The following is a 72,089-nucleotide window of genomic DNA, read 5'->3' on the forward strand; positions in this document are numbered from 1 at the left end:
ACCCCGATACACACACAGTGCTAGTAAGCTATAAATTTCATGACTCTTCAGTGTTTTTCTTCATAACTTGCATAATTAAGCACTGCTGTAATCTCAGTGTCAGAGCTGTGGGGTTTGAGAGTACACAAGATTCTGGAAGTGAAAAAGCAGACAATCCTCACAGACTTAAGAATCATGTGAGGCTTATATGCCCGCATGATCTCAATCCTGCAAGTCAACTAATGAATCTTGAGCCTCAGCACTATGGACAAAGACTGACGCCCCGCCTGCTGCTACTTCATGTGCCCAGGTAAAGACAGGACCTGCAGCCAGCCTCCAATACCCACACAGCAGCCTCACAGAGGCTACTAAAGGGACAGGTTCAGAGCTCTATCCCCTTCTCCCTCTAAGTGCACACTCCACCGCGTCCTACTCCCAGTGCCTTGGGAAGGTTGAAAGCTTCAACTTTTCACTGTCTGTGAGCCCTAAAGGTGCACTGCTCCCATGCATGAAGAATGTCTGGGTCCCCCTGAAATTCCAGAACTCACTTCTTCTGTGTCCTGCACCTCCCCATATTGCCCTGCAAGATTTCTGTGCTGGCTGAACTTTAAGAAGTCACTCACTAGGCCTCATCTGGACCCCAACGTCCCCCTGCAGGTGCCTAGGGTGGGATATTCAGGGGCACATTACACGCTTGGAATAAGTGCTGCTCCGGTGCCCACAGAGGATCACAGGTGGGGTTGAGATGGTTCTGGCTCATAAATATACCTAAGATGTTATTTGTGTATGCATTCAGCCTAACACATTTCACTAGATTCAAAGACCAATGACACACTGTGTCTGACCTCCAGGTATTCACAATCCAGTGTAGTAAGAGACAAAAACAACCAAGTGAAACCAAGTTTTCATCAATACCACTGTTCTAAGTCCCATCCTTCAATTTTCTTTTGGGAAGTTATAGATGTCACAGGAATTAAAATTAGAAGCATACACAGCAGATTGTTAGAAAAAATACAATTGCTATGGATTATGAAAGAGGAGACTACTCTACTGTTACCTGTTCAATAATGGTAGAGAAAAGGCAACATCATGGGAGAAGAGAAAGCACAAGTGTAGGGAGGAAAACAGAGAGAGAGAGAGGAGGGAAAGAATACAAATCATGAAATAAACTAGCCAAAACAAACTCAAAGTAGGCTGGCATGTCAAAGACTATATAAATTAAAGTATTGATTTATGTACAATAGCACAGTGTTCAAAATGATTCCTTAACAGCACTGGCAATGGTTTACAACGTTTGCCTTTTTCTAAACACACAACTAAGACCAGCTAAGTACAGTAGAAGTCAAAGGCAGAGACACCAAACAGAGAACTACATGTACTCGACAAAGTATATCCAGATTACTATGGGACACATGCTGTTGTTTACCCTTTTAGATGTGGTTTATCTCTTGCACCAATTGGTGTAGAGGCAGCTTTGCAGGATAATTTGCATAATGTATAGGAGATCTCTTGCTCATCTTTGGAGGATAAACTACGAGGAATAGAGTGAAATGTTCTATATTTGAGGAATATTGATCCATTGACTTAGAAATCAATGTTGTTCCTCATTTGAATAACTGAGATCATGAGCATATCTTATCCCATTTCTGTATCACTGTGTTCACAACACATAGCACCAGCATCATAGTAATTACCACGATTCACTTTCACTGAGGAGGCTATCCCATCTCCCTCTCCAGGCTACTTGACTATTAACATCTTATTATCCTTGGGACTATGAACTCCCACAATCTGAGACTATTGCTTCCTCAATAACGTAATACACCTGTGTTAGTCTCCTAGCGATCCTGTAACAAATGTCCACACTGGAGGAGCTTAAAACAATGTAAGGCAATTTCTTGTTTGGAGACAGGCCCAAAATCAATATCTATCAGCAATTCTGGTTCCTTCTGGAGAGCTCTGACGGATAATCCACTGCACCATTCTCTCCATGCATGTGGGGAATGTCAGTATCACAGGAATGCCAATATGTAGATGCATCATTGCTACATCTGACTCCTTCATCCCATGGTACACTTCCCTGTGACTGTGGCTGTCCAGATTTCCCTCTCCTCATATGAAATCCTTTCATGGAAGTACCACTCACCATCTCCCTATATGACTTCATCTTAGATTTATTGTATTTGCAAATACCCTATTTCCAAATAAGATCCCATACACAGGCACTAGGGGTCTGCACATGAACAAACAGTAAGGGGGGGCACAATTCAACCCATTGAAAATAGATCTCTTGGGGCCAGCGCCGTAGCTCACTTGGTTAATCCTCCGCCTGTGGTGTCGGCATCCCATATGGGCGCCGGTTCTAGTCCTGGATGCTCCTCTTCCAGTCCAGCTCTCTGCTGTGGTCCGGGAAGGAAGTGGAAGATGGCCCAAGTACTTGGGTCTCTGCACCCGCATGGGAGACCAGGAAGAAGCACCTGGCTCCTGGCTTTGGATCGGCATAGCTCTGGCCATAGCGGCCATTTAGGGGGTGAACCAACGGAAGGAAGACCTTTCTCTCTGTCTCTCTGTCTCACTCTATCTGTCAAATAAGAAAAGGAAAATAGATCTCTAGCTTTTAGTTACTCAAATATTTTATCACAGAAAACACAGATGAGTAGGCCTTGCTCTTCAGAAAGTGAATGGCAAGAGGGATTGAAGATAGGTGTATTAATTGCACAAGGTTTGAATTCCATGCATGTATTTTCTTTATGTACTTTTATATGAACTGTAAAAAAAGACCTTGCACTTCACTGAGACAACAAAGGCAGACGTAAGAACCTCTGGTACAGTTCTCTACTTAACATTTGAGAGGGACACACAGATAGGGACAGGGAGTCTCCAGCTCATGCTTCCCACTACAACTGCCTACAGCCTAACCTGTAATCCTGAAACCCAAGCAAGTGCTCCCATGTGGGTGACATGAACCCCATTATTACATTCTAGTGTTTTCATTAGCAGGAAGGTATAGTCGGGTGCTGCATCCAGGAATACATCACTGTTGCTCAGTTGTGAGACACAGACATCTTAAACTGTGACTCTAATGCCAGCATAAACACCACCTCTGGAGATCCTTGTATTGTTACAGAAGCAGCAGAGTCCTTCAATGAGTCATCAAAAATTTTATTTCCAGCAAGCAAATAAACAATTAACCACAGCTAAACATCAATCCTAGTGAAGTATCTCACTTATTAAATTTAATAACATTGCAGTGCATTGTAGTTTCATAGTGTGCCAGGCAAACTTCTATGTGGCTTATGATGGGCAAACTCAAAAAATAGAACAGAAAAACAAATTCTAAACAACATTGCCCCTCATGAAGTTTTCATAGTCTTATAGGAAAGAGGGACACAGGTTAGTGACAGTACTCTGCTTTCACCCAGTCCACTCCTAGCTATGGAAAGCAAGGAATGCAAATTCAATTTGCTGCTGGTTTCCAATAACTCCTTTCCTACTGTAACTCAGCAGTGTTCGTTTGCTGCTAAATTGATGCTCTGCCCTACAGTGGATTCATGGTCCCATGTGAACCCAGCAGTATCTGAGCTGGTTGCACCAGAAAAGATAAACGTATACTATTTTTCATGACAACTAAATTGATATTTTCAGTGGAATCAGGCCCTTTACTGCCTTTATAAATAAACACAGACAAGGAATAAAGATGCATTATTATTATAGCACCATTTAGATTGGGGTGATAGAATATGCTCTCCATTTATAACACCCCTGACTACTTTCCACTACGTCAACATTGACTGCATCATGGTTTCTAGGCACATACCCAGCAGGGCGAATCAGAGAATCCAAGGTAAAAAAGAAACTCTTAGCTATCACCCCTTTTTTTCCACGTACATTGCTAATCCAGACCTGCAGAGAGAAAGGACGGAAATTATTAAAATCATCCCACACTGCAACCTTTTCTGCCTCTCCCCACTGTACCTCTATCCTTCAAGTCTATCCCCACCAGGATTCCCAATCTGTCTGGCACCATGTCAACACCAGGGATGCTCTGTAAACATACCTGGGACCAGAACTCACTTCCTAACAGCCAATTCAGAAACTCTGGGGAGAGCACCCTGGTCTGCAGTGTGACTCTATCATTACCACTCACTGTGTGCATTAACCATCATTCCATGGATTCCTCACTTCCTTTTCAACTTCACTACCAACATGTTACTCAGCTCTTACAAGTAAGGTCAGGTGCTACAGCACACTGCATTCTCCCTTTCACAACAATATGCTTGCACATAGTCGCGATTTCATAATTTTTTCTTACTGCTTTATAATAGTGTTCTAATATCATATGAACTACACAATATAGATTATTAATTGCATATGAGGTATACATTATTCTCTTAATTTTTGGAAGTCCTTAATTTTCTTTATCTTCATTGGTATTTACTGAAATATTATTTACATTTTAAAAATTTTATTAAAATAAAAAGAACTGATTTCATGTATTTCATGGGTACAATTCTAAGAAGGTAAGTCCTTAATTTTCAAAAGGAACATAAGCTCATTTTTAACAAAGAACATAATTTATAGATATCTCAGCACACGCATTAGAGAACAGGGAAGGAAATAATCACCAAAGGAAAGACTGAGAATAAGGAAGGTCAAGTCCACATCCTAATAAATTACCTGTTCCACATGCTTACAGTTCACAGGCTTCGCTGAGTGTGCCCTGATGTTTGAGGTGCCTGGATGCATGGAATACTCAACTTCTAACCAGTCTCCCTTATAAGGCACAAAACCTAAAAGACCATGGAGAACTTCAGTTATATCACCACTTCTCTGGAGTCATGTTCAGTCATGTTTAATTCACCAGTTTCGTCAGTGCTCTGACATTACTCAGAAGCTTGTGTTCTACACAGAGATCATTTTGCAGATGTCTGAATAAACACCTTTTAAATCTTTGAGTCACAAGCAAAGTTATCACATTCTACAGCCTGATTGTGAAGTACTGATTTAGTAAATTTCGACAGGCAAAAAAGGGAAGAACGGAACATCACAATTCAGTTCATAGCCAAATTCTGGGAGCAACTTGGCATATATTAAACAACTGGTCACGTTCCCAACTCTTCCCAGAGAGGCAAACAGAAATGTGAGATCTCAGGCCTGATACTGGCTTCCTCTATTACAAAACTTACCACTGTCACTCAGTTTGCAACCATGATCAAATTACTAATCCTCTTAGTGTCTTAGTTTCACTGTGTATAAAATGAGACATGCACTAATAGTCTTGACAACACACAGTTACTGTGACAATAAAACATTAAAAGTACAATACGAAAATAATGCCTTCCACAGGTAAACACCAAAGGAATCTTGACTGCTAGGTATTGTAGCAGTGGCATCAGGGAATATTCCCATGAAACGAATGAATAAATATCTCAGGTTATTGGTCAGGTGATGAATTCTTTCACACCTTACATTGTACACATGTAGTTTTTTTTTTTAAGATTTATTTATTTAAGAGGTAGAGTTACAGATAGAGTGAGAGCCAGAGAGAGAGGTCTTCCATGTGCTGCTTCACTTCCCAAATGGCCACAACACCCAGAGCTGGGCTGATCTGAAGCTAGGAGCCAGGAGATTTTTCCAGGTCTCCCATGTAGGTGCAGGGGCCCAAGCACTTGGGCCATCTTCTACTGCTGTCCAGGCCATAGCAGAGAGCTGGATCAGAAGTGGGACTCGAACTGGTGCCCATATGGGGTACTGGAGCTGCAAGCAGATGCTTAACCTACCACACCACAGCATGGAAACCCCTGCACATGCAATTTCAGAAGAAATTTTGCACTAAGGTAAATGTTTGTCACAGCATAGCAACAGTACCTGCAAGGCTCAGAAGGAAGTAGAAATATCAAACATCACTAATGTGTGTGTAAATTGGAACACCCAAACCAAAGTCAACAAAGTTAAATGTATGTTGATACTGTGACCCCAGGCTCATGAAATATTGTGCTCTCTCCTTCTTAATCAACATAAGTTTCTTTGGTATGGCTTTACAAAATATACATGGGCTTATACATGCACAGTTGTACACTTGTGGCTATAAGCAAGTTAAGATTCAATTATTTCCAGATCCGGTTCAAGTTAACATATCTAAAGCTCAGTTCCCCCTTTTCTTCTCATTCACCACACTTGGCTCTACTCACTCTTCCACATATCATACACACAGAGCTGCATCCTTACCAAGGCTCAAAACAAATACACTGCAATTACATATTTTCTCTTTCATTTAACAAGAAACCTCCAATTCATCAGCCAACACTGGTTTGTAACCTCCATTGCTCCATCATTTCTGGTCAGGATTTTTATTTTTATTTTATTTTTATTTTTTTGACAGGCAGAGTGGATAGTGAGAGAGAGAGAGAGACAGAGAGAAAGGTCTTCCTTTTGCCGTTGGTTCACCCTCCAATGGCCGCTACGGACAGGATTTTTATTTTTAAAGATTTGTTTATTTATTTATTTAAAAGGCAGAAATGAGAGAAGGAGAGAGGGAGGGAGGGTGAGGGAGAGGAAGGGGAAGGAGGGAGGGAGGGGGAAGAGAGAGAGAGAGAGAGAGAATGAGAATCTCCCATAAGCTGACTCACTCTCCAAATGGCCACAACGCCAGGGCTGCCAGGCTGAAGCTAGGAGTCAGGAGTTTCTTCAGGGTCTCCCACATGGGTGCAGGGACCTAAGGATTTGGGCCATTTTCCACTGCTTTCCCAAGTGCATTAGTAGGAAGCTGGGTCAGAAGTGGAGCAACCAGGACTTGATCTGGTGCCCATATGGCATGCCAGCACTGCAGGTAGAGGCTTAATCTTCTATGCCACAGTGCTGGCCCCCTGGTCAAGATTTTACAGTGTACTGCTGACAACTTCCTTGAGCCCACCCTTGTCCCCCATAGTATCTTCTTAACCAAGTAGACATAGTGAAAACTCTGAAAAAAAAAAAAAAAAACAAAACTCAGTCATTAACCCTAGTTTGACATCCAAGAGGCTGGGTTCCTGGGCTGAGCTAATCTCCCCTTCTTTATCTCAGATTCATGACAGCTGCATCATTCTGACCAAACACCAACAAAATAAAGTGTTAAGTAGAGTCCAATGCTTAAAATATATCTGCCAATTACAAGAATTCAAAAATAAGTACCCCAAATACACACAACGTAAGTTGCAGCACTCTCTCTAAACTTTTCTTTTGAAATATCTGTATGGCTTAAAAATATTTTCCTTCTTTACCTCTGTGGGTTTTTTTTATTAATTAGTAACTAAAAACTTGAATGTTTGAAAGACATATCTAGGTATTTACTAACTGCTTTCACACGCAGCAAATGATTACAAGAGCTATTATAAATACTACCTAATTAAACTCGTATATTATTTTCACTTCCAAATATCCCCCTCAACTCTTCAGAAGCCATTGACTAAAGCCATGTATGCTCTATAAGTTTTTCTAATGCTAAGATCATATTAAAAATTACATTTTTTAAAAGTGGAATCATACCTTCAGAAACAATGTCTAGGGAGAAGTTAATTTTTTCATTCAGATAGACAACACGCTTCTTTACCACCCTAACACAATCGATCAAAATTCCAGTTTCCAGTTCTGATGGTCCAGCGCCACAAATATTACCAGAGATATCCACTACCTGTAAGACAGACATTTTCTTCCAACATGGCAAAAAGTTGAAAATGGAATCTGATATGATTCAAAGACTGACATTCAAGAATTATATTACAAATTATAAATGTTACACAGCAAAAATTGATCATAGTTGTGAAATGATGAGTTGAAAATAATGCTTGAGCTTTGTGTTGTTTAAATACTTGAATCAAAGTTAGTTTCACGGACAAAGTTAAGATTCTCATCACATGAGGTTCAGTGATAAATCGTATACTGTTCTTATGTTCTAGAAATTTGACATCAAATAAGAGGAAACAGAAAAATACCTACTTCTAGTATGTTGCGAGAAAATTAAAAAAAATACTTGCTTTTGCAAATTCTCAACACAAAGTAAACTTCAGAATCAGAGAAAACTGTGGCAGCAAATGAAAAAAAGAGTTTGGGGTTCGTTAGTGAAATAAGAGAGTGTCCCTGTTCAATGACAGTAGGGACAGGAGCCCAGAAGAGGAGAAATGCACACAAGCTAGGGGAATAGGCAGGTAAAACATGTCATTTAAGATACAGAAGCAGAGAACAGAACCAGGAAATAAGTGTTGGAAAAATCGCTTGAAATAGGAAGCAGAGAAAAAAAAAAAAAAAGGGAAGTCAAATTATGGTGTATTCAATCTCTGATACAGAGGTATACAAAACGTTTTTCTTATTGGAAGCTCAATAATTTGTACTTAAAATTTCTTAACTACACAAATAATACATGATAATTGTGGAAGAAGTACAAAAACAAGGAAATTCCTCATAATCTTTAAGTCCATTAACTAAGCACAAGTATTGATTCCCCTTCAGTATTTTATGCACAAATATTTACCATACAATTACCATTGTTAACTGTAGCATATAAGAACTAGAAAACCAGATGAAGAATATTCAATTTAAAATAAATAAGTCTCAAGAAATATTATAAAAGAAAATCCTATAGCTTTGGGGTTGAGGCTCCAACTATGACTCTATATCCCCTGTGAGGGTCACGTTTGAGTGGATGGAATAATCGAAGACAGCAGGGTGTAAGTGCACTGGAATAAGAGACTCTCCAAACTGAACCTTACTTGGAAGGATTTCAGCTCCTCAGGTAGTTCACTCTCTCCCTCATTGGCCAAGCCTCCCTGCCCACTTATCAGCGAGTCGCTGTCTGTCGGATCAGAACTGTAGCAGAGCGACTCATCCATCATGCTGTAATCACCGGAGTCACTTTCCATGAGAATCTGCTGATTTTCCAAACTGCTGTCATCTATGAGACAGGTCAACAAGATCATATCACTTATGTTCTGCTGCAAAGACACAGTACAAAAAAGTCCTTCCCTGACCATTTCGTTCTCTAGACCCTTTATGTGTCAAAAGATGAATACAGCAATAGCTGCCTAATAGGGCTACCCAGTAATTTGCATATGTACGTCACTTTTCAGCTCCGTGAGTGCCATCCAGAAGACAGCTGTCATCACCACAGATGCACATGAATTCTTTAACGGTTCTGTTATTACTATAATGTACCTTACGATCTTTATGACATGGCAAGGAACTGCACCTCAAGCCTCCTTCTCACCTCTCCAGACAGAGCACTGACATACATCTGGAGATTTATCACTGACTCCAAACTGCACCACGTTATTTTGCTGTTGCGTATAAGCACAGCTGAGAAATAACCTTTTGGCATTTGATTTCTGCAATCAGCCAGCCAAAGCAGTCTGCCGATCCCCTATGGTACCCGATATATCACTCCTGCATCTGGCTGCAAAAACTCGGCAGTCGGAGACACAAAATGAAATTCACGCACAACTGGGGGAGTTTCTCTGCTGGACACATAAAAGAAATCACCTGCAGGAAGCACGCGGGAAGGCAGGGGCTCTGCACCCGAGGACCTTGCGTGTTCGTCTCTGTTCACATTGGAAGAACATAGAATGGTGGCTTGTATGCTGTCCGGCATACTTTTCTAGCTATGGTGCATTTGGGACACCGCAGGCTCACCCAGACACATATGGGATTAGAAGCACACACACGCAGGCACACACCTAAGATGGGCTCTGAACACCGTCAGCGGCTCCAGCACCCAGGATGCCGACCAGTATTGAGAGATACGAATCAGGGAAGTTCCTTGCAGGGCCCAATCGAACACTCAGAGAGGTACCTTGAAGGTAAATTGGCTGTCGCTCGGCAGTTTCATGGCTCTTGCCGCGGAAGAACGTCATCACCCGTCTGAGCAGCCTGAGCATGATCTTGTTCACAACCGTACAAAGCTTACGAACACGAGGCCTCCTCTCTCGTTCAGGTCACAGCGGCCCTCGGGGACCCACTAAATGCTCCTTTTCTTAGCCTCTGAGGTCGAGACCCAGGCACCAAACTTCAACGTCTAAAATGGCGCCCGTCACACTTCAAAGATCACGTGACCACGCCGGCAGTTCTTGTGTGCTGCTCTCGGAGGCTGCTGTCACCACGAGACTTTGTGAAACCCATCACCTGACCCAAGACAGCCAATGGGGTTGCCGCACAAATGCCAGTGGGCTCTGGAGCCAATAGGAGTCAGGGACAAGAAAGGTTGTGACTAAGCCCATCCAGAGTGGTGGTTCCTTTTTGAAAACATCGGGGACATTGGTTGGGGGCAGTGTGTGTTCCTGTCGGGGAAGGTTGCTGACCTTCCGGCGCATTTCCTGTTTGGACCGGATCTATGTCTTAGGAGTGTGTCCCCTCCCACCCCTTCCACCCCCCCCCCCCCCGCCTCCGCAGCCGCCATATTGAGAACAAAAAGTCTAGCACTTCCCCTTGTATTCTTGTTGCTCACCATAATAACCATTCTCTGTGTGGGTGGTCACTGAGAGCTGTGAAGGGTAGATTCTGAGGTCTTGTGTGCATGTGATGTTATAGGAATGTTAAATATTGTCTTTTATCTATTTACTTATTTATTACCCATAAAACTTTTATTTAAGGTATACAAACTTCACACATTTCATATATACAAATTTAGGAACACAGTGATTTTTCCCACCCTACCCTCCCTCCCACCAGCACTCTCACCTTTTTTACTCCTCCCTCTCCTAATCCCATTCTTATTTTTTACTAAGATATATTTTCAATTAACTCTATACTAAGTAGAGAGTTCAACAAATAGTATGAAAAAAAAACTGTTCCTTAACAGTTGAGACAAGGGCTTTTCAAAGTCATTGCATCTCAAAGTATCAATGTCAGTTCTATAGGTTATCTTTTAGGTGCTCTATTAATTACCAGAGATCAGGGAGACATATGGCATTTGTCCTTTGGGGTCTGCCTTATTTCACTAAGTATAATATTTTCCGGTTGCATCCATTTTGTTGCAAACAGCTTTTATCCTAGTGCTCTCTTCTTGGAAGCAATCAATAATGTAATGTAGAATAGCTTCATAACTACTGCCATCATTTATTCATCATTACCACATGATTCGAACAAATGACTCTGCTAAGCATGTTGATATTTCATCAGCAGAGTTTTTGTTCAGTACTGACCTTGAGGCAGACACCAGCTTTGGTGTTTGGGCCAAAACAATGTTGGCCATAGGAAGCTAACTTATACTAGAAGAGGAATTGGTAGATGATAAATCTAATAAGAAATAAATACAGGTGCCGGCGCTGTGGCATAGCGGTTAAAGCCCCAGCCAGCAGCGTCCACATCCCATATGGGCTCCAGCTCAAGTCTCAGCTGCTCCAGTCCTGATCCAGCTCTCTGCTGTGGCCTGGGAAAGCAGTAGAAGATGGCCCAAGTCCTTGGACCCCTGCGCCCACATGGGAGACCCGGAGGAAGCTCCTGGCTCCTGATCATCACAGCTCTGGCCATTGTGGCCATTTGAGGAGTGAACCAACCAATGGATAGAAGAGCGCTCTCTCTCTCTCTCTCTCTCTCTCTCTCTCTCTTTCTCTGTAACTCTGGCTCTCAAAGAAATAAATATGTTTTTTTTTAAAGTGAAATAAATACATGCCATAGGGGAGTTAAAGTACTCACCCCAAACCTGCACAGTCCAGGGCCCATGAAGGAGCTGAGTGACTCTGGGTCTGAAGTGTGGGTCCCATCACCAGCAGCACCTTTGGGCTGTAGTTCCCTGTGCCCTTCAAAGCAATGTGCTCAAGAAGGAACTAACAGAAACAGGTCCGCCTGAGTCCATGCTTCCTGTGCCTGGGCAGCAGGGGCTCAGTGGGCTCCTGACACCTCAGGGCTGGGTGTCTTCAGGTCTAGCAGGGTGATGGAGAAATACGGGTGCTGAAAGGCAGCAGGTCACTGTCTTCCCCAAGGTGTGGGGGGAAGCCTTTTATCTGGGTCCGATTAGCTCCATGGGAGCCGAGTAAGGTTTACAGATGCAGGCCTTGGAGCCTGAGTGTCCCACTGTTAGTACATGGGTCCTTGAGCGCACATACTGCTTGTATAAAACAAAGCCCAAGAGAAACCCTATCGTGTTATGTGTTACTGGTTCCTTTTATGCATTTCTCCATAATTTGCACAATTAAACACTGTAACAATCTCACTGTCAGTGCTGTGTGTTTTTCTGGGGGTGCAGGTGATTCTCTAACTGACTTTGAAAAGCAGATAGTATCCACGGACATAACAAGTAGCTGAAGTTTACACACCAGGTTGATTTCAAACCTGCGATTCAACTAAGGAGCCTTAAGCCTGGCTCACATTGGTGGAGAGTGACACCTGGCCTGGCACACCTTCACATGCCTCGAGTAAGTACTGGGCCTGCAGCCAACATCAGCCACTCACACACTGGCCACACAAAGGTAACTGCAGGGCACTAGTTCAGAGCTCTCTCTCACTCTCACCCTAAGGAGAGGACACCCCCATCTTGCTCCCTCTGCCTGTGTAGATTGAAGGCAGCTGCTTTCCACTGTCCCTGAGCAGTGAAAGAAGCACTGAATGCTGCCCCAACAAGGAAATTTCAGGACTCAATTGCTCAGTGTCCTGTTCCTCCCAGACTTTTCAGCAGGGTTGCTTTGTTGGCTGTCCTGTAAGGAGTGGCTTTACCAGGCAGCACCTGGACCCCAGGTCCTCCTTCAAAAGCCCAATGTGGGGCAGCGGTTGCACTTGACATGCTTGGAGAAAATGCAGCTTCTGGCACCCATGGGGAGGCACAGGTGCGGCTGAGATGGCTCTGGTTGGTAAATGTATGTTAAATATTATTTGTGTCTGCATCAAGCCTAATGCACTCATTTCACTATATTCAAAGACCAAAGATACTATGTTTCTGGCCTCCAGGTATTCACAATCCAGTGGAGGTAAGAGATAAAAACAACCAATAGGAACCAGGGTCTGATCAATGCCATCCTTCTAAATCAAACCCCAGAATTCGCTTTTGGGAAATCGTGGGAGTCACAAGAGTTAATATTGGGAGAATATTGAACAGAATCTTGGAAGAAATAAGATTTGACCTGGATTGCGAAATAGAGGAGATATATTGCTCACTAAATAAAGGTGGAGGAAGGGAGACATCTTGGGAAGAGAGAAAGCACAAGTCTAAAGAGAAGAACAGAAAGGGAAGTCAGAGGGAATCCAGAACTTGAGATAAACATGAAACAATAAACTCAAACTGAGACAGGCATTGTGGCATAGCAGGTAAAGCCACTGCCTATGATGCCAACATCCCATGTATGTGCCTGTTTGTGTCACAGCTGCTTCACTTCCAATCCAGCTCCTTGAGAATGGCCTGGGAAAAGCAGCGGAAGATAGTCTGAATGTTACTGGTGAATGGCAGGGTTCTTGTCTTTGTGCAAGAAAGAATTCAGGCGTGAGACAGAGTAGTGGAAAGTAAAGTAACAAAGTTTATTAGGGAAAAGGACATCCATAAGAATGGATGGGCACCTCTCCAGACAGGACCTGAGAGGGAGTGCCCAGTCGCTCGGACTGGGGGGGGGGGGGCGAGGTTACATGGTTGAGTGGAGAGATTACACCTGGGCAGGCAGGCGGGCGGCTCAGCAGAGAGGCAGAGGGCTGAGCGTGCAGTCTGGTTGAGGCCAGGGGTTTTTAAGGTGATGGGTCTTTGTCTTCACTCACCTCCTCCTGAAACAAAGGATTTTATGGATGTAGATATTAAGAAGCTCCTATCTGAGTTTTCCCCTGAAGGTATCAGACAGGAGGAAGCCTAGCTGGCGCCTTCCTGAGTTTAGAGGAAAGGTGAGCAAGACCCTCTGGGGAATCGGGATCCAGAGCAGGGTGTTTGAAATGCAGATACTGGGCTGCATCTGGGAGATTGTGGAAGATTGTCAGGCAGAAGAGGCGGGGACCCCCACCTGGCAGGTTATCCGGTAGAAGGGGCAGGGCAGGATGCAAACACTGGGCTGCCCCTGAAATGTTATCGGGATGACTTTGAGATGCAGATGCATATGCTGGACATAGGTGTCTTTTCTTTTGGCCTTTGCCACACACACATAAGCTCATATCTGACTTCCTACCTAACATGAGTGTTTTGCCCCTGCCATGCACTTGGGAGACTTGGATGAACTTCCTGGCTCCTGGCTTTGGCCTGGCCCAGGCCCAGCCATTGCAACCATCTGGGGAGTGAACCACAGGATGGAAGATATTCTCTCTCTTTCTCTCTCTCTCTCTCTCTCTCTCTGTCTGTCTTTTTCTCCCTCTCTGAAACTCTGAGTTTCAAAATAAATAAATGAATATTTTAAAAATAAATATACCCAAAGTAGGCTGCTGTGACAAATGCTAAATCAAATACATCAAATTTCAGCATTTATTTGTCTAATATATGAAAGAATCCACAATGATTTCTTTATACCACCTGTAATAGACTTTCCTACATATACATTTTTCAAATTATACAAAGAAGGTATCTTTAGTACTCTACAACTAAAAGGTTGAGAGACATGAAGCAGAAAACAACTATGTATATCCTACAACCAAAGTATATCCTAGTAACTATGGGCCATGTACTAATATTAACCTTGTTCTGCATGTTCTTTTTTTTTTTTTTTTTTTTTGGACAGGCAGAGTTAGACAGTGAGATAGAGAGAGAGACAGAGAGAAAGGTCTTCCTTTTTTCCATTGGTTCACCCCCAAATGGCAGCTACAGCTGGCGCACTCCGGCCGGCGTGCTGAGCCTATCCAAAGCCAGGAGCCAGGTGCTTCCTCCTAGTCTCCCTTGCAGGTACAGGGCCCAAGCACTTGGGCCATCCTCCACTGCACTCCCGGGCCACAGCAAAGAGCTGGACTGGAATAGGAGCAACAGGGACAGAATCCGGTGCCCTGACCGGGACTAGAACCAAGGGTGCCGGCGCCGCAGGCAGAGGATTAGCCAAGTGAGCTGGGGCACTGGCCATGTTTTGCATGTTTTTTTTAAAGCTCTTGTATCAATAGGTGTAAATGCAACATTAAAGAAGGATACTTTGCATATTGTATAGGAACTCTCTTGCCTTATTTATCTTTGCTGGGTAAACTGAAGAACAGAGTGAAATGTTCAAAGTCTGAAGAAAATCAATCCATTGACTTACAAATCAATGTAGTTCTTCATTTGCATAACCTAAGTCATGATCATGTTTTATCTCATTTCTCTAACAGTGTATTCACAATAGACAGCATCAGCCTCATGGTGATCCTCCAGATTCACTTTCACTGAGGATGTAAGCTCCAGGCTCCTTTATTTTCCTATGCCCTTCCCCCTGAGTTGACCAAATACCATGCGCAGGGGTGGAAGCACTGTGCAGGTGCTGCTGTTTATTGGTAGGGTTTGCGGGGGTCACAGCGCCACCATGCACTCGGTGCCCAGATACCACAGCAGGTGCAGGGAACTTGCTGTGGACTTAATCCAGCAGGGAACCTGCCCGCCAGGAAGCGGTGGTGTGCTGAGAAGAGGCTGGCACAGCACTTGGGGGCAGCCATCGACAGGAGCAGCAGCCTGTCCTCCAGGTCTGCGCAGGTCTCCTCTTCCAGTCAGAGGGAGGAGGGGGAGAAGGAGGCTGGGCAGGCACCTGTCCTCTGGAATCCGTCCCCACCTCCCCTATCCTAACATTGGCCCCTGCTCTCCTCTGGACCTGCGTCCTGACCTCACTGCCCCTTCCTGTTCCGAGCCTCTGCCCTCTGACACACGTCTTGGTCAGACCTGCCTCTCTTTTCTTGGAGTGCTTCCCCCTCTGCCCCAGACTCTGCCCTCAGACTTTTCTGCTCTTGTTCCTGTCCTGCTACTTAGCCTCCCTCCTCTACCTGACCCCCCCACCTTCTGATTACACCATTTCCACCTGTTGTCCTGACCCCCCCATACTTGGTGACCCCCACTGGGATTGATAGGTAGAAAGTCAGAAATTGAGCCTATGTGTGTGTATGAGAAAGGCCTGAAAACCAGCACCTACTGAGGAAGCTCCAGAAGCCCAGCATCTTGCACTTCAATGTCCTGCTCAGACCCTGATACCCTCCCAGGTGGTCCCAGGCCTTCCCCCAGGGAAAGCTCCCAGGAGAACTCTCTCTCCTTAGGACAAAATGGGTTACCTGATAACATAGGGCAATAAAACCTTCTCAGACACCCTAAGGGAAGCCCCTCTACTCTGCCCATTCTGCTCTGTGCCAGCCAAGCTGGTGAGGAATTTGCTAATTTTCACCCAACAAACCAGGACTCCCCATCCTTTGTCCTGGAGGAGAGGGGAAGGTGGGTAAACAGACTCCCTTAAATACCTAGGGAGTCCATGGCCGGCGCTGTGGCTCAACAGGCTAATCCTCCGCCTTGCAGCGCCGGCACACCGGGTTCTAGTCCCGGTCGGGGCACCGATCCTGTCCCGGTTGCCCCTCTTCCAGGCCAGCTCTCTGCTGTGGCCAGGGAGCGCAGTGGAGGATGGCCCAAGTGCTTGGGTCCTGCACCCCATGGGAGACCAGGAGAAGCACCTGGCTCCTGCCATCGGAACAGCACGGTGCGCCGGCCGCAGCGTGCTACCGCGGCGGCCATTGGAGGGTGAACCAACGGCAAAAGGAAGACCTTTCTGTCTCTCTCTCACTGTCCACTCTGCCTGTCAAAAATTAAAAAAAAAAAAATACCTAGGGAGTCCAAACAGACTGCATGCTCAGCCCTCTGCCTCTCTGCTGAGCCGCCCGCCTGGCCTGCCCGGCCTGCCCAGGTGTAATCTCTCCACTCAACATGTAACCTCTCTCTCCCCCAGCCTGAGCAACTGGGCACTTTCTTTGTCCCTTCCGTCCTGACAGATGCCCTGTCCCCAATAAAGCCTTATCACTCCACTCTCTGTCTCATGCCTGAATTCTTTCTTGTGTGAAGACAAGAACACAAGAGCTTCCAGGGCCTTCCTTCTGGTGACAGGATGACCCCTATATCCTTCAGGCTAGGGGACACCCCCAGAACCCAGCACCCTCATGGGCATCCAGCTCAGTGGCTGTCTGTTCCCTCTGTCTGCGTGTGGTCTGATGGTGCCAGCAGCTTTGGGGAGGCAGCCAGGGCGGGGCTGCCTTTGCTGAGGAAGCCAAGTGTGCCCTGGCAGCTGGGCAGAGGTGGGCATTGGGTACTAGAGCTGAGCTTGGGGATGGGGGGCCCGGGGTCCCCTGGGGACAGCTGCCTCCGACTTCCCCATCTTCGGGATGCCCGTGACCATCACCCTGAGACTGCAGGGGGAGGCAGAGGCTCTTGGTGGGAGACAGCTTGGGGTTAGGAGGAGCCGCGCTGTGGGGGCTTCCGCTCACGCCCCCCCCCCCGGCCTTGCTGTGCCCATCCTTGGTGAGTGAGGGAATGCCTTGGTTCACAAGGGGGATGGAGAGCTGCTTGAGCATGTCCAGCTTGTGAGTGCAGGGCCCCCACTTCTCCTGGCCACAGGCCAGTGACTAGCAAGGAATCCACCTGCAGTCCATAGGTGTCGCTAACGAGCTGTGCCTGGGGACAGGGACAGGCAGGGTCAGAGGGTGGCCTTGGGCACTGCCACCTGCCTCTGTGCTAACCGTGGCCCATGCTGACTTCTGTGACGAGAGGGAGAGGAAGGACATGTCCATTGTCTCACAGTGAGCAGGCAGGTCCAGGAAAAAAAAAAAAAAGATGTGGGGTTCAACTCCTGGAGTGCAACGCAGGGTCTGTGCTGAGTTGTCCCAGGCAAGCAGCAGCAGATGAGCAGGGGACAGCACTGCCTGATGTCACCTAGGGCAAGGAGGACTCCCTCAGAGACCCTGCTACTCAAAAGCATCTGCAAGCAGGCACACACCAATCCCGTTGCCCAGTTCTGTTCTGGGCCACACAGGACCAGCACCGTCCTCTGCTCCCAGGAGAGAGCAGCACTGGGAACACCTGACGGGGCACAGCGAAGACAGAGGACGGGGCTCGAGACTCCTCCATGCACACAGGGAGAAACTGAGGCACCCGTGGGGATGGGACTGATGTTGAGCCCGGAGGCTGAGGGGCAGGGGCAAGGCAGGAGTTGGAGTGGCCTGGGTGAGGGCTGGGCCTCAGTTTCCCCACTGGAGCAGACCCTCGTCTCAGGAACCCCCAGACCACGCTGGCAAATGTGCCTCTGCCCCCCACCAGCAGCCCGAGTGCGGTTTGTTTACCCTGGGCTCTGGCTGCAGACATTTCCACTGCAGCGGCCGCCCCTTCCCTGCCCGTGTTTCCAAGTCTCCGCCCCTCCCGAGGCCCCAGTGTGGAGGGGACAATGGGCTTTGGGGAGTCGTCAGAGCCCTGGTGCCTGCGGGTCTCTCCCTGCCCACCTCCACTTCCCTCCATCGCCCACACTCTCTCTCATCTCATCTCCATCCAGTATGTCTGTCTTTGTCCCTGCCTCGCAGAGTGTCCACAGCTCTCTTGTTATAACATTTGATTCCCTTTATTTATAAAGGCAGACACAGAGGGAGGGATGTCTTCTCCCCGCGGTGGGATAGTTGCAGAGCTGTGAGGAAGTCACAGAAGGTTATGAAAGAATTTTTTGGATACAGATGGGAACAATCTGCCAATCTGGACCCTACTCCCGGAGGGCCCGCAAGCCTGCATGGGGCCCTCTCCCCAGCACCACTGGGACCTCAACCACCTTCAACCCACTGGAGCTCTCAGCCCCACCCACCATAACAGCCCCGCCCCCATCTGGACTGAGCCCCGCCCACCTGGCCACGCCCCCACCAAGCAGCAGGTAGCCAGGTGGCTGAGAGCAGTTGAGGCCCCAAAAGCCTGGCATGGGGCTCAGGCGCATGTGCTCGCCCATGATGAAAAGCAGGGCCCAGTTGGTGGTACGTGCCTGCAGCACCAGCGGCGGCGGGCACAGGCATGCCAGCCAGTAGTAGAAGCAGATGGTGACCAAGCACTGGAAGTCACTGATGCTTCCATGTGGTTCATGTTGAACCAGGACGTCCACGCCCTGGCCTCTGCAGGCACCGCAGGAGCAATGACCTGGGCTATCACCCGCCGGGCCCCTCCCTGCGAGCAGAAGCCTCACTGGCTGCCGCGGCCCCGCCCCCTGAGCGCTGTCTGTGGGGAGGGGGCTTCCCCACTCCTGACCAGGTCCAGGCCCTCCCTGTGTTGCGGGCAGGGGAGGTCAGCCCAGGCCAGCCCCAGTTCCAGTGCCCAGGATGTCCCCTCCCTGCACCTTGACCTCCACCCCACCAGACACTAGGTGGCCTCTTAGAGCTGGGGATGTCCATCCTGGAGCTGCCATGTCCCTGAGCGAGGACAGTCCCGGAACCTTACCCAGTCTGAGTCCCTTCCCCGCTGCACCTGACCAGACACTGGCTGACTCACTTTCCCAGTAGTAGAGTTTGTGTGAGGGCTGGTCAGGGCGCAGCGACCATTCCTGGGGCTCCTCAGTGGAGGTGGTGTGTTCAGGGTGAGGAGAGGTGGGGAGGAAGCTGATGGGGCAGTGACCCCTTCCTCTTATGCCCTGATTGTCCCAATTTACAGTGAGTGCTGGTCAGGGCTCAGTGACCAACCCTGGCACTCCTCTCTGGAGTTAGTGTTGGGGGGAGACAAGGAGAGTAGGAGAGGAAGCTGAGGGGGGCAGTGATGGCTTCATCTTATGTCCCCATTTACAGGGAGAACACAGAGGCCCTGAGCCCAGAACTGTGTTCTGGCCTGAGGGAATGGCCACCCCTCCTGCAGGAAGCCTTCCAGGACTGACCCAGTCTCCTGTGGCCTCAACCCCTCGGCTGACTCCCCTCACCCCGGCTGGGCCTCCCCCTCCCGGGGATCATTTGGCCAAACCTCTGTCCTCAGACTGGGCTGAGTCCCTTCATCCATTTGGCCAGCTGGAAGTTCCTCCCTCAGTCTACCTTCCATCCTTCCACGTGGAGACCAAGCAGCCAGCAGGAAGTGCTGGGAAGGAATCTAGCCTAGGTCCCCCCACCCAGAGCTGTTCAGGAGACCCCAGGGATGGTCAGAACCTCACACAAGTCCCTTCTTCCTCTGAGTCTCAGTCTCCTGCTCAGAGACCTGGGCCCAGCACCCAGCTTCAGAGCCCAGCGCTCTGTCTTGGGGCCGTGCAGCTGGGAGTGACCCAGACCCCCACTCTGTCCTCGCGGAGGGAGGAGTACAGATGAGACCCCCCCTACCCGCAGCAAGTGTGCCTGGAGCTTCCTCTTGTCCACAACCCACAATGGATGGGGACCCGGGGATGTGCGGGGGTTTCTTGGTTCTACCTCCTGGTTGCGCCTGTCGGCTAGGGTCTGGGGGCCCTCACCTCAGGCACTTGCCAGGTGCACGGGGGCCACACCGAGGCAGAACAGGGGCAGCAGAGACGCCTTGGCCAGCTTTGAGCATCAGAGCGAGTGTCTGGGATCCGTGGCGTACTCGGGGCTCACTTAGCAGGGACTGGAGGCAGCATGGACTGTGAGTCTGGGCGGGGCACACCTGCAGAGGATGCCCCTTCCAGGCCACGCCCAAGCAGGGCATCACCCACCCTGGGTCCCTCACCTTGGTGCCTGCATATGTGCCTCCACCCTCAAGCTGGCTCGGGTCCTTGTCACCAGTGGAGCACCTGACCCATATCCTCCAGTTTAGGTCCGCATTGGCCACGTGGCATGGACCTGCTGGCTTCCTGCTGCCCAGAGCAGCCCCAACCTGAATCCTCCTCCCTGGAGTTTCACTGGACCCCAGGGCGAAGTCCTTGCGCGATGGCACCCTGTGGCCCCATGTGTCCCTGAACCCACCCGCACCCCTGGCCAGGCACATGCAGGAGGCAGAGGCGCTGCACAGGTGCAGCTGTTTATTGGCGCAGTGCAGCGCGGGTCACAGCACCGCCATGCACTCTGTGCCCGCGTACCATGGCAGGTGCAGGGCGATCGTGCTATGGACACGTCCAGTAAGAACCTGCCCACCAGGAAGTGGTGGCACACGGAGAAGCAGCTGGAGCAGCACTTGAGCATGGCCAGGGACACCAGCAAACTGGGCAGCAGCTGGTCCTCTGTACACACGCAGGTCTGTGCATCCCACACTGAGGGAGGAGGGGGAGCAAGAGTGGGAGCGGGGCCACCTTCCCCCGACTGGAATCTGTCCCCACCTCCCCTATCCTGACGTTGGGCCCCTGCCCTCCCTGGGACCCATGTCCTGCCCTCACTGCCCCTTCTGATTCTGAGCCTCTGCCCTCTGACACACGTCTTGGTCAGAACTGCCTCCCCTTTCTTGGGTGCTCCCTCCTCTGCCTCAGCCTCTGCCCTCAGACTTTTCTGCTCTCGCGCCTGTCCTGATACTCAGCCTCCCTCCTCTACCTGACCCCCCTCTGCCTTCTGACTACACCATTTCCACCTGTTGCCCTTTCCCCATCTGACTGTACCTCTGCCTACTGCTAACAGCTCTGTCCTGTGCTTGGACGAGGGCCTCTCCCCACCCCAACTAGACTCCCACCTCCTCAGATTTGCCTCCACTCCCAGACAGCCTCCCCAACAACCTGTCTCACCTCACTTGAGCATCCATCTACTCCCCTCTTACTGGAGACCCCTCCCTCTGCCCTGAAACCCCTGCCTTCACACTCACACTAGCTCCCTCCTTTCAGCCTGGCAAGACCCCTTCAGTGGGCCCCTACCTGTCACTTCCTGAATGAGCCTCCACCATCAGTCTAGGACCCTGCCTATTCTCCTGCCTCTGACCTGAATCTAGGGTCAGTAACTGGAAGCCACTGTATCCTCCACCTGACTACTAATTCTTTCTGACCCCAGCCTCTGCCCTCAGATTAGACAGCCCACCTGAGCCCCTTTTCATGTCAGACCCACCGGGATGAGCCCTTTAACCCTCAGGCTGGGAGATAGCCCCAGAATCTACCCATACCCACAGAGGGCCCCACTGGGCATCTGTTTGTTCCATCTGTCTGTGTGTGGTCTGATGGCTCCAGCAGCTGCTGGGAGGTGGCCAGTGTAGGGCTGCCTTTGCTGAGGGAGCCAAGTGTGCCCTGGCTGCTGGGACAGGGGTGGGCATTGGGCAAGGAGCTGGGCTTGGGGAGAGGACTGGTCCCAGGTTCCCCTGGGGGTAGCTGCCTCAGTGTTCCCCATCCTCAGGATGGCCCCTTGGGATGGCCTTGACTCAGCCAGACACCGTGAAGGGATAGGGAGCCTCTAGGCAGGAGACAGCCTGAGGTCAGGTGGAGCTGGGTGTGGGGATCTTTGCTCACGATCCGCCCCCACTCCCAGGCCTTGCTCTGCCCCACCCTACTGTGCCTGATGTTGGGTCTTAGTCCACCCGTACAAGGATGGACTGGGTCCGAGGAAAGGTAAGTGCGCCGCTCGCCCGTTCCCCAGCCTCCCGGTCCCGGAGACAATCAGACGCAGCGGGGAGCCAAGTCTAGCAAGGACTCATTTACTTCCTGCGAAACAGAACCTTTTATAGCACAAAACTGCAGAGTCATTGGGGCAGGGCTAAGGACCAACCAATCACTTACACAGTCACCTTACGGGGGGATTTCTATAGGACTAGCCCTATGTCTATACACTTGTTACTAGTTTTGTTACCTTCCCTGATGTTGCGCAGCCAGTTAGTTTTAGTGGTAAACAAATTTGGATTCCGCCCATCTTATTTCCTCTGGGCGCCATCTTACTTGGCTCCGCGTGGCTTCGTTCCGCGCAGCTCGGGCGGGGGCACCCTGGAGCAGCTGCGCATGCGGAGCCCCCGGGCCTGGCCTGGCCTGGCCTGGCCGCGCTCATGCCCCACAGATTCCCCCTTTTTGTTTTAGCACGCGGTCCCTGTCTTAGGTTGCCCCCAGCCGTCCTTGCCCTTACCCGTCATTGGTAACCCAGGCAGCTTGGCCATGAGCCCTGTCTTAGGTTGGTGCAGGACGCTGGGTGCTTTACCCGTCTTGGGGTGTCGCGTGACTTGTAATTATGGGGGCGTGGTGAGCTTTCTCCACTGCCTGTCTTAGGTTGTTCCGGTCCATCCGGAATCTTACCCGTCATTGGCAATGTGGAGAGCACCGGGGGCGCTTCCCCAGTTCAGGGGATCGTAGCCCTCTGTGGCTAGCAGCCTCTAGTAATGAACCTCAACCTGTTTTACCCTTGTTGCCTCTATGCGCTGTTGTATAAACTGTATAAGCCTATTCGTTATGCATGGGCCAATAGCAAGGATTAAAAGCAGGGCAAGAAGCAGTCCAAGAAAAGAGAAGAGGTAGGGAAAGAGTCCATTAAGGCTTGTCCAAAAGATGCTTTCTTGGAGTTCTCTTCGTCTTTTTCAGGTCCTCCTGAAGTGTTTTGATGATCTCGTTTGGGTCATTGAATCCCCCGTCACTGGGCCAGGCACTTCAGGATCACAGCGGAAGAGTAGCGTCCACATCATCGCCTGCCTTTAGATTTCGATCTCCATCCATTTCTGGAAGAGGAAAGACAAGGGGATCTCCCTCAGGGGCAAACTGCTCCCTGGGTGGGTTGTTACTTGCATCGGGCATAGGCCTGATATTTCTGGCCAGTATTCAAATTGGAGTCAACTCCCCTATGGGGAACACACAGCCAAATCCTCTTCCCAACTGAATCAGCGGGTCAGGCCCTCTCCAGAGTCGGGTGAGAGGGTCTCTCCATCTAACGAGCATCTGAGGTTTAGGGATTAAATGTCCCCCATGTTTTTGGAACCTTGACTCCCTTGACCCTTTTGAAAAATTTAAAATATTGATAGTAAACAAGGCCTTATGTAACTGTAGATGGGGGGTAGCCACTCCCCCCCCCCTTTTTTTTTGAGGCATTGATGGTTTTTTTCCACCATAGCCTGTTCCTGTGGGTTGTGAGGAATTTTAGTAGAGTGTTGAATCATTTTACGTCTTGGCAGCACTTTTAAACATTTCAATTGGTTATTATTGGTTATTATCTCTATAAGATGAGAGATATATCTTTTGACATCTCCAGGGGCCCTTCTGGAGATACCAAAAGTTTAGAGAATTTAGAACTTTGATTTTTAGAAAGTTTGTTAAAGGTGCCAAGAGAACTTAGAGTATCTGGTTAGAATAGAATTTTTTAACATCCTGAAATGATAGCCCTTCATTAGACAGGGTGATCTTAACACTTTTAGACCAGATCTAATTATAATGATATTTAGCAATGTTTTTTATTAATCTGAACTTAACAGAGACACAATAGATTACCTTGAAAGAACATGAATTTTATGTTTTTTGTTATTGAATAAACCAGAAATAAACACCTTGAACATAAGAGTTAGTACACAAAATCCTCACATAACTTAGAACTATTTAACAGAGCTAAAAAGGACCTAACTTTAGAAATGGCAGAATAACCCATTAAGCAGACACTTAAAATAGACGTTACAGTTTTTGCAAAAACAGATTAAGATTTACGATTGAGACCATTTCCAGATATTTGCCAACATTAGTACACATTTTTTACTTCAACTTTAGGTCAATGTAATTTTGGCATTAGCACGTAACTTAAATAGTCTTGAATTGTCATGTATGGACAATCTATGAGAATACATGCTAACAAACTCAAAAAGTCTCTCTTATCGAATTTAAGATGTGAAAAGTACACAATACATAAGACACTGAGTTATTAATGAATACCACACCATTAACTCCTCCTGGACAGCAAATATGGACACTAGTACATGTTTACAACTTTGAAAAGATCTTCATCGTTAAGAGAAACATGTTTAAAGCATATCAAAGACATGTAAAACTGAGCAAGTGAGCTACCAAGCAAACCAAAGGGCTTAGGCATTAACTTAATTCTTTGAACCAATCTGTATTGGCTTACTTTAGTTAACAACATAAAGGCTTGTATACACAGAATTTACTCATTTTCCTAAGGCCACTCTAGCTGGAAAGCAAGAACATGAATACAACATAGGTCTGACATCATTTACATTTTAATACACTTTGCATAATTTGAATTGACTCAAATTAGTTGTTACTTTAACAAATTTAGAGTCCCATCCTTTGAGAGTTCCAGGGATCCTACTGGAAGTCCCAAAGTTGGTATACTCCATTTGAGAATTTAAACTGTTAGAGAGTCAACCGCTCAGCCAAAAACTAGTACGTATAACCTGAGTATTTTAACCAAAGCTGTGGGGTAGATCTGATCAGAGTTAGGTAATCACTCAAACATTAAAGACAGACAAATCCAATAAAACACGAAACCTTCAAGACACGTGCAAACTCTTAGACAAGTTAACTACAGCAGCACAGAAAAGAGCTAGCTGGTCATCAGCATGGGAGCCCATTGCTTAGGACAGGGAAACACATCTGAAACAAAGCGGCAGGGAATGAGAGACTTCCATAGTGCTGGAGAAAAAGTCTTATTAACTGCAAATAAAGACTCATTAGGTTGGAAAGGGTTAATGGATTGAGGTTTTTGTTCTTTTAGGTAAGGCCAGTGGTAGCCAAAGGCATTTTTTTTCTTCCCCCTCCTAGTGAGGACAGCATTGAATTGTAAATGGAGAGGAAAAAAGCAGTCCTAGGGACTAGTCTCCCTAGAGTATCTAGCTGTGGCCTGCACGGGTGCAACAGGCTACACTGACTGGAAGAGAGTGCAGAGAAAGGCCATGGTCCCCCATCTACAGGGAAGACCACGCATGCTGGGGCCTAGCAGGACTGGCTGTGGGGTTGGTAGGCAGGCTGTTTAGAAGATGGCGGCGGGCGATTCAAGGGAGGGGAATAACCATAAAGGGGTGGCCACATGGGCAGAATTGGAGGCGCAGTGCATTGAGGCAGTGCTGGGCTTTTAGGGGTTGCTGCCACACCTGAAAGCTCCACCTTAGTTTTAACTGCCTCTGGGGATTTCTGAGCCTCCCTCAGGCCAGCGCAGGCCTTCAGATGATTAGCATTCATTCCTTCCCAAACAAGCATTTTAACAAACTGATCCCGAAGGTCCCCAGCCAGTAACTTACAACGGAGACTGTGTTCGACCCTAACTACAAAATCTGGCAATGACTTTCCTGGCTTTTGTCGCACCCCCGCGATGGGAGATTCTGTGGGCCCCTCATCCAGCTTGTACCAAGCATTAAGTCCTGCCTGCCTCACTTGTTCATGGTATGGAGCAGGTAGCACAGCTTGCTGGATCCCAGTAGAGAACCCTTCCCCCATCCCAGCCAGCATAGCATATGTAATAGGGATAGCTGGCTGGGTTGCTTGGTTGGCTTCCGCTCTCACCCGGCACTCCTCCTTAAAGAAGGCGCACCACTTTATGAACTGGAAACTCGCGGGGACTGCCTTGGCCACATCCAACCAGTCCTTGGGGATGCATGGGTGATAGGCTATATCTTGTAGCAATGTTTGTGCCCAGGGGGAATCTGGCCCGTCTTCCACCACTGCCTTGCGAAGCTCCTTTAAGTCCTTCCCTTCCCAGGGATACCACTCCAGAGCCCTGTTGCCACCTGGAGCTAAATTAACAGGGTAGGCCTGAGGCAGCAGGTTCCCTGGCCCAGAGTTCACTTCCCTATGCTGCTTTATGTCCACCGGATAAGCTTCCACAAAGGTCGCCTCATTTCTCCTCTCCCCTCCTGGGCAATCATAAGTGCCCAGATCACAAAGCTCCCTCCGTGGCTCTACATAGGGGGAGGCCCCCTCTGCCCCGGGGAGGTATGGGGGTGGTCCCGGCCCTTCTAGGGTGGATGGGCTAGGCGGGACGATTTTTACTTTTGTTTTTACCTCAACAGTTCGTGCCTCCACAGGCTCTCTGCATTCCTGATCAAACTTAGCCCATTTTCTCTCCCCGCCATCTTCCTCTGAGGCTTTAGGCTCTCCCAAGTCTTGCACTTCCTCTTTCTCCCTCCCGCCCTCCGAAGCTAGGGTTATAGCGTCTGGGTGGAAGGATGCTTTAAGGGCTGTATCAAAATGTCTCTCCCTCTTAAGGGTGAGTTTTTCCACCCATGACCAAGTGTTCCAAGAAAAGAGATTGGCCGTCTGAACCCAAAGGGCCAAGGTTATGACAGCTACCCAGACACTTTTTAACATATAGTGTAAGGCCTTTAAGGCCAGGTCCTTTTGGGACGAAACTGCATAAACCATACTAAGGTTTTCACTTACCCTGAGAGACCGCTTAGCCTCGGCCGAAAAGTAACTGTTCATGCCCCACGTTGGGCGCCAGATGTTGGGTCTTAGTCCACCCGTACAAGGAGGGACTGGGTCCGAGGAAAGGTAAGTGCGCCGCTCGCCCATTCCCCAGCCTCCCGGTCCTGGAGACAATCAGACGCAGCGGGGAGCCAAGTCTAGCAAGGACTCATTTACTTCCTGCGAAACAGAACCTTTTATAGCACAAAACTGCAGAGTCATTGGGGCAGGGCTAAGGACCAATCAATCACTTACACAGTCACCTTACGGGGGGATTTCTATAGGACTAGCTCTATGTCTATACACTTGTTACTAGTTTTGTTACCTTCCCTGATGTTGCGCAGCCAGTTAGTTTTAGTGGTAAACAACTTTGGATTCCGCCCATCTTACTTCCTCTGGGCGCCATCTTACTTGGCTCCGCGTGGCTTCATTCCGCGCAGCTCGGGCGGGGGCACCCTGGAGCAGCTGCGCATGCGGAGCCCCCGGGCCTGGCCTGGCCTGGCCTGGCCGCGCTCATGCCCCACAGCCTGAGGAATATCCTGGCTCTGGAGAGGGATTGAGGGCTGATTGAGCTGCTTGAGGACACCAGTGCAGGGGTGCATGGCCCCATACTACTGCAGGCCACAATCCTGGGCCCAGGAACCCTCCACCTCCAGCCTATAGGAGTTGCTAATGAGCTGGGCCTAGGGGGTGGGCAGGGTCAGAGGGCAGCCTTGGGGTACCACCACTGCCCCTCCATGCTCACCATGGTCCATGCTGATATCCGTGGCAGGTAGGAGAGGATGGGCATATCTATCTGCTCACAGGGGCTGGGCAGGGTCCTGTGCAGCGGGTCCAGGACCCGACTGGGGGGTGACCCTGCTACACAAATGCTCCCGTGGGTTCAACACACACCAGCCCCACTGCCTGTTTAGGCTCTGGCCCACACAGGACCAGCACCATCCTCTGCTCCCAGGAGAGAGGAAGACTGGGAACACCAGATGGGACACAGCGAAGACAGAGGACGGGGCTCAAGATTCCTCCATGTGCATGGGGGGAAACTGAGGCACAGGTTGGGACAGGACAGAGCGTGGGCTTTGAGGCTGAGGGCCAGGGGCAGAGCAGCAGTTGGAGTGGCCTGGGTGACAGTCTGGGCCTCAGTTTCCCCACTGGTGCAGATCCTCCTCTCAGGATCCCCCAGCCCACACTGGCAAATGTGCCTCTGGCCTCACCAGCAGCCCGAGTATGGTTTTTTTACCCTGGGCCCTGATGCAGGCAGCGATTGCCCCTGCCCTGCCCATATTTCCAGGTCTCGGCACCCCCTGAGGCCCCAGCATGGATGGGGCGAGGGGTAGGGGAAGTCATTGGAGTCCTGGGGCCTGAGGATCTCTCCCTGCCCACCTCCACTTCCCTCCATCGCCCACACTTTCTCTCATCTCCTTCTGTCCATCCAGTCTGTCCGTCTCTGTCCCTGCCTCACAGAGTGTCCACAGCTCTCTTGTTACAACACTTGATTTCCTTTATTTATAAAGGCAGACAGACACACAGAGTGAGGGATGTCTCCCACCCGCTGGTTCACTCTCCAGGTGTCTGCAGTGGCCGCAGTTGTGTCAGGCCAAGTCATGAGACCAGAACCCCATCCGGGTCTCCCGTGTGGGTGGGTGGGTGGCAGGGACCCAAGCCCTTGAGTCATTGCCTGCTGCCTCCCCGGCTGCACATTAGCAAGAAGCTACAATATGATGCAGCGCTGGGACAAGAACTCAGGCACTGTAGTGTGGGACTGTGGGCGTCCCAACCAGCACCAGGACCTCTGTGCCAAATGCCCGGCCCTCCCCTCCCTCTAGCTAAAATGGGAAGTAAGAGTGCAGGTGTTGGGGACCCAAGCTGTGGCATAGCAGGTAAATTCACTGCCTACACTGCAAGCATCCCATATGGGTGCTGGATTGAGTCCTGGCTGCTCCGCTTCTGATCCAACTCACTACTAAATTATCTGGAAAACAGGGGAAGGCGGTCCAAGTGCTTGGATCCTGGCACCCACGTGGGCGACCTGGAAGAAGCTCCCGGCTTTGGCTTGGAGCAGCCCCAGTCATTGCAGTCATTTGGCGAGTGAATCAGTGGATGGAAGATCTCTCTCTCTAACTCTGCCTTTCAAATAAAAATAAAATAAATCTTAAAAAGAGAAGCTATCAATTTATTTTTCTTTGATTGACATAGAATTAACTAAAGGCTGCCACTCTCCGTGGTCTACTTCCCAGACACCAGAAGGAAGAAGAGCAAGCTGGGCAGCAGGAGCAATGTAAAGATATCCCTGTCATTTCTCTACATGAGCAAGCTTCTGAGTAATAAAGGTTAATTTATAAAATAGCAAAAAAAAAAAATCCAAATGTTAGAACTACAAAGGACTGCAAGACATGAATATTTAAAATAAAATTGTCTGTGCCTTTAAAATTTGAAATGAAATTACAAAAGGACTTTGAAAAACATGAAAGGTCATGGCTGGGGCTGTGGCATAGCAGGTAAAGCCGCTGCCTGCAATGCTTGCATCCAATAAGAGCGCTGGTTCGAGTCCCAGGTGCTCCACTTTCGATCCAGCTCTCTGCTATGGCTGGGGAAAGCAGTAGAAGATGGCCCAAGTCCTTGGGCCTCTGCACCCGCGTGGGAGACCTGGAAGAAACTCCTAGCTCCTGGTTTCAGATCAGCCCCACTCTGGCCGTTATAGCCATTTAGGGATTGAACAAGAAGATGGAAGACCACTCTCTTTCCCTCTGCCTCTGCCTCTCTGTAACTCTGCCTTTCAAGTAAATAAATAAATCTTTTTTAAAAAAACACAAAAGGCAGAAAACTGAGAAGCAATAATTTAACAAAGCTATATGCTCTACCAGAATGTATTCAACAAAAATTAAAGTTGGCAAAACAGAGAGAAGAGCAGTCAGGACTGGAACTGGCGCCCATATGGGATGCTGGCGCTTCAGGCCGGGCTTTAACCCACTGCACCACAGTGCCGGCCCCCTTTTGGTATTTTTCTAAAATGTGCACAGCTGTATTTTACTTGAGGGCTCTTTGTAGTGGGTTGTTATACTGTACTCTATATTTTGGACAGCACATGAAGTCTGCCAGTGTAGTTAATAAAACATGACTTCGTTTACTTAAAGTTTCTTGCTGTGAAAAAGAACTCCCTATTTGTGAGTTCCTTTATTTATGATCCTGAAACCAAAATGTATAATGTACAGTTTTTATAACTGTACCTGATCTAATACAAACAAAAACGTTGGTTACTTAAAAAGAATGATACCCTTGTACTGTGAGACCTCAGAGGTTTGTTCTCTCTCTTTCCCCCAGCCCCTCCAATTGTATGGTCCAGAGCTTCTTTTTTGCTTACTGAAATAAAACTTCACTTCTCTCACCTTCATGTCCTGTCTGTACATCAGTATCCACACCAGGATGTGAAATTGGACTCAGCTCAGCGGTTTTCCCACAACATTGCCAGGCCTGTGCCATCATCCAGTGCACTCCTGGCCATGCAAAATAAGAAGTTCAGATTGAGCTGCAGGTAGTTACCATGGACCACTTCTCTACTTCGACTCAGTAACTTTGGATTGTGTTGAATTTATGCCCTAGTCCTTAGTTGGTTCATGGCCCCAGGTGAACCAGGCTTTACCTGAACTGAATGCAACAGAAATACTGAACTGCTGTCTTGTTCATGAGGACTAAATTGGTTTTTTATTTGAACCACAAGCTTTCCAGAGGTAAGAGAAAAGACAAGCCGGGCATCACAAGGTGTTGTTGTTACACCACCATTCGCACTTGGGTGAGAGCAACTGCCATCCAAATACAGCATGGCTGAGTAGTATTCACTGTGTCTGCATTAATCTGATCACATCTTCATGGTATGTATCTGTCCAGAAGCTTATCTCTCCCCTGAATAAAGTGTTCAAAAAGTAGTAACTATACAGGGCCAGGTGCTGTGGCATAGCAGATAAAGCCTCCGTCTGCAGTGCCAGCATCCCATATGGGCTCCTATCCAAGTCCCGGCTTCTTTACCTCATATTCAGCTCCCTACTAATGGCCTGGGAAAGCAGCAGAGGACAGGCCATGTGCTTGAGACCCTGCATCCACATGGGAGGCCCAGAAGAAGCTCCTGGGTACTGGCTTCAGATGAACCCAGCTCTAGCCATTGTGGCCATTTGAGGAGTGAACAAGCAGAAATCTCGCTCTCTCTCTGTCTCTTAATTCTTCCCGTCGAATAAATAACAAATCTTTTTTTTAAAGTCATAACTAGAAAAGCCATTGTTTCTCAAGAGCATAGAAAAGGGCTATAAACTATAATTAAATCTCAAAATGTCAATTTTGCTCATATAATTTTTTGTACTCTGCACATTAGTTACCACAGATCAGTGAAAACACATGATAGTTGTCTATTTGTGACTGGCTTATTTCACTAAGCATAATGATCTCTAATTGCATCGATTTTGATGCAAAAGACAGTATTTCATTCTTTTTTATAGTTGAGTAATATTCAATTGTGTATATATACCTCAATTTCTTTATCCAGTCTTCAGTTGATGGACATCTGGGTTGATTACATATCTCAGCTATTATGAGTTGATCTACTATAAAGCTGAGGGTACAGATAACTCTTTTATATGCTGATTTCATTTTCTTTGGGTACATTTCCAGAATTGGAATGAGTTGTTCATATGGTAGATTTATGTTCAGATTTCTGAGGAATCCCCATACCATTTTCCACAATGCCTCTACTAGTTTACATTTCCACCAACCATGTATTAGGGTACCCTTGCCTCCACATCTTTGCCAACATTTGTTATTTTTTGATTTGTTGGATGATAGCCATTTTAATTGGGTGAGGTGAAACTTCATTGTGGTTTTTATTTGTATTTCCCTGATGACTAGTGATTCTGAGCATTTTTTTTCATTTGTCTGTGGTCATTTATGTTTCATCCTTTGAAAAATTCCTGTTTATATCCTTAGCCCCTTTCTTAACTAGACTGCTTATTTTTATGTTGTTGAATTTCTTGAGCTCCTTATACATCCTGGATATTAATCCTTTATCAGGATTAATTTATATAATTTGAAATATTTTCTCCCATTCTGTGGATTGTTTCTTTACTTTGTTGAGTACTTATTTTTTACTTGCAGAGGCTTATTTTTTATATAAAGATTTTATTTATTTATTTGAAAGTCAGGATTACAGAGAGACAACTTCCATCCTCTGGTTTACTCCTTAAATGGCAGCAGCAGCCAGAGTTGGGTCAATCTGAAGCCAGGAGCCAGGAACTTCAGCAGGCTCTCCCAGGTGGGTGCAGAAGCCCTAGGACTTGAACCATCCTCCACTGCACTTCCAGGGACATTAGCAGGGAGCTGGATCAGAAGTGCCACAGCTTGGAATCAAACCAGTGCCCATATGGGATGCAGGAGTGGCAAATGGAGGCTTCACCTGCTACAGCACAGTGCTGCCCCTGCATAAACTTCTTATCTTGATGTAATTCCATTTATCTATTTTTTGCCTTTATTTCCTGTGCTTCTGAGGTCTTATCCAAGAAGTCTTTGCCTATACCAATATCTTGCAGTGGTTCCCCTATATTTTCCTCTAGAAATTTGATGGTTTCAGGTCTTAGATTTAGATCCCTGCTCGATGTGATTTGATTTTTGTATATGGCAGAGGTTTTGAGGGAGAACATTTCTTTTTTTTTTTTTTGACAGGCAGAGTGGACAGTGAGAGAGAGAGACAGAGAGAAAGGTCTTCCTTTTTGCCGTTGGTTCACCCTCCAATGGCCGCTGCGGTAGGCGCGCTGCGGCCGGCACACCGCGCTGATCCAATGGCAGGAGCCAGGTGCTTCTCCTGGTCTCCCATGGGGTGCAGGGCCAAAGAACTTGGGCCATCCTCCACTGCACTCCCTGGTCACAGCAGAGAGCTGGCCTGGAAGAGGGTCAACTGGGACAGGATCAGTGCCCCGACCGGGACTAGAACCTGGTGTGCCGGCGCCGCAAGGCAGAGGATTAGCCTAGTCTGATTGGGAGAAAATCGAGGCATCAAATGGAGAAAATGAGTCTTGTGTTGAGTCATGGAATAAGAGAGAGTTTCCCTGTTCAATGTGAGCAGGGGCAGGAGCCAGGAGGCATAGAGGAGCAACACACAAAACCTAGAGGAATGGGCAGGTAAACCATGACATAAGAATCAGAACCAGGGAACCAGGGAACAGAACTATGAGAGAAATGTTGAAAAGAATCACTTGAAATTGGACACAGAGGAAAAAAAAGACAAGTCAAATTGTTGTTTAATGAAATGCTTCTGGAAAGGCATTCAACTAGTTTTGATAACTGGAGGTGAAATTCTGTGTATTTAAAACCACTTAACCACAACAAGCAAGACATGATCATTATGGAAGAGCTACAGAAACAGCTAAACACAAAGCAATTCCTTATAATCCATAATTCTATTACTAGAGAAAACTATTGTCTATATTTTAGCATTTGCCCAGCTTCTAATGTTTTTGTGTGTCCCTTGAATATACCTATGACTATTGGCCATATATTTTAGGGGTGGGGACCATCCAGTCTGTGGTCAATATAAGTCCCACAAAACCGTTTGGTCTGGCCCTGCCAAGGCAACCTCAGGCAGGACTAAAAACTCAGAAAATCTATAGCAGACTAGTTTTGTTGGTAATTTTGTATGGCCCTGATGGCTTGTGAATGATGTTATAAATACCCACATGGCCCTTGGCAAAGAACAGTGCCCCACCACTGCACTAGAAAGAATGATGAAGAAAATCCATGTTATAAAACAGAAGTCACCACAAAGAAGAAGAATCTGCATTGGGAAAGAAGAACCTACATTTCCAGGAGTGAGGCTTCAAACACCCCTCCATCTCTCCTTTGTAGGTCACATTCAAATGTGTGGATTTATCAGGAACAGCAAGCGTGAAAGCCCACGGGAATAAGAGACTGCCTCCAAGCTAAGTCTTACTTGGAAGGATTTTAGCTCTTCAGACAGCTCACTTTCTTCCACACTGGCCGTACCTTTCTGCCACATCTCAGTGGCATCCTGCCCTTCTCATCACTATTGAAGCAAAAGGACTCACCCATTGTGCCATGCTCAGAAGAACTTGCCACTGCTTCTGTCAGTCTTCCAAATTGCTGTCATATGTGAGATAGATGGGTCAGCAAGGTCAGCACCCTTAGGTTCAGATGCAAAAATTCATTAACAAGCCCATCTACCTTATATTCTCTTGACTCTTCATGTGTCAAATGAGGAATAAAGCAGTATCTGCAGAATACGGTTGTCAATAAATTCACACATGTATGTAATGGTTAAGGTCTATGAGCATCTTGCAGAAAGAAGCTGTTATCAATGTAGATACAAATGAAGTATGTTAAGCTTCAACTATTATTATGCCTTATGGTTATCAAAACACAGTGAAAAATTGCATCTCCGTCTTCCTTCTCATCTCCTAGACAAAGCATTCAAAGACACCTAGAGATCTGTTGTTGGCCCCAAACTGCACAAGCAAACCAGGTAGGTAGCTTTTGTGATCTGATTCCAGCAACTGGGCCACAAAAGCAGTCCACTGGTCTCCAAAGGAAGCAGATATGTGACACAGCCACTTGCTGTCTCATATTTGCCTGTTTGTGATGCAAAACCAAATTCCTGTGCAATTGAGGGCATTTTGCTTCTGGAAAGGTAAAAAACACACCTGCAGCAGGAGGCAAGTGAGAAAAGGCAAGGGTACTGCACTCAAGGACTTTCTGTGTCAGTCCCTTCATGCCTTTGCTGAACAAGGAGTGGAGGCTTGGGGTGCAGGCAGAATTAGCTCTCCAGCACTGCTACATCTGGGACAGTGCAGGTCCCCATGCATGCATGCACAGGATGGAGCCCGCACTGTACACACCCTTTGAAGACCTGACAGGGGCCGGTGTTATGCTGTTGTGTGTAAAGCCACCACCTCTGAGGCCAGCATCCTATATGGGAGCTAGTTCATGTCCCAGCTGCTTCACTTCCAATCCACTTCTCTGCTAATGGCTTCGGAAAAGCAACAAAAGATGGCCCAAGTGCTTGGCCCCTGCCACCCACATGGAGACCTAGATGGACATCCTGCATCCTGGGCCTGGTTTGACCCTGGCCATTCAAGCCATTTGAGGAATGAACCAGCAAATGGAAGACCTCTCTCTCTCTCTCTCTCTCTCTCTCTCTGAATTTCAAATAATTAGATATTTAAAAATAAGAAGACGTGACAGCCCTGTACCAGGGCTGTGAGAGCCACTCTGAAGAGGCCATTTGAGGGGACAATGGGACATAATGAGATGTACCTTTCAGAGACCCTGGCTGCCCCTCTGAGATTTGGTGGCCCTTGAGGTCGAAGGTTGCCACATCAAAAGCCTGCACATGGTCTCTTCTACAGCTTAGGCCTGGATACTGCACAAAGTGTATGATTCAGGAGGCATCCTCTCTCGTTCTGGTCACAGAAGCCTTCAGGAACCTGTTTCCTGCTCTCCTTCAGCCTCTGCTGGAGGAGATGCAGCCTCAAAGTGGCTGTGTCTGAAGTGATGTGGGAATAGCTTGAAGAACCAGGTAGCCATGATAGCAGGTCTGGTGCACCACTCACACTGCACCTCCCGTCGCTGCCTCAAAACGTGTGACCTGCACCCTCACACCATGCAGCCAATGGTGCAGCTGCCAATAGGAGTAAGTGAGAAGACACATGTGGCTCCTCCCATCCAAACTGATGGCACCTCTTCAAAGGTCTCAGGAATATTGCTAGGGGTAAGGGTGTGTGTTCTTGCTGAGAATCCTGGAGGTTGTTCTGGGTGTTTCCTGTTTGGGCCAGACTTACGTCTTGGAAGTGAGCCCCTGTGTGAGGCTAATAAAAACTCCATCTCTCCTTTTGGTCAGTGAGCTCTGCATCAAGAGATGAATTTTATGCCTGTGTGCAGTCTGGGTTGTGTGGTCCTGTGTGTATGCAGTTTTAGGCATGCCTCCCTCATATTTTCTTCAATTCCCTGGACCTTGTTTAGAAGGTGGTGATCCCCTCTCCTTTATATATACACACAAAAAGGGGTTTGCTGCTTCATATACTTAAATACTTAACAAAAAACCTTCAGGATTCTTCCTTTTTTACTTCCTTCCCTCCCTCCTTTCCATCTTCCCTCCCTCCCTCCCTTCCTCCCTCCCTTCCTTCCCTCTCTCTGTTTCCTAGAGAGTAAAAGGCCAAGTGAGAGAGCTCTCATGTGCTTCAACTGACATACAACAAAAGTGCATTGAAGGAGGACTCATAGCAACTAGGAAGGCCCACAGCAGTGTGACTGGAGAAGGGGTTAAAACTAGCACTTGATTTAGACCCTTGCTACTTAACCAGCAAGCCAGCTAAGGAGCAGCAGTATCAGAACCACATGGAAGCTGTTAGTAATGCAGAATCTTCTGCTCACTCCAGACTGACATCCCAATCTGCATGTTAAAAGGCACCGTGGATTATGGACATTAAGCTTTAGGTGGCACTGTAGGATGCCAGGAATGTTCAAATCCTTACATGACAATGCAGTCAGTGCACATAATGCTGTGGCAAACAATGCAGCCAAAGAGAAAGTCTAGCAAGCTACATGTTATAGGATTCTTCGATGTTTTTCTGTGTAACTTGCATAACTGAGCTCTGTTGTAGTCTCACTCTCAGAGCTGGGTTTGTTCAGTATGCAGGGGATTCTGATAGTGGTTTTGAAAAGCAGACTGGGCCGGCGCCGTGGTTCACTAGGCTAATCCTCCACCTGTAGCGCTGGCACACCGGGTTCCAGTCCTGGTTGGGGCGCCAGATTCTGTCCTGGTTGCTCCTCTTCCAGTCCAGCTCTCTGCTGTGGCCCGGGAAGGCAGTGGAGGATGGCCCAAGTGCTTGGGCCCCTGCACCCTATGGGAGACCAGGAGAAGCACCTGGCTCCTGCCATCGGATCAGCACGGTGCGCCGGCCGCAGCATGCTGGCCACAGCGGCCATTGTGGGGTGAACCAATGGAAAAGGAAGACCTTTCTCTCTGTCTCTCTCTCTCACTGTCCAATCTGCCTGGAAAAAAAAAAGAAAAGCAGACAGTATTCCCAGATTTGCAACTGGTTCACACACCAGAATGCTCTCAAACCTCCAAGTCAACTAAGAAAACTTGAGCCAAGGACACGTGGTCTGGCACAGTCCCATGCGACATAAGTAAAGACAGGGCTGCAGCCTGCCTCAATCACCTACACACTGCCCTCACAGAGGCAGCTACAGGGACACAGGTTCAAAGCTCCATACATTCTCCCTTTAAGGAGAGGTTGCCCCCCCGAGTCTTGCTTCCCATTGTCTTTTTTTTTTTTTTTTTTTGACAGAGTGGACAGTGAGAGAGAGAGAGAGAGAGAGAGAGAGAGAGAAAGGTCTTCCTTTTCCATTGGTTCACCCCACAATGGCCGCTGTGGCCAGCGTGCTGCGGCCGGTGCACTGTGCTGATCCGAAGGCAGGAGCCAGGTGCTTCTCCTGGTCTCCCATAGGGTGCAGGGGCCCAAGCACTTGGGCCATCCTCCACTGCCACAGCAGAGAGCTGGACTGGAAGAGGGGCAAACGGGAAAGAATCTGGCACCCCCACAGGGACTAGAACCCAGTGTGCTGGCGCCTATTGAGCTGCAGCGCAGGCCAAAGGCTGCCACTTTCCACAGTCCCTGAGCATTGCTACTGCCAACAAGGAAATTCTGTGTCCCCGTGAAATCCCAGGATGCACTTCTTCAGTGTCCTGCACCTCCCCATGTTGCCTAGCAGCGTTGCTGTACTGTGTGTTCTGCACGGAGCAGCTTCACTAGGCCTCACCTGGAACCCCAGGTCCTCCCTCAATAGCCTCGTGGTGGGTGGGAAGCAGGTACAAGTGAAATGCTTGGAGTAACTACAAGTATTGCAGCTTTAGGCGCATACGAAGAGGGGCACAGGTAGGGACTGACATGGTTCTGGTTGATAAACGTACCTAAGATATTATTGGGGCATATGCTAAAGCCTAATGCACTGATTTTACTAGATTCAAAGATGAAAGCTGGCCTGTGTGAGGCCTCCAGCCATTCACAATCCAGTGGAAGTAGGAAACAAAAATAACCAACTGAAACCAAGTGCTGGTCAATGCCATCTCTCTAAATCAAACTCAACAATTTGTTTTGGGAAAGTTGTAGGAGTAACTAGAGTTAATGTTGGGAGAATAGACAAAGGACTCTTAGAGGAAATGGGATTTGACCTGGGTTGTGAAAGAATAGGATAATGTTACATGATTAATAATGGTGGGGGAAGGGAGACACTGTAGGAGAAGAGAAAGCACAACAGAGACACAGAAGGAGGAGGGAAATAATACAGATCATGATATAAACTTGCAGAAATAAACTCAAAGTAGTCTGACATGGGACTGGTGCTGTGGCGCAGTGGATTAAAGACATGGCCTGCAATGCTGGCATTCCATATGGGTACCGGTTCAAATTCCAGCTGCTCCACTTCTGATCCAGCTCCCTGCTAATGCTCCTGGGCAAGCAGCGGAGGATGGACCAAGTCCTTGGGCCCCTGCCCCAACGTTGGAGACCTGGAGGAAGCTTCTGGCTCCTGACTTCAGATCAGCTTGGCTCCAGCCATTTTGGCCATTTGGGGAATGAATCAGAGGATGGAAGACCTCTCTAACTCTTTCAAATAAATAAGATTTTTTTTTTAAAAAAGTAGTCTGTCATGTGAGAAGCAATGTGAAATTAGGGTACTAATTTCTCCATAGTACTGAAGTCTCCAAAATGATTTCTTTATAGCATTTGCAATGGTCTTTCCTACATTTACCTTTTTCCTAATCACACAACTAGACATGCTTACTACAGTACAATATAGACACATAAAGCAGAAAACAATTACATATCCCCCACAATCAAAGTACATCCAGATAACTATGTGCCACATTCTCCTATTTACACTCTTTTAGATGTGTTCTTATCTTCTGCACCAATAGGTTTGGATGTACCATGGCAGAAGACAATTTACATGTATAGGAACACTCTTGATTCATCCTTGCAGTATATATAATGTACAGCAGAGTGAAATGTTCAGCATCTAAGGAAAATCAATCTATTGACTTAGAAATTAATTATGTTCTTCATTTGAATAGCCTTGATGATGGCTTATCCCATTTCTCTACCTATGTGTTTACAATAGATAGCAGCAGCCTCCTGGTAATCCCCCAGGTTCACATTAACTGAGGATGCAAGCTCCAGGCTCTCCTATCTCCCTCTCCACCCCCTCTGATTATTACCTAAGAATCCCACTGTATTACCCCAGGGACTATGATTGCCCACAGTGGGAGACTATCTGTCCCTGAACAACTTAGCACCCATGCTAGTCTCCCAGAGGTGCTGTAATAAATGAGCACATGGGAGTGGCTAACATCAGAAACTGATTGTCTGGGAGGAGAAAGATCCAAAATCAGTGTTACAGAAATGTTCGTTCCTTCTGGAGAGCTCTGAGGGATAGTTCACTGCCATATTCTCTCCATGCATGTGGGGATTGCCAACGTCCAAGGAATTCCAAATGTGTAGATGCATCGTTGCTCTATCTGCCTCCTTTATTTCATAGTGCATTTCCCTGTGTACCTGTGTGTCCAAATTTCCCTCCTTATAAGAACTCCACTCCTGGGAGCACTGCTCACCATATTTCTGTGTGACTCCACCTTGGATTCATTATATTTGTGAAGAGCCCATTTCCAATAAGACTCCATACACAGGTACCAGATGTCTGCAAATGAGCATATATTGTGGGGGGCACAATTCAATCCATTTGAAAATTCCTGATTTTTAATTACTCAAATATTTTTTATCTTTATCACTGAACACTGGCAAACGCAAAGGAGCAGGCTTTGCCTCATAAGGGGTGCTTCAGACAGTCAATGGCAAGAGAAATGAAGACAAATTTCTTGAGTGCACAAAATTTAAAATCAATGCATGTTATTTCTTCATGGGCATTTAGATGAACTTGAAAAAAACATGTACTTCACTGACAACAATGAGCATGACTCAAGAGCAAAGGTAAAAACCTCTGTCATCTTTCTCTGCTTAGTATCTGAGAGTAGACAGAGACATTCAGTTCCCATCTCCTGACTCCCAACATAAATGAACACAGCATAACCTTAGATCCTGAACCTCAAGCAAGGTCTCCCACGTGGGTGGCATGGACCCAATTATTTCCTCCTAGTGTTTTCATTAGCAGGAATCTAGAGTCAGGTGCTACAGCCAGGGAAGATATGCCCATGTTCCTCAGCTGTAAAACACAGACACCTTAACACAGCGACTTAAATGCCAGTGTAAACACACTCCTCCAGAGGTTATGATGTTGTTACAGAAGCAACAGAGTCCTTCATGAACCCATCAAAATTTTTATTTTTTAGCAAATAAGTGTTCAGTTTATCCACAGGTATCAGTTTATCTCACCAGGTATCCACTGGTGAGATCACTCAGTTAACTGAATTTAATAACAGTACTTTTTATGGTAGTTTCACACTATGTCAGGCAACATTCTATGTGGCCCTCTAATGGGCTAATGGATAAGACAAAATAGAAAAGCAAATCCTAAACACCCCTGTCCATGTTAAGTTTAACAACTCGCATAGGAAACAGGGCCACAGGTCAACAAGAGAAATAACAAACTATGCTGGTGATGAGAAGTGAGAAAGTGCTATAGAGGAAAACAAAGTAAACATACAACAAACAGGGGACTTGCTTTGCCTATGAAAGTGACTTCAGGGTAGACAACATCCTCTGTCCCCACCCAACCCATCCCTGGCCATGGGAAGCAAAAAATTCAAATTCAATTGCAGTGGGGTTTCCAACAATGCCTTTCCTACTGTAACTCGCTAGCTTTGCTAAATTTGCTGTGTTGCCCTACACTTGAATGATGGTCCCATATGAACCTGCCAGTGTCTGATTTGGCTGCACCAAAAAAGCTGTATTTAAAATCCGTTTTATGATGACTCAATTGAAATTTGCAACAGAACCAAGCCCTTTGCTGCCCTTCGAAATAAGGATGCACAGGGAACAAAAAGGTGTTATTACATCATCATTTCCACTGGGGTGACAGACACTGCTCTCCAAATATAGTGCCCCTGATCACTCTTCACTATGTTCACATTGACAGCATCGTAGACTTCAGGCATATAGCCCTCAGGCAGTATCAGCGAATCCAAGGTGAAAAAGACAGTATTAGCGATCACCCCATTTCTTCCATGTACACTGCTAATCCACACCTGTAGAGAGGGAGAATGGAAATGATTAACATCAAAGTGCACTACAAGCTTCTCTGCCCCTCCTCACTACGGCTCTATCCTGTGAGTCTCTCCATCTCCACCGGGACCCCCAATTTGACTGGCACCTTGTCAACACCAAGGATGCTCGGTAAACACACCCGGGGCCAGACCTCACTTCCTGGTAAACACACCCGGGGCCAGACCTCACTTCCTAACAGCCAATTCAGAGTCTCAGGAGAGAGAATCCTGGTCTACAGTGAGTGACTCTGCTAACATTACCACTCACTGTGCATTAATCACGATTTGATGGATTCCCCACTTCCTTTCCAACTCCACAATTCAAGTCATACTTGGCTCTTATGAGTAATGTCAGCTGCTATGGCATGATACATTTACTCTTTCTCAAAAAATATTCTTGTACACAAGTCATATTTCATAATGTTTTTCTTAAGAGCACTGTAATAGCATCCCAATACCATATAAAATACCGAATGTACATTATCAGTTGCATACGAAACATACGAAATACAAATAATTCTCTTAATTTCTTTGGTTTTGGAACTCATTATTTCTCAAAAGCAACATAAGCTCCTGTTTGGCAAAGAACAGATTGTATAGATATCCCAGCACATGCAGTAGAAAGCTGAGAACCAAATTATCAACAAAGGAAAAACTGACAATAAGGGAAGTCTGCAGCAATATGCAAACCCATTACCTTTTTGACACGGTTAAAGTTCAATGGCTTTGCTGAGTGTGCCCTGATGTTGGAGGTGCAAGGATCGAAGGAATACTCAACTTCTAACCAGTCTCCCCTGTAAGGCTTAAAACCTACAAAAGCCATGGAGAAACTGCAGTTATGTTATTGCTTCTCTGAAGTCATCTTGAATTCACAAGTTTTGTCAGTGCTGTACCATTACTGAGAAGCTTGTGTTCTACATAAATATAATTTTGCAGGTGTTTGCACAGAAACCTTTTAAATATTTCAGTCAGATTCAAGATATCACGCCTTATTCCCTGACTGTCCTGTACTGGTTTAGTAAATCCAGATAGGGAAAGGAATGAAGAACTGAACATCACACGTAGCCAAATTTGGAGATGAGCCTGGGAACATATTAAACAAATGTTCACATTCACAAGTCTTTACTCAAGAGACAGTCAAGTACAAAGTTGAGATCGCAGGCTTGCAACTGTACTCCTATATTACAGACCACAACACTGTTGCTCAGTTTGCGACCATGGTCGAGGCACTTAACCTCTCTGTGTCTCAATGTCACCATGTATAAAATGAGAAGTACCCTAATAGTCTTGATGACACACCATTAATGTACTGATAAAACTTTACATGTACAATAAAGAAATTAGTGACATCAAGAAATACTGTACAAATGAATAAGCAATCCCAGGATTTTGGTCAGCTAATGAGGTCTTTACTACATTTGAGAGATATACACATGTAGTTTCAAAAGGGATTTTGCATTAAGAAGAAGGTTAGTTATAGCATAACAGATAACCACAAGACTCAGAAGTAACAGGAATGCTCAAACATCACAGGTGGGTATGTAAACTGGCACGCCCAAACCAGCAAACTGACAATGTCAACAAAGTTAAATGTACATGAATCTGATGACCCCAGGCTCGGTGAGACATCTGTTGCTTCTCTCCTTAATAAATATGCATAACTCTGGTGTGGCTTTACAGAATATGTATGGGCTAACAGCTGCAGAGGGCACGTGCCTAAAGCTATACTCAAGCCAAGATTCCATCATTTCCATACACAGACTGAATTAACATATCTAAAGCTTAGTTCCTATTTTTCTTCTTTTTCACTACAATTGGCTCTTCTCAGTCTCCCACGTGTCACATTAACAACTTCATCCCTACCACTGTCCAAACCAAATACCTTGCAATTACTTTTTCCTCTCTTTCCTTTCACAACAAAAGGCCAATTCACCAGCAATCATTTTCCTCTGAAGTCCCAAATTATATCCAGGATCTTCCTCCAGATCTCCATAACCTCTGGCCAATTTTGCTATGTCCTCCTAACCAAATTCTTGATTATCCTTCTCCCATATACTCTCTTGAAAACAAAGTAGACAGAGTGAACTTGGTAACAAAGCTCAGGCAAGGACCCTAGTTCGAAGTCCAAGAGAAATAAAACATCAGTCTGGTTTGTGGGGCTGAGCTAATATTCCGGTGAGAGCAGTATTTGCTTCACAAGAATCAACACAGTATAATGTTGGTTAGAGTCCAACTCTTAGAACAAATCTGGACATTACAAGTGGAATTCAACAACAGGTACCCCATATACATACACTGTAAATTGTAACACTCTCCCTAAACTTCCCTTTTGAAGCATTTGTATTGCTTTAAAATATTATCTTCCTATTCCCGGGTAATTTTTTATTGGATAATAATTAAATACAAACCAATTTCATTGTATGTATGAAATATATCTACACATTACTGGCTGCATTTACACATAACAACTGATAACCAGAGCTATTAAAAATACTAGGTAACTGCCCTCATAAACTATATTATTTGCACTTCCAAAGGCCTTCCTCAACTCTTCAGGAGCCATTGACTAGAGCCAGATATGCAAATTGTGATAGTGCTAAAATTTTGTCAGAAAATAAACATCGCATTTTTCTAACAACTGGAAATTATACCTTCAGAAAAAAGGTTTATGGAGAAGCTCGTTGTTTCACTCATATAGACAACACCATTCGATACAGTGCTAACACGATCAATTAAAATTCCAATTTCAGGGTCTGATCCGATAGTGTTGTAGAAGTCATCAGGGATGTTCATCACCTGTAACATAAGTACACATTGACTTCCAACAGAACAAAGCGTTGACATGGAATCCAGTATGATTAAAAGATTGGTGTTCAAGAATTATGTTTAATAACTGTACTCCTTACTATGGAATATGTTACACAGCAAATTAATCACAGATGTGAGCTGATGCACTGAAAATAATTCTTGTGCTTCATGCATTGTTTAAAATCTTGGGACAATGTTAACGGTACACCCAAGTGTAAGGAACTTGTTACATTAAGTTCAATGGTAAAATGTATACTATTCTTGTGCTCCAGAAAGTCAGTATTCAATAACTGAAGAAACTGAAATAAGATCCAGTTCTAGGACGTTGGGATCAAAATCACAATCATAGTGAAAATCATTTGGTAAATTCTCCAGAGAAAGGAGATTTCAGATTGGGAGAAAACTGAGGCAGTGAATGGAGAAAATGAGTTTGGGGTTGGGCTGTGAAATCAAAGACAGGTGTCCTTGTTAAATGACAGTAGGGCCAGGAGACAAGTAGAGATGGGAGAAATGCACATAAGCTAGGGATATAGGCAGGTGTCTAATGCCATTCAAGGGAAAAGGACTAGGAGATAAACTCTGCAAAAAAATCATTGGAAATTGGACAGAGAGATAACAAAACTAGTCAAATTAGGGTGTATTCAATCTCTGACAGAGAGGTATACAAAGCAACTTTGTTTACTGGAAGCAAACCTCTCTGTATTTGAAGTTTCTTATCTACAGAAATAATAGAGGACAATGATGGAAAAAGTACAAAAACAAAGCAATTCCTCATAATTCATAATCATATTAGCTAGAGACAAGTGTCATCTATCTTTCAGTTTTTTGTGCACAAATATGTATCACTTAATTATCACGGTTACCTGCATCATTTAAATACTAGAAAAACAGATGAAGAATAGTCAGTGTATTCAATATTCACAAATATTATGGAAAAGTCATATACAGCGCTGGGAGTGAAGCTTCAAATATGACACTGTCCCCAAACTAAATCTTAATTGGAAAGATTTCAATACCTCAAAGAGTTCACATTCTTCCACACTGGCAGCATCTTTCTGCCCACCTCTCAGCAGCACCCTGCCCAGGTCATAGTTATCAGAGGAGTTTGTGACTTCCTTCTGTTGATTTTCCAAATTGTCATCTACGAGACAGTTCAATGGGGTCACACCACTTAGGTTCACATGCAAAACCCATACAAAGACCATCTGTGTTAGGCTCTCTTGATCCTTCATATGTAAAACAAGGATTACAACAACATCTGCCACTAAGCATTGCCATTTATTCACACAGGTATGTACAGTTTAAGATCTGTGAGTACCAGGGCTGGTGCTTTGGTACAGTGGGTTAAGCCGCCACCTGCAAGGCCAGCATCCCATGTGGACACTGGTAAAATTCTCCGCTGCTCACTTCTGATCCAGCTCCGTTACTAATGAATGCACCTGAGAAAGCAGGGGAAGATGCCCCAGGTCCTTGGGCCCCTGCACTCATGTAGGAGACCAGAAAGAACCTCCTGACTTTCGTCTGGCCCTTCCCTGGCCATTGCGGAGTGAACCAGCATATGGAAGATCTCCCTCTGTCTCTCCCTACCTGTCTCTCCAGAACTCTGCCTTTCAAATAAAAAATAAATCTTTGAAAAAACCCTTAAAAAAGATCTGTGAGTGCCTTGCAGAAGGTAGCTGTTATCACTGTAGATGCAGATTTCTTAAAGCTTCCACTATTACATCTTTTTTTTTTTGACAGGCAGAGTGGACAGTGAGAGAGACAGAGAGAAAGGTCTTCCTTTTTGCCGTTGGTTCACCCTCCAATGGCCACCGCGGCCGGCGCACCGCGCTGATCCGAAGGCAGGAGCCAGGTGCTTCCTACTGGTCTCCCATGGGGTGCAGGGTCCAAGCACTTGGGCCATCCTCCACTGCATTCCCGGGCCACAGCAGAGAGCTGGACTGGAAGAGGAGCAACAGGGACAGAATCCTGCGCCCTGACCGGGACTAGAACTCCGTGTGCCGGCGCCGCAAGGCAGAGGATTAGCATATTGAGCCGTGGCGCTGGCCCACTATTACATCTTATTATCATCACAAAGCTGAGGAAGTAATCTCTAGGGCCTGCTTTCTTATCTTCTCAGACAAAGCAGTCAAACCATCTGGAGATTTACAGGTGAGTCCTAATTGCACCCAATTTTTTTGCTGTGTGTACAAGAGCAGCTGAGAAGTAATATTTTGTTATTTGATTCCAGCAGTCAGCTTGCCAAAGAGTTCTGCTGGTTGCCTAAGGGACTAGCTATCTGAATTATCCACCTGTCTGCAAAAACTCGATAGAGATGCAAAATGAATTCCAGATGCAATTGTGGGGCATGTAAAAAAGAACTCACCTAGAGCAGGAAGCAAGCGAGAGAGGCAGGGGAGCTTCACCCCAGGGCCTTGTGTATCAGCCCCTTTTCAGACTGAAGGCCATGAAATGGAGGCTTGAGTGTGGCTGCCCTAGCTCACACTGTGGTATATGTTGAATACCCTAGACACAAATGCACGGACACACACACATTCATGCACACGCACAGGATAGAGCCGTGACAACTCTTAATGGCTCCCGCACCCAAATATGGACCAGCGTTGGGAGGGCCAACACTAGGAGATTCCTTGCAGGGGGTGGGGGTGGGGGAATCCTACAATGGGACACACTGAGACGTACCTTGCCCTGCTCCCGGCTGCCTCTCAGCAGGTTCGTAGCTCTTGCATCCGAAGAAGGTTACCATGCGTCTCACCAGCTTGAGCATGGTCTCCTCCACAGCAAGGCACTGAGCTCTGCAAAAAGCTCACCGAGCTGAACAGCTCCTCTGTCCCTCAGGTCACAGCGCCCCCAAACTCCCTCCTGCAAGCAGCGGCTTCCAAAATGGCGCGGGCGGGATTCCCTGCAGGAGCCACGCGGCGTCGCCAGCAGCGCTCATGCGTCACTCACGCCCACCACTGCCGCGAGACTCTTCTTGATCCACCCCCTAACTCTGTAGCCAGTGAGCTGGCTGCACACAGGCAAGAGGGCCCTACAGCCAATAGAAGGCAGTGGTAAGAAACACCAGTGGCTCCTCCGACCCAAACTCCTGGTGCACTTTCAGGAAGTCCGGAATAGTTCTCGGAGCAGGGTGTGTCCTCTTGCTGGAAGAGTGCAACTTTTCTGGCGCGTTTTCTGTTTGGTTGGTCCAGACATCCATCTTGGAAATGTGTTCCTGCGCAATGCCAAAGAATATTAGAGCCCTCCCCTTGGGCAGTGAGAGCTCCACCCAGATATCCAGTCTGTGTGGGCAGGGTGGGTTTTGAGGCCCTGTGTGTATGTCATGTCAAGTCTCTTTTATCCTAGTGTTCCTATCAATAATATACCATAGACTTGTTTGGTAACCAGCAGATACCTGTTCAGTACTGACCCGGGGCTGAACCAATGTTGGTGTTTGAAAATTAATCAGTGAATAAAAAAGAACTGATACTGGCTTTGGGGAGGTAATCTGAAGGGGTGAGGGGATAGGGAGATAAAAACCTAATAAGGAACAAATACAGGACTTAAGGGAGGCGCAGTGCTGCCCCTATACCGGGGTGGACCCAGACCCGAGAAGGAGCTGCATGCTTCTGGTTCTGAAGGATGGACTGGATCGCTAGCAGAACCTTTGGGCCGCAGGGCGCTGCGTCTGGGAGCCGTGCTCAAGTAACAGGCACAACTGGGTCCATGCTCCCTGGGCCTGCGAAGCTGGACACTCTGGCTTCCCTTAACAACCAGGTGCTGGCTGCCTGCAGCTCGGACAGGGCAGTGGACATGTAAGATTGCGATTTGTGGCCGGCGCCGCGGCTCACTAGGCTAATCCTCCGCCTTGCGGCGCCGGCACACCGGGTTCTAGTCCCGGTCGGGGCACCGGATTCTGTCCCGGTCGCCCCTCTTCCAGGCCAGCTCTCTGCTGTGGCCAGGGAGTGCAGTGGAGGATGGCCCAAGTCCTTGGGCCCTGCACCCCGTGGGAGACCAGGATAAGTGCCTGGCTCCTGCCATCGGATCAGCGCAGTGCACCGGCCGCAGCACGCTACCGCGGCGGCCATTGGAGGGTGAACCAACGGCAAAAGGAAGACCTTTCTCTCTGTCTCTCTCTCACTGTCCACTCTGCCTGTCAAAAATAAATAAATAAAAAATGAAAGCAGTTGTGATCAAATGCATGAAAAAAAAAAGATTGCGATTTGTGGCGATCTCTGCCTTCCTCTCAGTGCAGGAAGAAGCCTCTTGTCAGGGTCTTGGTGTGTCCACGGGACCTCAGTGCGGGTTGCAACAGTGGTGCAGGGGGACTGAGAGTGCCGATGTACCTTGCATGAGGCTCGGGGCTCCTTTCACAGGCCAGGGTCATGGAAATATGGCCTCTTGCTTCCAGAACCTTGCATACGGCACAGAGAAGTGTGACCCGCAACAGGTCCATAAGGGTACCTGAGGAGGCCATTAGGGGTTGGAGTGCTCTACAGGGGGCATTGTGCATCCTTGAGCCTGTGGGCCAACAGCAGCAGCTTACGTGGGCCCTGTAGCTCCCTGGTTCTCCAGAAGCAGCTAAGGGCAGTGCGTGCGCCTCCTTTGATAGACATTAAGTTAATCTCTTCTATAATCCACGGGCAAGTGGGGGATGCCAGGTGAATGGTGTGAGAATAGCAGTGTCACCTCACACTTCCCATGAGGGCCCAGAAATACAATCCGCTTTGTACTTGCTATGTGAAACATGAGTAAGTAACTGGAGAGAAAGAGGAAACATGTGAAAGCAGGGTTAGGGTTAGGGTTATTCTCAGGATATTTGAAGCAGAGGGACCAAGGTGTGTGACGAAAACACAAACAGTTCCAACTTTTTTACAAATTGTTGAGGAGTCAATTGGGAAAACCTGGATGTGTATTTCAGGATGTAATAAATATTCAATCATAAGTTACCTCCACTTTCCATAGCGTCATGGGTTTCTACTCTTGGGATTATTGAATTAACTAAAATATCATTTGCCAAAGAAGAACTCATTGAGTTCAATATGAGCAGATTCTCTCCAAACAAAATGCAGCAAAGTCCATGTCTCTATCGGTATTAAAAAATCTTCCCAGTGCTGTAAAAACCAATAAGGAAATTTATCCCCATTAAATTCTATCAAATCTTGAAAGAACACATTGATGCTGTTCTAATTTCCTCCAAAATAGAACAGTAAAGAACCATTTCTAGTTCTTTCTAAAGAGACAGAACTACTCCGATAGCAAAGACAAACACATGACAGAAAGAAAAAAGAACTACAGACCAACATCCCTCATGAATTGAGATGCAGAACTCTTCAGCAAGATATCTGACAAACCAAATTCAGTTGCATATTGAAAGTACCATACACCATGACCAAGCAAGAGGTATTCCAGGCCTCAAAGGGTGGTTCAACAGACGAAAATCCACCCATATAATACACCACTAAAAATGACAATGCAGAAAGAAAGCTCATATCAGTTGATGCAAAAAAATAGCATTTGATAAAATTCAATAGTCATGCGTTAAAAAAACAATAAACTTGGAATAGAAAGGAAATTGCTTTATCTATTTATAAACTTTTATGGAAATCTCACCACTAACATAAAATCAGCTAATTCATTAATCTCAACAATTATAATCATTAACTATGGGTTACACAGTGATCTCACAATATAATGTGTGTGTGTGTGTGTGTATGGTGGAAAGATTTAATCAAGTTAATTAATATATGCACCATCTCAATTACTTTTTATTCTTCCTGCTTAATTTGCACTTTGCAGTCATTGACCAATGTCTCGTCATTCCCCACACTCCACAGCCTCTGTCAACCACCATTCTACTGACTGCTTCTATGAGTTCATTTGTTTTTGATTCCACATAAACTGAGAATATGTTGTTTTGGTCTTTTTGTACCTGACTTATTTCACTAAGCATATTGTCCTCTAGCTTTATCCATTTTGTGGCAAATGGCAGATTTTTCTTATTAAAAAGTATATTAGAAAAACACAGATATGCATGTTAATTCACACAGAAAATATTTAATGAGCAGTTTATACGATAAATATTTCAATTAACACTGGCTGTGGAGCAATGAATATAATGTGATTCCTGCCATTTGGAACGTCAAAATAGCTATAGATAAACAAGAGAATGAATTAATAATTGGATTTACCTTAAGAACATCAGTGGGGGAAAGGGAGGAGGATATGGCACTGCTCCAGTCCTGGAAAACCTTGCTTTTGAAATCTGCTGATAAAATAGGGGTAACTTATTACTTTTGTTTGGGAGACTGTGTTCTCTCTCTAGTGCCTCTCTTGGCTCTGCTCCAGGGGTACATACCTCCTCTGGGAGGATGAGCAGACCGGTTTTGAGGTTGACCTGTTTCTTTTCTCTCTGCCTTCCCTAAACACCAGCCCCTCAGAAGGTATTAAACAGCCATAGGCTTATGTTTCTTTTCCATCTTCCGGATTTGTCTCACTTGCCTTAGATTGAAGATTGGGAAAAGAAAAAAAGGGGGAGTCCATTGCTTCATTTCTCCCCTAGGTCTTCTCTACTCTGACCTCCTCAAACCCCAAAAGATACCTTCTACAACTTTGTATATAAAAAAAGGAAAATTTCATCCTATTTTTCCCTTCTTCCATATGAAAGAGCCCCAGCCTTCTTTGTTTTTTCTAAGGGAGTAGAAGTGTGATTTGTCTCTCATCTCCCCCAAGTCCCTGCTCAGTGAGGGAGGGTGGGGTTTCAGATGGGGTTAGACTGTTGCTGCAGGCAGTGAAGACTTTGTTGATCTCTCCCCTGGGCTGTGTGTTTTCTTATATTTCGCCTTCAGGAATTACACTGTGCCTTCTCCACAGGGGAATGGGCTTTGTCTCCCCAGCTCTCCACTTCCCCAGTAACTGCTCATGAACAGTGTGGACAAAGGCAGGTCTTCATATTTTTGATCATCTCTGTTTCCTGCTGATATCCCGTAACCCTGTTCTAGAGTTTAGGACACAAAGACTTTGAGGAGAATGTGCTGAGATTGACCTGAGGAGATCCCTTCTACACCCACGAACGGCAGCTGCCCAGGGTCTGCTCCCTTTTCTCAGGTCTGTCATCCTCTGGGGCAAGGGGTAGTGCTCCAATCTCTGTAGCCTAAAACAAGTTAATTTTTCTCTTAACACTGGCAATAACCAGTCTCCATACCACTGTCTTTTCCTAATAATCTCACACTGTGTTTTTATTGGTTCCCATCCAGTTGTCACCAGGGCTGTGTGAGTAAATGCTTTTAAATGCTCCCATTCTGCTCTTTCCCCCTTCACTCTTGGGTGTGAATGATGCTAATCTTTGATCTTTCAGTTTCTTCCTGCTCATTTTGTATCTTCCTTTCTTGTCTCTACCTCCCCTACCTTTTGTCTGTGGGTGTTTTGGTACCGGATATTTTTTGGCTTTTTGTACAAAGATTAGTTTCAATCTAGTCTATAGCTCCTTTGTAAACCAATTAAAAAGTAATTTTTTAATAAAAAAAGAACAACAGTAATTATGCCATGCATTAACTAATTCTCCATTTAGAATTAGAAAGTTTTGCAAAGATTCTCTATCTTTCTCCTCCTTCCCTGCCAGCCTGCTTTAAATAATAAATAACAAATAAATAATAATTGTTATTAATAAATAACAAATAAATATTTTTTAAAAAAGAAACTATACCACAATTTATATATACTTTCATTGAAGGACATTAAGCTTTTTCCATCTTTTGGCTACTGTGAATACTGCTGCTATTGTTACCAGAGAAATTGCAGGGTTCTTGTCTTCGCGCAAGAAAGAATTCAGGCATGAGACAGAGAGTAGTGGGAGGTAAAAGTAGCAAAGTTTATTAGGGTAGGGACATCCGTAAAAACGGATGGGCACCTCTCCAGACAGGGCCTGAGAGACTGGGGAGGAGGAAGGAGTGGAGAGATTACACCTCAGCAAAGATGCAGAGAGCTGAGCGCACAGTCCAGTTGAGGCTGGGGGTTTTTAAGGAGATGGGTCTTGCTTCCCCACCTCAGCTCCTCTTGGAACAAAGGGCTTTTTGGATGTAAATAGAAAAACTTCTCTTGAAGGTCTGAAACAAAGGACTTTATGGATGCAAATGTTATCAGACCAGAGGAAAGGAGCAGGGTGTTTGAGATGCAGATACTAGGCTGCACCTGGGAGATTGTGGCAAATTTATCAGGCAGGAAGCAGGAGGGGTGAGGGCCTCCACCTGGCAGGTTATCAGGTAGAAGGGGGCAGGGCAGGCAGGATGCGAAATCTGGGCTTCCCCTGAAACCTTGTTAGGATGACTTTGAGATGTAGATGCATATAGATGTCTTCTGTTTAGGCCTGTCACACACACATAAGCTCATAACTGACTTCCTACCTAACACTATGAATACTCATGTCCAAGAACTTGTTCAAAAACCTATTTTAGGAATAATTTTAAAATATTCATTCTTTTGGTTATATATCTATGAGTGTGTGGAGAATCCCACAGGAAGTCCCAAAAGAGTCACAAATCACCACTTACCTGACCAGCACAAGGAGGTGAACTGTGGAAACTCTACAAGAAAACATCTAGAGTCAAAAACTACCACTAGCCACAAAATGAAAGTAACAGAAAATGGAGTCACTCATGATAAGCCAGGAGCTGATGACATCACTCATGTCAAGCTCAGCGCTTGCTAGAAAAATGCCCCTCATCAGACTGGACAGACATCTCTGGACAGTCTGATAAGCGTGGGCGATAGCTGGAGTTACCTTACCAACTCACACGAGGATTGGACATGAGCAGGAGACACCTGAGCCCAGACAACAGATTGGTGACACCTCAGGGAACTCCGAGCTGGTTAGACTGAGTCAAGCATGGACAGCACGTGAATAGCAGGTGAGCTGCAGGAAAAAATTGGGATAAAAAGGTAGCCTTTTTGCACTGCTCTTCATCCTCTCAGGGATCATGGCCCGGTGTGTGTGAACCTCTGGATTTCCACACATCTGGAGCTGAAGAGGCAGCCCGCTACTCTGCATGGAGCAGATAGGAGCACAAGCCAACAATGGACAAAGGGCCCAGTTCGTGTGAACCTCTGGATCTCCTCACAATTGGTGCTGAAGAGCCAGCTCACTAACCCCCTTGCTAAACGACACAGGGTGACTACGGGATCAAAACTCCAGCCAAGATGCTGCCTCGCCGCCTTGCCTGGACCCCTTATCAGCTTACTGCCAGATCTGACCACAAAGCTGGACCAGGCCTCTCAGCAGGGGACCTCTGCTACTTCTCGCCTGCCTGTTAGTGACTGATCCAAGATCTGTCTCTGCCGAAACGTTGAGCTCTGGACTTTGTGGACTTTGAACACTGACACTCTTTGTCGTGTCTGTGATACGAGCCTTGAAAACGCAGCTTTTACAAGTAATGTTAGTCATGTGTAATATAACTATGCTTTGACCCTATGCAAGGTATCTGAAAATAATGCTGGAGACCTTGATGTACATATACTATTATAATTGGATAACCCTCAAAGCTACTTTAACACTGTATACTGCGATATGTGGATTAATGAATAAGTTCAAGTAGTATTATTGATATTGATATTAATGGAACTGATTCCAGTAGTCCTCTAGGCATTAAGGAAATAGTGTTACTCTGATAGTTAAGTGTTATTATAGTAAGTTAAGTAGAATATAAGTAGTTATGTAAGCTAAGTAGTTATGTTAAGCTAAGTAGCTAAGTTAAGTAGCTAAGTCTCGTTAAGTAGTTATGTTAAGTTTATTGATAAGTGTGTTAAATAGTATAGATTAGTAAGTATATTGATACTGATAAGTATATTGACATCAATGAGCATGCTGATGAGTAGTGTGATAAAAAACCCTTGGTATGTAAGCAATAAAGTCTCTCATTGGAAAGACAGTCTTGTGTCCTGGTGTTCCTTTCTTCCCCATGCTCTGACATGTTGCTCTTAGCCCCTGTTGAGCTGCGTAACAGCAGGCACTCGTGACAGAGTGGAATTCCTGGATCATACTGTTTAATTTATTGAGAACTTATCAAATAGGTTTCCATAGCAGCTGCACCATTTTACACTCCCACCAACATGCTTCTTCATACCCTCACTGGCTTATGAATTTCCATTAATTGCTGATTATAGTTATGCTAGTGAGTATGAGGTTGTATGTTGTACTTTTATTTGCATTTCCCCAATGAATAATATTGAACATCTTTTCATGTGTTTCTGGGCCATTTGTATATATTCTTTGGAGACTTCTTTATTTGAGACTTCTGCCCCTTGTTAAAGTTAGGTTGTCGTCCGGCACTGCGGCTCACTAGGCTAATCCTCTGCCTAGCGGCGCAGGCACACCGGGTTCTAGTCCCGGTCGGGGCACCGGATTCTGTCCCAGTTGCCCCTCTTCCAGGCCAGCTTTCTGCTGTGGCCAGGGAGTGCAGTGGAGGATGGCCCAAGTGCTTGGGCCCTGACCCCATTCTAAGCCCAACTTGTTCTTTCATTTCTGTATTCTCTTCAAGGTAGGAAACTAATTCTATTATGAAGGAATCCGTAGGACGCACAATTTAATCTTAGGCCTTATAAAAGAGATGGCTAACATTTTTCTGTAATAGCATAGCCAAAATAAGAACTTAAATAATAATCTCATAGCTAGATTCTCTTCGCCATCAGCGAAGTATACAGTAAGTAGAAAAAACCTCCCTTTCAGACCAAAGGGAAAGAAAGTTTTAAAGTGAGAATATAATTTTCCTCATGGGTATTGTCTACCTTAGAAAAACTACTACAGAACATGCCTGTGACTATAGACTTGTAGTTCAGGCCACCGAAGATTAGAGATGGGACTTGGGCACTCCCTTGACTTGCATCCTCTGGTCTGCTTTAACACAAACCAGGAGGAAAAGAAAGCTAGGCATCAGAAGCAATGGGTGGCAGGCCTATTAATGGCTGATCTGTACAGTGATCTGCCCTCAAGGAGACCCAACAGGCCAGTCCACTGCAGTGGCTTTCAATGTGTAAGCCTTGCCTTCAGCAGAAGTCAGCTTGTGAAGAGCCCTGGCAGCTCTGCCAAGAGTTGGATCACTGGAAATGGACCTGCCCTGGAGTCGAAGGATGCCCAGGTCAGAGATCTTATTGGCTCTAAGCTGAAAAGCCCTTCACTCAGCCCAACTTCCAAAGTGACCACTGCAGCTGAGGGGATGGTCAAGTAGGGTCAGCAACATTGCAGGCAGAACTGTAAATTTCTTGTTAGAGATGCCACCTACCTTTACCTGGCCAGCTCTCCTCCCAGGCCAGCCACGTAATGAAAGTCAACAGAGTGCCTTCCCCTAGGAGGTTCACACCTCCCTTAGGATGTACCCCATGTGAAGAGATAGATAGGTCTGGGCCTCTGAATTTACAAGGCCTAAAGCCCACCAGATTATTATTAAGCCCCTTCTATCAGGTTCTATTTGCCTCTCAATCAGAAAACTTACTTGTAGCTTAGACAGCACCTTTCTTAGCTCCTCTAATAATGACTCTGTCCTTTGTTCTAGACCCTGTCTAGCGTACTTGGGCCTCATTCCTTTGTAATCATAACCTCTACTCTACCACCAATGGCTCTACTCCCAACCTGTGAGTACTGATGGTCCTCTTCCCCACTTAATGCTGTATAATTGTTCAGACCTGGTAAATGCCACTCTTAGGATCATTGGTTACTATCCTCACTCTGTCTTTTATGACCTTGTCTAAATATGCGCAGAGTTGGCAAACTTGCAAGGCTTCCATAGCCTTGGCAACTCATGACGAGAGCCTAGGGTGGTTACTGGTGCCATAAACTAGAGTGTCAATTTGTTGGGTCAACAACAGGAGCCACTGTGCTGTTGCTCCTCATGTGGGATCTCTGTCCTTAATGTGCTGTACATTGTGATTTAATGCTATAACTAGTACTCAAACAGTATGTTTCACTTTGTGTTTCTATGTGGGTGCAAACTGTTGAAATCTTTATACTAAATGGATCTTCTGTATATAAAGAGAATTGAAAATGAATCTTGATGCAAATGGAAGGGGAGAGGGAGCGGGAGAGGGGAGGGTTGCGGGTGGGAGGGAAGCTATGGGAGGGGGAAGCCATTGTAATCCATAAGCTGTACACTGGAAATTTATATTCATTAAATAAAAGTTAAAAAAAAGAAACTAATTCCAGGTGAATTATAAATTGTAATGTGTAAGGTAAAATAAAATGACTTGAAAATGAAAACAGAGAATTAGTTTCTTGATCTTGAGGTAGGCAATGGTTTCCTCACAAAAACTCCAACAGCACCAATAATGAAGGGGATATCTCTGGGGGAACTGCAGGCCTCAGAGGTGAGGACACACCCAAACCACTGGGGAGATCGCCAGTGACTCAGAGGACAATGGACAGGCCTGGGTAATTGTGCTGAGTTTCCCTCAGGTTGCCCATTGTCAAGTGAGCTCTGGGCGCTGGAAGGATCCAGCTCCTGCCCATCACCAGAATGTGACAAGAATCAGGAGTGCTCAGAGATGGCTGAGCCCCCCTGGAGATAAGCAGGCCCCTGTGCTGTCCTGCTTCATCATCTCAGGCTCCTCAGTGAGCCTTGTGAGGGTCAGTTCTGAGAGGGGACATAGGCTTGAGCTGCAAAGGCAGGCAGGATGGAGGAGGAGACAGTTATCAGGAAGGAGAAAAAACACTTCACAGAGATGGTTCTTAAGCGTTTAGGTCAGCTCCACCCACACAGACGAGGAGAGCCCAGAGTTCCTGGAATGCAGCCCGCTTAGTAGCTGGTGACTGATGTGCCAGACAGCAGAGGCGCTGGTGCAGTACTCTTTCTTGGGAATCCAGAGAAACCCGGAGCAGTGTAGACCCATCATCCAGAACTCAGTGAGAGGTTCTGTAGAAGAAATATGGCCGCAACCAGAGACAAAGAAAGAAAAGCAGACTCCTCCTCCCAGCACAGACCTTGAAAAGTGGCTGCTCGCAATTAACTAGTGAAGCACTGCCCACTGTGATCTTGTCCATAGAGGGTAGAAGTCCTAAGTTCTGCTTCTGTAAACTCCAGTCATAAATCTATCCTAATAATTCTGCCCCTGGTATCTCTTCTACAAACATACCAGGCCCACTGACCATTGGAAGTGTGGTCCTAAGTCACATAGGCTGCAATTTAAACCCACCAATGCTGTAACAGCTAAGGTATGATGCTGATGAACCTATAAATATTGTAAGAAACTTGGGATTGTTGCTCAGTTCTTGGGAAATGATTCCAGCTGAGCCCACTGGTTTAATAGACTGCTTGGATCCTCCACTGTCTCTGGTGCCTGTTTGAATAAAGGGAGTTTTCTCACTCCAAGTTTCTGTAACAGTTTAGCCATTCTAACAGTCCTGAAGAAACAGTGTGAGAGCAGAGATAGGTACTGGAAACCTCAATAATGAGGGAACACTGGAGATTCTGCACCCACACTTAATTGTTGGTGCAGATTTGGCAATGACATGAGATTAAGTTGCAGGTTAAGCTCCTATTTAATCCTTATGTCATCAGGCCTATATGATCAAGAGTTTATACAGGTGTATGACACTGGGCCTGCCTTTGATAGAGTTATGGCTTCTAAGGCAACCTCTGCTCTCAAGAGAAAGTATGTGAGACGTGCTCTAAGACAGTAGTTCTAAAAGTTGCATTGCAACAGCATCAGTGTATGTCAGATCCTGTTAGGAATGCCAATTTCCTGGCTGTATCACACTCTAAATGAAGGAGAAACTCTGAGGGTGGTGCCCAGCCATTGCTGTTTAAACAAAATATATATTAAATACTGTTGTATGAGAACACAGTCAATATGGAGTGAGTTTTGAGGGGACAATTACAAAGAGGAAATGGGATGTGATATACCTGGGAAGATCTGGACAGGTTAGGAGGTCCCATTGGTGTCTAAAAGCAAAGCAAAATCAAGGGCTGGCATTGTGGTGCAAGGGGGTTGAGCCAGCACTTTCGATGTAGGGGCATCACATAGCACAGTGCCGGTTTCTGTCCTGGCTAGTTTGCTTCCAATCCAGCTCCCTGCTAAATGGAAAATGACCCAAATACTTGGGCCCTTGCAAACCATATGGAAGACCAGAGTGGAGTTCCTGCTTCCTGCCTTCAGCTTGGCCCAGCCCAAGCAGCTGTGGCCCTTTTGGGAATTAACCAACAGGTGGATGATATTCATTCTCTCTCTCTCTCTCTCTCTCTCTCTCTCCCTCTCTCCCTCCCTCCCTCCCTCCCTCCCTCCCTCCCTCCCTCTCTCTCTCTTTCTCCCTCATCCTAGAACTCAGAGTTCTTCTGAAGTGTCTGCTGTGTACTTTGGATAGGAGTCAGATCCTTCTTTTCACCTCAGTTCTCACACAGCAATACCCGAGCTGGAGGAGAGACAGAGGAAATGTTGCTTAGCATTATATATCTTTCTCTCTACTTCAGCACAAATGCTAGCATTGGAGCAGACTTGCTTTCCAAAGCTGTTCTGGCTTCTGTCTCTCCATCCTTTCCCTGGGTTGTTCAAATCTGAGGGAGGGACATGATCCCCCTGCTTCCCTCAATCTTGGCTCCTCCTGCAAGTCCCACCTTTCATCTACTCATAATTCTGGATTCCTGGGAGAGTTTGTCCGACTCTTCTTCCAACCAGTGCTGCATTCCTTACTCAAAACCACAGAGTAAGTAAGCAGTAGGCAGCACAGATAGAGAAGAGGAAAACAAAAAAAGACAGCAATGGGAATCGATGACCTTAGCAATGACTATGTAGACTGCTGAGCCAGGGACAGGACTTTTGAAGGGAGCCTCATCCTCATCACCATGCCCACCTACCTGCCATTTGTTCACTTCCAAGAAAGAGAAAGGAGGTGGCAAGGAGAGCACTTAAATCTCTTGATGAACACTATTCCAGTGTTCCTTTTTATTCCCTCTTCTCTCCCCCACCCTGATGCCCATTGTGGTTATGGGGATCATTCCTCTGTGAACAGTGAAGCACAGTTAACACTCACTAGGCCCTGTCCCTGGGAATCCTCTCTGTGGGAACTGAGTTGGCAAATGTCCACAAGATTGGCCTGTGGCAGAGGGAGCAAGGCAGTGGAGGAAGTGTATGTGTGTGTGTGTGAGTTGGACGATCTGGAAGGGACCTGAATGTGCCTGCCCAGGGAGAGAAGCCATCTCATTGTTTGCTGGGAGGGGAAAGTGGAGACCTAGGTCTGGCATGGTCTGGCCTTGACACACTGATGTGCTTTTGTGCCTCAGGCACAGTAAGCAATGGCATTCTGGTCCCTGAGCCTTCAGACTTCCACTCAGGTCTTACAAACACACACCTGAGTAAAAAGACCCCTCTCCTCTGCTCTCCCAGCTTCTTTCTTCTCTGCACTCAGCACATCTTCTCTAAGAGCACAGAGACTGAGGGATAAACTCAGAGTCTTCATACCTTGTTTCAGATCAGCCTTTTTCTCCTCAGTTCTGCCTCTGCCTGTGGGACCTAAAGTTGAAGCATTCTGTTTCTTCTCTCTGTCCCTTGAATGAGTGCTCTGTCTGCTTCTCCAGTCCCTGAGCTTTCCTGTGTTGTCTCCCTGTTTTATTCTCCAAAACTTAGTGCAGTACAGGAATCTTACCCCTGTGCTGCAGAGCCAGGCCCCACCCCCCTCCTTCATCCCATTTCTCCATGGATACCTTTCTCTCCCTTTTCTGAGATGATAGCAGTACTCAGGATGCTTGGAGAATGGGGCCCTGGGAGATGGTCACATGGTTGAAAAGAAAAGAAATAGATGTTTAGCTCTGACTACTAAATCCTATTCCACAGCCTAGGGAAGAATGTGTGCTTCCTCTTAGAGCCCTTGTGTTCAAAGAATGGTACAGTATCTGGAAAACAAAGGACCCTACATCTTTTCCCTATCTCTGTCCAGATGAATCCAGAGAGAATCACTTCCTGACACTTTCCGTAAGTACTTGACTTCACAAACAGGGCCCATGTTTAGGGCAGGTATTTGGCCTAGTAGTGAAGATGCCAGTATATTGCAACAAAACGTCTGGGTCTGAGTTCCAACTCCAGCTCTTGATTCCAGCTTCCTGCCAAGACAGATTCTGAGAGGAAGCTGGATGGATCACGTAATTAGGTTCTTGTGGGACACATGGGAGACCTAAAGTGAGTTCCAGCTCCCAGCTTCATCATGACTTAGTCCCAATAACTTCAGGCTTTTGGGAAGAGAACCAACAAAGGGGATCTCTCCGTCTCTCAAACAGATAAAATAGATTAAAAATAGCACCCACATCCCCATTGTCTATCCTCCCTGGGAATGATGTCAGGGTAGAGGATCACCTGCAAAATGAGCTCTGAAGCTAACCTGTATGTATTATAATGGGCTGGGTGCTTTGTGAAGGGTACCTGTTGCTGACCCATTTGGGGGGGGACTTCACTAAATTCCGTGAGTGGCAGTAACTGTTGGCTCCATCAATACAGTGCTTCTTTGAATTTCTCAGTATTTCCAAGAGTGGTACAAAAGCATTTATCCAGGATGCTAACCAACATGAGCTCACCAGAGAGTGGGGCTCTCTTGAGGAAACAGAATTCCACTTTTTAGTTCCTAGGACACAGTCTCACATAAATCTGCAGTAGTCGTGGGGCAGTCATAGTCTTTAAGCCTCTGAGAATATAGTGGTGTATTTTCTCCAAGGCCACTTCTTCCTCTTGGCTTAAAACTCTCATTCTTTTTAGTGGGCATCTCTGTAGTCACCTATTTGCATTTTCATTTAGAGTTTATTAATTTGAGTATGCACCAACTAGAATATATACTGTCCACAAAAATTCTGCCTCTAGCCATCACCTCCCCTTCTTTTACAGACATTTTACTCTGAGAGTCTCTAGTATATTTTGGTTCTGTTCCTAATAAGCATTGTATCTAGTAGAATTGGGACACTAGTGTATTGTTTAACATTAACTAGAAAAGAGCACATCCAGAAAGGCCATGCCAGAATACCAAACTCTGACCATCAGTAAACCAGCTTGCAATGAAAGAAAACACATTAAGAATGCTTAGAAGTTGCACAAACAATGAATGTTTATTTTCCAAATAACTGGCTAAAAGATAAATGAAGGTTACAAACGTTTGTGGGACATACATGGTCAATCCCTGAGCTCGGCAGGCTCACACAAGTTTCAGTTCATCTTCAGAGTAACCTTGAGGACTGTGTATTATTGTCCCTATTCTACAAATATAAAAACAGCTTCAGAAACGTCTCTTGGTAGAAAAAATCTGAAAACATCTATTCCAAAAAAGTAAACATTGACCATTTCTGGGTAATTTGATATCAAAGGCAATTTATTTAACGTTTACATTTAATATAACACATATCATTTTTATTAAAATTGAAATTTTATGAAATATGAAACAGTAGCTTTGGCTGACCTCATAAACCAGGGTGTGACACAGATATAAATCCATGTTTTCCAACTTTCATTGACATTGCATTGCCTTTGCTTGGGAGATAACTTAGAGCAAAATGGAGGGAAACCAACGTCAGAAAACAGTCTCTATCTGGCCTGGCTCTCACTGGGACTATTACTTGAAGCGGCATTCCTTATTCTGCTGTAAAACTTCTAGAAGTTCCTTCCTGGTACCAGATGTGCACCAAGGCTAACAAATCACAGGGCTTTCCTTATGACTCTCAGTCTGTAAAATCTCTACACTGTCTTGAAGAACATTCAGGTATATTATATATATACAGGTATAATATAATATATAATATAATGTATAATATATATCTATATCTATATATAGATATATACACACATTAAAGTACTCTTCCTGTTACAGTGTAAGGTGTCCTGAGCCACAGGCTTATTTCTTCATTGAGACAGAAGGATAGCCATTGAAGCTCTTCCTAATTTAGTCATTCTCTATGAGAGCCCTTCAGAGGAACTGAATATTCTTGTACTTCATCTGTCCTGAGACAGAACAAAGAATGACAGTGGGACTTGTTGCCAAGATATTATTTGCCAAATCCCTGATAACTACAGAATTTAGATCACTGAGGGTGGGGAAGCTCTGGGTAATCAAGTAATTGCGTAGAATCCTATAGTTATAGATAAGAGAGCTAGTCATCTATGTGGGTTTTCTGCTGTTTAATAAGGTGTGAATTCTGAATGAGTCGTCTTCCACACTCATCACATTTAAAGGGCTTCTCCCCTGTATGAATTCTTTGATGTGTGTGTAGATTTGCTGTATGAATGAAGTCTTTCCCAAACCATGAGCATTTATATGGCTTTATTTCTTGGTGTGATACGAGGTGCTTAACATCTGAATGCAATCTAAACCTATCACACTGCTGACCATTTATAGGGCTTCTCTTAAGTATGAATTCTCTGGTGCCTAATAAGTTCAGATCTAAATTTGAAGCTTTTCTCACACTTCTGACACTTAAAAAATTTCTCTTCTGTGTGGTCTGCCCTGTGATGCTTCATATATTTCACGCATGCCTGTTTATGAGTTACAGATATATTTCCCTCCTCTGGAAAGGCTGGATGATCCTTCTGGACTCTGTGAAGTTCTAGGCCTGTTGCTTTCTGGGAAGCTCCTCTTTTGGTCTTTTTTGATACTTTGCATCCTGGTGCTTGCATTTCTGATGCAGAAACAGATACAGGATGATCATTCCCAATATAATTTTTGAGCTTTAACCCTGCCAGAACAAACAGAAGAATAAGTCATCTGGTTCTCAGAGCAAGGAGATTACAGGAATGGAGTTAAAAAAAGACAATGATGATTGTTTTTAAAAGACACAGAAACAACACAGTGTGAACACAATGGTATACACCCATTTCTCCCTGACCCTCCCTGCTAGGCACAACAATAAACCCATTAAACAATATAAGAAAGAAGCGAAAAAATAATTCTGAGAAATGCAAAGAAGAAGGTAAACTGGTTTTTGACCCTAGGACCTAGGGATTCTTACTACTCCAAATACAATCCAGCTCTTGGATTTTTGAACCCTCAACCTAGGTAGGCATACCCATTCCCCAAAATGAATGGGAAAACATCTGACAACAGCAGGCAAATCAAACATAACTAGCAAACAGAATCAGCCTGCAATCCTGCCGATAAAACTGACAGCAGAATTACACGTCCTCCATACTGGGCTGGAGACACTCACAGTCCCAGTTGAGAGATACCAAAGTACAAGTAGAACTGGCAGGAGAAACATGTTGAGGTGAATGGAATGGAAGCCTCTTAAATACTAGAGATGGGAGACTTCTTCCTTTCAATAGGAGATACTCAAGTGAGCAACAGAACCAGCAAGCAGGACCCAGCCACAACACACAGCCTAGGCTAGGAAGCCCAACAGATCTGAGCTTCTCCTTCCTTACTGAGAATCATCCTTGTCTAGGAAAATGACCTCCATATCTTCAGGTAGTACCAGCACAGATCCAGATAAATCAAGGAAGTCAAAACAGCATTCTGAAAATCAAATTGTCATAGGAAGCCTAGCCCACGAAAGTGGGAAAGCACCTGCAGGCTAAACTACAACAAAATAAAAATATTTAAGTAGGACCCAGCTTCTCCTAATGTAATAGACAAAATGATCAGGGTACAATAAAAAAATCATTCATCAGACCAAGAGAAAATGAAAACCGTAACTTGAGTGAAGAAAGGAAATCACATAAAAATGTAATGAAACTAAAAATCAAAAACAAAGGCAATAGAAAAAAACGAAAACCTAAAAACCTCTGGAAATCAAACAGTATACTTCTGAGTAGTGCATGGTACAAAAAGTCTCAAAGGAAATTTAAAAATACATGGAGTTGAGGGAAAATAAAAGTAAAATATATCAGCATGTATGGAATGCATTAAAATGCTCAGAGGAAAATTTATAGTTCTAAATGTTTACACTAGAAAAGGGAAAAGGTCGCAATTAGTAGTTAAGTTCTTTCTTCAAGAAACTGGAAAAAAATAAAAGCAACAGGAACAAAGCTGGTAGGAAGGGAGAAACAACAGAAAAGAGTACAAAAATCATAATCAAACACCAATCTTGTTAAAAAGTTACAAAATTGCTAAGCCTTTATCAGTACTGACAAAACCAGAGAAAACATTAAGCACCAATGTGACAAAGGAAATAGGGTATATCACTACACATTCTACAGCAAGTAGGAAGTAATGAGAGACTACGATGAGCTTTATGTCATGACTATTTTTCAAGGAGGTATGGACTAGTTCCTTAAAAATCATAAACGACCAGAATTCCATCTATATGACAGAAATAACAGCACTATGGCCATTAAAGAAAGTCATTTCTGCCTGAGGCATTGGGCACAGTGGTTAAGATGCCACATGACACGTTCATAAGCTGTATCAAAATGCCTGAGACTGAATCACAGCTCCACTTTCTATTCCAGTTTCCTGCCTTGAGGGCAACAGATTATGGCTCAAAAACTTGCATCCGTGCCACATATATGGGAGATCCAGATTGTGTTCCAGATTTTTGGCTTTATCCTGGTATAACCCTGATGGTTGCAGGAATTTGAGGAATGAACCAGTAGGTCTAAGATCTCTGTCTCAGTCTGCCTCTCAAATAAATAATCATAAATAAAGAATTTTTAAGAAGAAAGTGAATTAATAATTTAAAAAGTCTCAAAAAAGTCTCCAGGTCCAGAGGGTGTCAGTGGAGGTGTCTAGCAAATAGTTAAAGAATTAACAGCAACTTGTGCAATCTATTTCAGAAAAGAGAAGAAATACTGGGGTTGGTGGTGTGGCACAGCAGGTTAAAGCCCTGGCCTGCAGCGCCAGCATCTCATTTGGGCACCAGTTTGATTCTTGGCTGCTCCACTTCTGATTCAGCTCCCTGTTAATGTGCCTGGAAAAGTAGGGGAGGATGGCCCAAGTGCTTGGGCTCCTGCACCTACATTGGAGACCCGGAAGAGGCTCCTGGCTCCTGGATTTGGATCAGATCAGCTCCAGCCACTGCGGCCATTTGGGGAGTGAACCAGTGAATGGAAGACCTATCTCTGTCTCTGTCTCTACCTCTCTCTGTAACTCTGACTTTCAAATAAATGAAGTAAATCTTTAAAAAAAAGAAGAAAAAATACCACCCATATCATTTTATAAGGCCAGTAGTTTCCTGTTAGCAAAACCCCACAAAGATAGTACTAAAGAAGAAAATTAAAGATTAACATCTTCCTTACATTTCATTGCAAAAATTATCAATTAAATGTTGGAAAATTGAATGTAACAATGTGTAAAAAGGATTACATATTATGATCCAATAGGATTTATTGCTGGTGGGCAATGGTGGATACATATTAGAAAATAAATCAACATAACTTATCACATCAACAAACTAAATGAGACATAGCATATGTTTCTATTAACTGAAACACAAAAAGTGTCTTACAAAATCTCATATCCATTCATGATAAAACTAATTCTCAAGTTAAGAATTATATAAACCTAAGAAAGAACTTCAACAACAAATGCAGTGCTAACATCATCTGTAATTGTGAAAAACTGAAGGCATTTGGGAAAATTTGGGAATAAGGCAAGGAGTCTTCTTTTACCATTCATATTAAGCCTAATGCAAACAAAACAAATAAAAGGCACCATAGATAGAAATTGTAGATTCCTACAATAACATTCCCAAGGAATCTATAAAAAAAACCTCTTAGAACTAAAAAGTGAGTATAGTATATGGTCACAGCATACAAAATCAAAACACAAAATCAATGATATTCCTGTACAAAACAAGAACATGCAGAAACCCAAATGAAAAAATTACAATTTGCAATTGTTCCAGTGAAAACAAGCTTATGAAAATACCAGGATATGTGCTTATCTAGACACTGAAAATTAGAGAAAACTGATAAAACAAATGCAAATAAAGATGACCTAAATAGAGACATATTGTGTTCATTAATTGGAAGAATCAACAAAATAAAGTCATCAGTTCTCCTCAAACTGATACGTAGGTTTAATCTGATTTCTGAAAAAGTTTCAACAGAGTTTATTGTTTTTTTTTCAGCAGATATTAGCATTTATTATACAAATAAATTAAGAATCACTGTACATGTAAACAGATTAAAATCCTCAGTTAAAAGATTATATACAATTAGGTACAAAAGAAACAACTGCACATATCAGCACAGTAAAACTGAAAAGAGAGCAACAGTCAAATTAATCACTTACTGAACTAAATGGAAACTGGTGTAGCTATGCTGCTAACATAAATAATTTCAAAACAAAAAAAGATAAGGAATGTTGTTATATAATGACCCAAGAACATTAAAAAGATGTAAAAATGCTGAGCCCATACATACTCAACAACATACCCTCAAACTAAACAATATAAAAAACAGAATAGGGCCAGCGCCAAGGCTCACTAGGCTAATCCTCCACCTGCGGCGCCGGCACCCCGGGTTTCAGTCCCGGTCGGGGCGCCGGATTCTGTCCCAGTTGCTCCTCTTCCAGTCCAGCTCTCTGCTGTGGCCCGGGAAGGCAGCGGAGGATGGCCCAGGTCCTTGGGCCCTGCACCCGCATGGGAGACCAGGAGGAAGCACCTGGCTCCTGGCTTCAGATCAGCGTGGTGCGTGGCCGCAATGCGCTGGCTGTAGCGGCCACTTAGGGGGTGAACCAATGGAAAAAGGACGACCTTTCTCTCTGTCTCTCTCTCACTAACTCTCAACAGTTTATTGTAAACAAAGATGAGCTTACCATAAAATTTACATGGGAAGGTGCATGTCTGGGAATAGCTGAAAAAAAATATTTTTTTAAAAAAATCATTTAGGGCCTGCACCGTGGCTCACTTGGCTAATCTTCCGCCTGCAGCGCCGGCACCCTGGGTTATAGTCCTGATTGGGGCTCCAGATTCTGTCCCAGTTGCTCCTCTTCCAGTCCAGCTCTCTGCTGTGGCCCGGGAAGGCAGCAGAGGATGGCCTAAGTCCTTGGGCCCTGCACCCGCATGGGAGACCAGGAGGAAGCACCTGGCTCCTGGCTTTGGATCAGTGCAGCCAACTGGGGGGGGGGTGAACCAACGGAAAAAGGAAGACCTTTCTCTTTGTCTCTCTCTCTAACTCTGTCAAAAAATCATTTACTTTATTTATTTGAAAGGCAGGGAAGTGGAGAGGGACATAGCTGACAAAGCATGAGAATCTAGAATATAAGTTGAAAAACAATCCAGTTAAAATATAGGCAAAAGATACTTCAATGAAGAAGAGATAGATGGCTGGTAAATGCATGAAAAGATGTAAAACATTATCAGCCATTTGCAAATGCAAATTAAACCAACAATGAGATATCAGAATGCTAACACTAAAAACGCAGACACTAAACATCGACAAGCATGTGGAGAAACTAGATCTCACATACATTGCTGGTGGGAATGCAAGATAGTACAGCCACTCTGGAAAACCGTTCGAGTTTCTAATAAAGTCAAATATTTCATTACCATACTAATGAGCAATTGCACCCTTGAGACATTTAACCCAGAGAAATGAAAATTTCTCTTGACATAAAAACATGTACATGAATATTAATGGCAGCTTTATTCATAGTAGCTAAAACCTGTAGACAGCAAAGACATTCCTTAACAGGAAGTGCTGAAACAGTGGTGTATCAACTCCATGGATTGCTAAACAGCAAAAAATGGGAACTTGACATAGCCAACAGTTTATTCAAATGTCCAGAGGAATTATTTTGAGTGAAAACAGTTAATCCCGAACAACTAAATATACATATATGCATATATATTATGATTCCATTCACATAACATCTTTCAAATGGCAAAAGTTTAGTGACTGGTGTTGGTTAGCGGAGATGTGGGGAAGTGTGTAAGTTACCTTCTGTGGGCAACAGAAGGATCCTTGTATTAATGGAAGTGTCCAGTATTCTGAATATGGTGGTAAATACAAAAACTTACAAGTGATAAAACTGTACAGTACTAATACACACACACACAGAAAGAGAGACAGAGAGAGACAGAGAGACAGAGACAGACAGAGACAGAGACAGAGAAAGAGAAATAAAAATTGGGGCTATCAGAATAAGATCAGGAGTTTGTACCAATCTCAATACCTTGTGATATCATGCTATTTTTGCAATAGTTATCATGGTGAGAAACAGTAAAATGTACATTTTATTTGTACTAAATTTGTATTACATTTTAAATCTGCATATTGAATCTAAAATCTCAGTAAAAATTTCAATTAAAAATACAGTGCACCATCTTAAAATGTTAAGTCCCTGTAATGATTCATGTTTGAGGGGCCAGCGCCATGGAACAGTAGGTTAATCCTCCGTCTGTGGTGCTGGCATCCCATATGGGCACCAGTTGCTCCTCTTCCAATCCAGCTCTCTGCTATGGCCTGGGAAAGCAGGAGAATATTGCCCAAGTCCTTGAGCCCCTGCACCCACATGGGAGACTGGGAAGAAGTACCTGGCTCCTGGCTTCAGATCAGCACAGCTCTGGCCATTGCAGCCATTTGGGGAGTGAACCAACAGAAGGAAGACATTTCTCTCTGTCTCTCCCTCTCACTGTCTGTAACTCTACCTCTCAAGTAAATAAATAAATTCTTTTAAAAAAGATTCCTGTTTGAAAAACTTCTTCTCTTCCAATAATTATACTTATCTATAAGACACTGTATAAGATTTTCCTTGAAATCCTGGGAACTTTGAATCTATGATTCTTCTCTTTGCTCTAAATACATTACTTTCAGTTTAGGGTGCAATGATAATGATCTGGGAATACAACCTTGAGGGCACAGGATGCCATCTTAATTTCAGAATATTTTCCAAATATTCCAATGGGCAAAATGTTGTATCTGTTATCTTCTTTTTTTTAAGATTTTTATTTGTTTATTTGACAGGTAGAGTTACAGACAGTGAGAGAGAGAGGTATCTGCTATCTTCTTAATAGTCTTTTGTGGATAGACACACAAAAAGAAAGCTTAAAAAAGAACCTAAGAAAACAATATGGGAAGTGGGAATCCAATGCTACTGAAGTATATTGGTTAGAGTTTAGAGTAGCTTAGGCTAGGATAGTGAGCGTGGAAGAGGTTGAGATGTGTATGGATTCAGGATATAGTTTTTTTTTTTTTTTGAAGATTTTTTAATTTTTATTTGAAAGTCAGAGTTACACACAGAGAGAAGGAGAGGCAGAGAGAGAGAGGTCTTCGATTTGCTGGTTCACTCCCAATTTCCGCAATGGCTGGAGCTGTGCCAATCCGAAGCCAGGAGACAGGAGCTTCTTCCGGGTCTCCCACGTGGGTGCAGGGGCCCAAGGACTTGGGCCGTCTTCTACTGCTTTTCCAGGCCATAACAGAGAGCTGGATCAGAAGTGGAGCAGCAGGGACTCAAACCGGCATCCAGATGGGATGCCAGTACTGCAGGTGGTGGCTTTACCCTTTATGTCACAGCACCAGTCCCAAGATATAGTTTGAAAATAGAGCTAAGAGGACATGACGCTGGATCAGTTGTGGAGTAAAAGAAAAAGAATGGAGTAAAGGACTACAGAGGGGTTTTTGAACTGAGCAGTTGGTCCCCTTTTCTGACATGAGAAAAATATGGCAAGAGCAGCTTTGCATTTAGTAGCAGGGGGATGACAGATCAACAATTCTATTAGATCAAAGAAGTGAGATGTAGGAATGGGGGTGTGGGTGGGAGGGAGGTTAGGGTGGGAAATATCACTATGCTCCTAAATCTGTATATATGAAAATATATGACATGTGTTCACCTTATATAAATCAAAACTTGTTAAAAAAGAAATGAAAGCATCCCTATAATTTATATCAAAAAAGTAGAAAGAAAAAATAACAATGGACGAGAAGGAAGGAGTGCTTCTCTCAGATCTATATATAAGAAAATATACTCGATTAAGTATTCTTATGATGCCATATGTATGTAGGAATGATAGAAACAGGGAAGAGAATGCTACTCCAGACACTTGCAGTGTCTTCTGGTACTGCAGGACATTTAAACATCTATGAAGGCCTTTCAAAGACAGCAGACATCCATGCTTCTGTCTCCTGTTTTTCTTTAGAAGATTATTAGCCCCACTATGAATTGAATGTGTCAGGTACATCACTTTAGGGTTTGAAAATTAAAGAGCTGAGCTACTGCTAATCTGTGTTGATGATAATTGTTAATAAAATTCTATTGGTACTAAATAAAAAATAAAAGAAAAAATGGATCTGTATTAAGGACGCTGCTGGGAGATCTGGACATTACCTTCCATCTACATTATCAAGTTCAGAGCATTCAGCTACTAGAAGACTGAGACTCCCTCATGGGGAGGGGCATTTTCTATAAAATGAGGACATATCAGTCAACTTCTACACAAGAGAAAGGGTGAAACTTTACCTAGATAGGCAGCATCCTCATAGACATCTCCCATGACATCTCTGTAGAGGGTCTTTTGAGACGGGTCCAGAAGTTGCCATTCTTCGTCAGAAAAATACATAGCCACATCTTCAAATGTCAACAAACTCTAAAGAAGAGAATGGCTTTTAATTCAGTAATTGCCACTACAGAAGCAGTAGAGCAGGTGCTAAGGAATTAAATAGTTCAATATTTTGTGGGAAAGAAGGTGAAATGGCAGAAAGCAAGGAGCCAAGAACACGAGTAAACAGTCTAAGAGGTGCCAAATTCCCATTCCCAATACACCAAGTCAAGCCCTGAGAACATCTGGAGTTAACACACCTCAGAGATCCCATAGAGCATCATGGGTTGTAGGTGGCAGGGAAAATCAGAGGCAAAACCAAAGCGCCCAAAAAAGCTGGAAAAGGCAAGATGAGCTCAGATGCCATATTCCAGTCTCTGATGCTTTTAAGACAGACAATACTAAAATCAGTGGAGTATGCACCGCTGTGGGTAGAAACAGCCAGAAACAATTTCTCTCTTCTTTATGAACAAGAATTCTGAGCTGATGGGTCACCTGGACAAGCATGTGTGTGTGCCTACTAACTGACCACCTCACTGTAGAACCAAATATCTACTAGTCATAGAACCAGTTCCATCTGCTATTTCCCCAGATTTCATGAGTGAAATTAATGAGATGAAATATATCAATATAATAAATATCATAAAATCAGTTGTTCACCAAGCTAGGCAAGAATTACAGGTATCTGAAAAAGAAGGTCTCAGGTCTTTCATTGTAGAGGAGGTGTGGTAGATGGTTGCTTTTTTGCATTTTAGTCCTGCTGCACAATTTTCTTTATATTTTGCCACTGATAGTCCATTTCTGACCCTAATTGAACTTATGTGATGAAGTTGTCCCCGTGTATTCATTCCCTCATCTCTCATCTCAAGTTTTTGAGGAGCAGAATCCATGGTATGAATGTCAGGATTATGTAGTTTGGTCGTTTTTGAGCCTTAGGTCAATTCTCACCTGCTGAACTCCAGCTTGGGAGAAACCACAACTGTGGTATGGCTGGGTACGTGAAAAATCCCCAAAATATTCTAAATGAACCAATGGCTATTAGAGCACCATATAGAAGAGAATTATGAAGTTCCTTGCCTCTTTGATGTACAAATTGGTTTTCTTAGTGAGTATTGCAGTCCAGCTATTCTTGCAGTACCTAATATGTATTCCATCATTCTTTCTAGAATCCATCTATTGATTGTGGCTATGCTGTCTTCCATTTGAAGCTTAAGGTACCTATTGTTGCCCCAAGAGCACCATCTCCTTTCAGAGATCATGGGCTGTAACCTAGATAATCCCCCCTCATTAGCATAGAATTTACTTTTGTTGTAGGGTGGTGGCAGAGGGAGGAACAAGAGTAGAGCTCAGATCTCAGAAGTTGGCTTTGTATTAAAACGGCGAGGTAGGATGCCTGTATCCCAGTTCAGAGTATATGGGTTTAATACCTGGTTCCACTCCTGTTCTAGCTTTCTGTAACTGCAGATCCTGGGAGGCTGCAGGTGATGTCTCAAGTAGTTGTGCCCTTGCCATCCATGTGACAGGTCTGGGTTGAGTTTGCAT

General features: G+C 45.3%; 2 protein-coding genes across 2 annotated transcripts in view; both read right to left on the reverse strand.

Moving 5' to 3' along the window:
- Positions 1-20,824: 20,824 nt before the first annotated feature.
- Positions 20,825-46,912, reverse strand: LOC133752499 (cancer/testis antigen 55-like). The gene is made up of 6 exons (XM_062183001.1): positions 46,828-46,912; positions 45,162-45,286; positions 43,989-44,133; positions 42,035-42,147; positions 41,129-41,319; positions 20,825-21,029 (listed from the first exon to the last, which is right to left on the reverse strand). Exons 1-6 carry the CDS (start codon positions 46,910-46,912, stop codon positions 20,825-20,827), a joined length of 864 nt encoding a protein of 287 aa, XP_062038985.1.
- A 15,313-nt stretch (positions 46,913-62,225) lies between these two features.
- Positions 62,226-72,089, reverse strand: part of LOC133752501 (zinc finger protein 75D-like) — an 11,410-nt gene continuing 1,546 nt past the window's right edge. The window contains 3 exon segments of the mRNA XM_062183002.1: positions 62,226-62,459; positions 62,461-62,807; positions 70,469-70,595. Of these exon segments, the coding sequence (XP_062038986.1) occupies positions 62,226-62,459; positions 62,461-62,807; positions 70,469-70,595 (708 nt within the window).

This window comes from Lepus europaeus, chromosome X (assembly GCF_033115175.1).
Source record: "Lepus europaeus isolate LE1 chromosome X, mLepTim1.pri, whole genome shotgun sequence".
NCBI classification, from domain to species: Eukaryota; Metazoa; Chordata; class Mammalia; order Lagomorpha; family Leporidae; genus Lepus; species Lepus europaeus.

What these genes read in the sequence shown, in the direction of transcription:
- LOC133752499 (XM_062183001.1), bottom strand. Translation starts at nt 46,912, where the DNA reads ATGCTCAAGCTGGTGAGACGCATGGTAACCTTCTTCGGATGCAAGAGC. An exon ending in GCAGCCGGGAGCAGGGCAAG is followed by an intron (nt 45,287 to 46,827) that starts GTACGTCTCAGT and finishes ACTGTCTCGTAG; the next exon opens with ATGACAATTTGGAAAATCAA. An exon ending in ACCCCAGTGGAAATGATGAT is followed by an intron (nt 21,030 to 41,128) that starts GTAATAACACCT and finishes CTCCTCCCTCAG; the next exon opens with TGTGGGATGCACAGACCTGC.